At 36.4% G+C, this 72,089-nt stretch overlaps 2 protein-coding genes across 2 annotated transcripts; both read left to right on the top strand.

Annotated features, from left to right (window-relative positions):
* Positions 1-15,852: 15,852 nt before the first annotated feature.
* On the top strand, positions 15,853-16,230 carry LOC115970336. The gene has a single exon (XM_031089983.1). It carries the CDS (start codon positions 15,853-15,855, stop codon positions 16,228-16,230), a length of 378 nt encoding a protein of 125 aa, XP_030945843.1.
* Positions 16,231-39,049: 22,819 nt separating this feature from the next.
* Positions 39,050-44,948, top strand: LOC115972475. The gene is made up of 2 exons (XM_031092780.1): positions 39,050-40,588; positions 43,658-44,948. Exons 1-2 carry the CDS (start codon positions 40,006-40,008, stop codon positions 43,669-43,671), a joined length of 597 nt encoding a protein of 198 aa, XP_030948640.1. The 5' UTR covers positions 39,050-40,005; the 3' UTR covers positions 43,672-44,948.
* Positions 44,949-72,089: the final 27,141 nt, after the last annotated feature.

The raw sequence follows: 72,089 nt of genomic DNA, 5'->3' as shown, positions 1-72,089 counted from the left end.
TGTCTAATGAGCATCAAGCAACGGGAGGAGGAAACGCTAGGATCCTATATAACCCGCTTTAACAAGGAGGCCCTCTCGATCGAAGAAGTTGACGATAAGATACTAATGGCCGCCTTTTCCAATAGGTTAATGAAATGGAAGTTTTTGTTTTCCTTATACAAAAACGACCCAAAAATCTTGTCAGATATGCTTTACAGGGCTACTAAGTACATGAACACGGAAGACGCACCGTTGGCCCGAAGAGAGAAGCCCAAGAAGAGGAAAAGACAAGAGGACACACGGCAAGATAAGGGAAGGAAGATGGCTAGGAATAGGGAATGACAGGAGGACAAACATTCCAAACCCCCCACTAGAGGTTCATAAGCCTCACCCAGCTAACTGCCCCCGATTGACCAAGTTTTGATGCAAATCAAGGACGAAGGGGCCTTGAAATTTCCCGGCAAGCTGAAAGGAGATCCTAGTAAGAGGTCTAAAGACAAGTATTGTCGTTTCCACCATGATCACGGCCATGATACGACTGACTACTACAACTTAAAGCAGCAGATAGAAGCTCTTATTAGATAAAGAAAGCTACAAAGGTTCGTCAGCAAGGAGAGGATGGACCCACCGTAAGAGCAGGTGGCCCGAAGGGAAAATGAGCATCCTAAGACCCTTAAGAGACATAAGGATGATCGTATAAGGATCCATAACTTCCAATTCGTCCAGGATGGCATGCAAAACCTACCTACAGATGGTGCAGAACGTCCAGTTGATGGGCTTCATCCCAAAGATGGCACAAATCGACAACCCTATAATTGGGTTCATAGAGGAAGATGTCATCATCTTCACCACCCATACGACAATGTGCTCGTAGTTAGCATATGGGTGGGGGACTACAACTCCCACTGGGTCCTTATGGACAATGGGAGCTCTACTGATATCCTCTACTACCCAGCGTTCTAGCAAATAAGAATTGAGAGAGAACGGTTGGTTTCAACCAACACACCGCTCGTTGGATTTAGAGGAACAAGAGTATACCCCTTTGGTGCAGTCACTTTGCCCTTAACAGTTCATGATTACCCTCAACAAATCACCAAAGATGTCTCATTCTTGGTTGTTGACTGTTCGTCCGCTTACAATGCAATCCTGGGCCGTCCTACCCTTAACTTGATGATCAAGTTTCCCATCGAGTACGGAGTGGGAAAGGTACAAAGGGATCAAGTAGTAGCGCGCGAGTGCTATATTGCCATGTTGGAGATGGATGATTGTTTATAAACAATGTGTCTAGAAGAGCAGTAAATTGTGGCAAAACCCATGGAAGGGCTAGAGGAGGTACTCCTTAATAATTCTAGGCACGAGCGAACGACCAGGATCGACACCCTTGCTAGCCCACCAGTACGACAGGTGCTCATAGCATTTCTGAGGGAGAACCAAGACGTCTTCGCTTGGAGCCATGAAGATATGCCCAGAATTGATCCTTTGGATGTCCACAAGTTAAATGTATCGCTTTCTTTTCTCCCCCATCCGTCAGAAGAAGCGGGTATTCGCGTAAGAGCGAAACAAGGCCATAACGGAAAAGGTTCACAAGTTACAAGAATTAGAGTTCATACGAGAAGTATACTACCCTGACTGACTGGCCAATGAAGTGATGGAGACAACGGGAAGTGGAGGATTGTGTGTTGACGTCACAAACTTGAACAAGGCATGCCTTAAGGATAGCTACCCACTTCTGCGAACCAACATCTTGGTGGATTTGACAATAAGACACCAGTTGCTGAGCTTCATGGATGCATTTTCTAGTTACAACCAGATCAAGCTGGACGAGGCTGATCAAGAGAAGACTTCGTTCGTCACCAACCAGGGTTTCTTCTACTATAAAGTAATGTCGTTTGGACTCAAGGACATGGGGGCCACATCTCAATGGCTGATGAACAAGATGTTCGCACATCAGATTGGGAGGAACGTTCAAGTCCACGTGGATGATATGTTGGTAAAAAGCATTCGAGAGGATGACCATCTAGACGACCTCAAGGAAACCTTCGATACCCTTCGTTCTTATAACATGAAGCTGAATTCGAACAAATGTGCATTCGGGGTGATGGCGGGAAAATTCCTTGGGTTCATGGTGTCCCAAAAAGAATTGAGGTCAACCCAGATAAAATACAAGCCATAATGGAGTTGACCCCGCCAAAAAACGACAAGGAGGTACAGAGTCTAAATAGTAAGATAGTTGCACTGAACAGGTTCGTCTCAAGAACAACAGATAGGTGCCTACCTTTCTTTCGCACATTAAAAAATTCCTTTGAATGGACGACCAAATGTCAGCAAGCATTCGAGGATTTAAAGGTGTATCTTTCCTCCCCACCCTTGCTGAGCCCGTCTAAACCAGGTGAAGAATTGTTCCTCTACCTAGCTGTTTCCCCAACCGCTATCAGCACAGCTTTAGTCAGAGAGGAGGATAGGGTGCAAAAGCCTATATACTTCACCAACCGGGCATTATGAGGTGCAAAAGAGAGGTACCCACTGATGGAAAAGCTAGCCTTCACCCTGATTACCACAGCCCGCAAACTCAAACCTTACTTTTAGGCACACACGATGATTGTTCTAATGGACAAACCTCTACAAAGAGCGATGAGCAACCTAGAAGCTGCTGGATGGATGGCACTATGGGAAATCGAATTGAGCGAGTTCGATGTGCGGTATCGCCCATGCATGACTATAAAGGGGCAAGTTATTGCTAACTTCATCAAAGATTTCACACACATAGAAGGCTAGGGGGTAGGAGAGATTCCTTAATGGAGCATCCACACGGACGGATCGTCCACCAGACAAGCAGGCAGAGCTGGTGTGGTACTTCGTAGCCTAGAAGGGGATGAGGTTGAATGCATGGTCCGACTCGATTTCCCTACGACAAATAACGAAGTAGAATATGAAGTCTTGATAGCAAGGTTGGATCTCGTCAAAGCAGCAGGAGCCATGAATGAGGTAGTATATTGCGACTCTCAATTAGTCACCAGTCAGGTAATGGCGACTATGAGTGCAAGGGCGAATGGATGAAGAAGTACCTTGAGCAAGTGAAGAATTGGATAAACGACCTTCAAGCAAAGTTTGTTTAAATCCCAAGGGAGGAGAATGAGCATGCCGTCCATCTTGCCAAGGTTGCATCAGGAGAACATATGCTTATTCCTAATCAAGTATTGTCCTTCGTTTAAATCTCACCATTAATAGATAGTATCAGTGTGCATGAGATAGGTTCCGAGAAGGATTGGACGACACCAATAACCTCCTATTTGAAGGACGGCATGCTACCTGATAACAAGGAGGCTGCAAGGAAGTTGAAGGTTCAAGCAACATGGTTCGTGCTAATTAAAGACATCTTATACAAAAGGGGCTTCTCCCGCTCATACCGAAGGTGTTTTATTTCCAAAGAAGCAGACTATGTCATGCGAGAAGTACACGAAGGAGTTTGCGGAAACCATTATGGATCACAGTCCTTAGTGCACAAACTAATCTAGGTAGGTACTATTGGCCTACCATGCAGAAAGATGCCCTTGCATATGTCAAAGCTTGCGACAAGTGTTAGAGGTTTGGCAACCTTATTCGGCAGCCAATAGAGGAACTCACTCCAATGATGGCCCCATGGCCTTTTGCTCAGTGGGGATTAGACGTCATGGGTCCATTCCCAATAGCAATTTCACAGCTAAAATTCCTGGTGGTCGGTATAGACTACTTCATCAAGTGGGTAGAAGTCGAAGCTCTGGCTACCATCACGAAGAAGAATGTGCAAAACTTTGTATGGAGAAACATCATCTGTAGGTATGGTATACCTAGAGTGCTGGTCTCAGACAATGGGAGGAAGTTTGACAACGATGCATTTAGAGACTTTTGCTCACAGTTAGGGATCAAGAATCACTACTCATCACTCGCCCACCCTCAAGCCAATGGACAAGTTGAGGTCAAGAATTGATCCTTACTCAAAATTATCAAGACTTAGCTCGAGGGGGTAAAGGGTATATGGCTAGAAGAATTACCAAATGTTTTATGGGCATACAAGACGACGGCAAGGACACTTATAGGAGAGACACCGTTCTGACTAGCATATGAAAGCGAGGCAGTCATCCTGCCCGAAGTGGGACTCATAAGCTATAGAGTGGGAAACCATGACGAGAGTAGAAATGATGAAGCTTTGCACTTGCAGCTGGGTCTGGTGGACGAGATTAGAGCAACGGCTAAGCAAAGGTTAGCACGATACCAGGAGCTCATGGCCAAGCACTACAACTCCAAGGTCAGACACAGGGACTTTCAAGTTGGAGATTTGGTATTAAGAAAGGTGATGGGTGCCATGAAAAACACCTCCCAAAGGAAGCTAGGACTTAATTGGGAAGGATCATACAGGGTCGCATCATGGCATAGGAAGGGAACTTTCCACCTGAAGACACTGGATGGGCAAAAGTTGCACCACCCCTAGAACACGGAGCACCTAAAAAAGTACTACCAGTAGACAACAGCATGGACAATAATACTCCTCATTTCCAGTTTATTGCTTCTTAGTTAAATTTTTATTATCTATAGTTTTTTTTTTTTTTTTTAAAAAGCTTGAAGGGCAGTTTTTGTTTCCCAAGAATAATTTCTATACGTGTATTTATCACAATAAGAGTAGTTATTCAAAATACCATGTGTATGCTATCTACCTTTCTACATGAACATTATTTAGTCCATAAGTGGATAGGTTCATCCCAAGGGGTGAACTGAAAATTATTAAGTCCATAAGTGGACGGGTTCATCCCAAAGGGTGAGTTGAAAATTATTAAGTCTGTAAGTGGACAGGTTCATCCCAAGGGGTGAGCTAAAAATTATTTACTCTGTAAGTGGACGGGTTCATCCCAAAGGGTGAACTGAAAATTATTAAGTCCATAAGTGACGGGTTCATCCTAAAGGGTGAGTTGAAAATCATTTAGTTCGTGACATGGACTCAAGCAATGTTGAAATTTCCGTTGAGGAGGAGGCTATAGAGGCCGAGTTGAGGAAAGGGATGAGTGGTAACACAAAATTGTCGCATTGGGTTGGGGCTTTCTCCAAGGCTTCTGATGTTGTCCGTCGTGCTGTAAAACCTCATTATGCTGTAAAACCTCTTTACTTTTGCTTAGCAATAAAGATTTCTACCAAGGTGAGTTTTGTTGGAAAAATACATGTTTGTATCACATACAAAATATACACAGTGAAAAATTAACGGATCTACTTTATTCGCAATTAATAACATGTACTATATAAATTTCAGAATATAAGAACAAGAGAGTGTACCTTGGTGCGGTGAAATTCAAAACCAAAGATTAAAAGCACTTGAGAATACTTTTAATTTTCACTCCAATTCCACTTGTACCCAAGAAGTGTGGTCTCTCAATCAGTTTATATGTGTGTGTTCAAGAGAGAATAAGATAGTGTCCTACACTCACATAAAAACCATTTCATTCTCTTACAAAATTCTGTATGTTTCTCTCCTTATAACTGATTATCTAATTGGGCTAGCCTTTTAGGCCATTCCAATTAGGCTTTAGCATGTAGCTTGGAGTGGGACCAAAAGGGAACAAATAAGACACTAACTTTAATGGGCCTTGGACTTTTCTGTCAACTCTTGACAAGCCTAAAGTTACCATTAATTATATTTAATGCCACTATATAAATATAATTGTACTCTAGGCCTTATTAATAAATTATATCCCATGACTTTATCGTACATACAATTCCTTCATAAAATATTCATAGTACTACATAGTCATGAATGTAGACTGCCACTTTGAAGATTACTACATCTTAATCCTTGAGTACCTGGTTTAATCCTTTAATTTATTCATCATATATTTATGAAATCCAATTTCATAAATATATAATTTAGTAACTCCTTACTGAAGTGGTTAGGCCTAACACTCTGAATAACCAAACCCATTAAACTTATCTCAAGGCTATATTTTATATTTCCGTTAGGAGATTATGAATTTCATCTTAAGAATATTGTTCCATCAACACTAAATGTGGCTGCCTAACATACTAAGGTTTTTATCGTGACTTTAGATCTCATTCCTAATATATCAAAGCAACCTATACTTCATGATCAGGTCCATTATTCTCTCAGGATTAGGAGTTCAAGTAAATAGAAGTCGTGAGATTTATTATTCATTTAATAGTCGTTAGGAGAATAATAAATCTCACATCGATCCAATTCAATATGTTTTAACTCTTAAAATATATCAACATACCAACTAGAAGTCTCCACTTTCATGATCATGAAAAATCATCTTAGTTGATATGTTATAATCTTCACAAATGAAATGCCCAATTTCATCACCGACTACAAACTAAAATTCTGACTTTACAAAGAATTTGTGATTTATATCTTCTATGACTAAATCACATACTATGTATCTCATGGGCTATATGATAATGTCCAAATATTCATATTACCATTACTTTAAATAATAATAAAAACAACTTTATTAATCACAACATTAAGTTATACATAACATCATACAATAGGATTTAAATGGCACATATCCTAACAATCTCTCACTTGCCCTAAAGACTATTGTGCACTAATCTAACTCCCATTCCCTCCAAATGTGACTCAAAGGTCCTTTAGGGCAGGGCTTTGGTAAAGGGATCTGCTAGATTACTTGAACTATCTATCTTTGCTACTACTATATCTCCTCCAGCAACAATGTCTTAAATGGTACTTTTTTTCAATGTGCTTTCCTTTCTTGTGATTCCTTGGATCCAACTACTCCACTATTGTCGCAAAACAATGTGATAGGAACTTGCTTCATTCTCACAACACCAAGATCAGAAAGGAATTTCTTGAGCCAAATAGCTTTCTTTGCCGCATCACAAGCAACAACATATTCAGCTTCCATGGTGGAGTCAGCAATACAAGATTGCTTAACACTCCTCTAACTTATGGCTCCACCTCCCAAGGTGAATACACAACCTGAAGTGGACTTTCTGAAATCAAGATCTAATTGAAAATTTGAATCCGTATAACCAATTGGAATCAAATCCTCACACAGATAAACAAGCATATAATCTCTCGTTCTCCGTAGATACTTGAGAATATGCTTTACAACTTGCCAATGTTTTGGTCTTGGATTTGATTGATATCGACTGACCATCCCAACTGAATAACAAATATTTGATCTAGTACAAAGCATGGCATACATGAGACTTCCCACTGTAGAAGCATAAGGAATTTGTCTCATTATATTTTCTTCCTTAAGAGTCTTAGGCCTTTTGTCATCAAACAGAGGAACTCCATGTCAGAAAGGAAGCAATTTTTTTTTGGAGTTTTGCATGCTAAACTGTTCTAGAACCTTATCTATATATCCAGCTTGTGACAAACCTAACATTCTATTCTTGCGATCTTGCCAAAGTTTGATCCCTAGAGTGAAGTTAGCTTCGCCCAAGTCCTTCATATCAAATTGGCTTGACAACCAAACCTTTATTGATGACATTACCCCTACATCATTTCCGATAAGTAAAATATCATCAACATAAAGCACTAGGAATATTACTACTTTATCTCAATGTCTTTTGTACACACATGGTTCATCAAGATTTTGTTCAAAACCAAATGACTTGATTGCTTGATCAAATCTTGTGTTCCATGACCTAGATGCTTAATTAAGTCCATAAATGGATCTTTTCAACTTCCATACCATATGCTCTTGGTTCTTTGCTATGAAACCTTCCAGTTGCATGATATAGATTTCTTCTTCAAGATTGCCAAATATCATAATCATAATGAGCAACAATGAATAAGAGAATTCTGATAGATTTAAGCATTGCTACTAGTGAAAAGGTTTCTTCATAATCAATACCTTTTTTTTATGTGTATCCTTTCGTCACTAGCCTTGCTTTAAAGATTTGAACCTTTCCATATATCCTTCTCTTCCTCTTGTAAACCCATTTGCAACGAATAGCTTTAATGCTATTAGGCGCTTTACAAGATCCCAAATTTGATTGGCATACATTGAATCTAATTCAGATTTCATAGCTTTGACCAAATGATGTGCATCTATATCATTCATTGCCTCCTCATAAGTGTAAGGATCAATTTTAGCCTCTTCTGAGATAGCTTCATAAGTTTCTCCCAGACCTATAAATCTTATAGGTGGCCAAACAATCCTTCCACTACGACGAGGCACCTATGTACTAGACATCTCATGAGTAGTATCTTGTGGTGTATCTAATACAACCACATCATTCCTATTTTCATCCATTGGTTGTTCAACTATAGGTTCATCTATTTCAGCCAAAATAACTTTACTTCTAGGATTAAAATTATTCACATAATCATCATCCAAAAATTTTGCATTGGAGCTAACAAACACTTTGTTATCTTTATGATTATAGAATAAATAACCCTTAGTTTCCTTTAAATACCCTAAAATCATGCACACTTCCGTTTTTGCTTCCAACTTATCAGACTTCCCTTTCAACACATGTGCTAGACATCGCCAAATGTGGAGATATTTCATACTAGGCTTGCACCCATTACACAATTCCTTAGGTGTGTTGGGAACTGATTTTGATGGAACTAAATTTAAAATATGCATTGCAGTTTTTAGTGCATATCCCTAAAAGGAAATTGGTAAAGTTGAATAACTCATCATGGATTTAACCATTTCTAAAAGAGTCCTATTCCTTCTCTCTGCTACACCATTTTGTTAGGGAGTTCTAGGTGTAGTCAATTGGGATACAATCCCATTTTGAGTTAAGTAATCCTTGAAATCCCTAAGAAGGGATTTGCCACCACAATCAGATTGAATGGCCTTTATGTGTTTACCCAATTGATTCTCAACTTTAGCCCTAAACTCTTTAAACCATTCAAAGGCTTTGGACTTCCGTCTCATTAGGTACACATAACCATATCTTGAGTAATCATTGGTAAAAGTGACTAAGTACTCATAACCTCCTTTAGCTTGGGTTGATATAAGACCACATACATATGTATGAACTAATTCAAGCAACTCATGGGCTCTTCTACCTTTTGCATTAAAAGGTCGTTTGGTCATTTTGCCTTACAAAGAAGATTCACAAACTAGAAATCTATTAAAGTCCAATGGCTCTAATAGACCATCTTTGATCAGTTTTTGAATTCTGTTTGAATTAATATGACCCAAACGCAAGTGTCAAAGATATGCATCATTAGTAGAAAGAAACTTTCTCTTTAATGATTTTACACGAGTTATTATCTAATTGAGAATTGTATAATTCATGCTTATCAGGAATTAAAATATAAAGACCATAAACAATATTGCCAGAACAGATAAACATTTTACCCTTCTTTATTACAACATTGTTTTTCAGGATAACACAATATCCATACTTACCTAAATAAGTTGCAGGAATTAAATTACTACGAACATTAGGTACATATAAACAGTCTTCCAATATTAAAACTTTAGAATTAAAGCATAAATTAAACACTCCAACAGCTACAACTGGAATTCTGCTCCCATCAGCCAAAGTAAGAAACAATTCCCCTTCACTCAGCTTTCTGGTCTCCTGGAACCCCTGCAAAGAATTGCAGGTTATGCCTTGCTATCATTTATGGATGGATTTTCGGGTTATAATTAGATTAAGATAGCTCCAGAAGATATGGAGAAAACCTCCTTTATTACTCCATGGGGGACATATTGCTACAAGGTCATGCCATTTGGCCTAAAAAATGCTGGTGCTACTTACCAACGTGCAGCCTCCACTTTGCTACATGATTTGATCCACAAAGAAGAAGAGGTTTATGTTGATGATATGATATATTGTTGTATTTATTTTTTGTTAAAAGTTTTCCCTAACTATTATAGTGTGTGCCATAAAAACAGCAAATATGTATGCACCCCTTTCAACAACATGTGGTGCTAGTAACCACGGATCACCGGTCTTCATCAAATTCGGGTACCCAGTGGCGAACTCACCAACTCATAGCCTAAAGTCACAGGATCATTTCTTGTTGACTGTAGAGGATAGACCATGCCGTTTGGACCAACACAATGTTCATTACATTACAAGTTGGGAGGTGTAACGTCCTAACTATGGGAAACAATGAAACAACAAACTCACCCTACAACGTAATGATTTAGAACCTGCCCTTAGGCCAGTCCATGTTAAAATTGCATTGCATGTTATGTGTGTTTGTTTGGTTGATTGATTGATGTGGATGGGGACTTAGCTTTAATTAACCCAACCAAGCCTGTCATTAGGGGAGAATTTGGTCAAGATTTGAAGGAAAGCTGCAAAGAGAACCTAACGCCGACACTCAAGCCAGTAACTCTAGTTCCAAGCCCATCACTCCCATTATGGTGCTGAAGCCCACAAGCATAGAAGCTACTCCACTGCTGTAGCAACACAATCCCATCTTCAACCTAAAAAATAGTTTAAGCCACAAGAAGTTCCTAACACTACGGCAGAAGAGGGAGAACATCTAAACACCGAGGAACCCATGAACTCTCAAGAGCTACTTAACATCATGGTAGCTAATCAGATCCAGCTGAGGGATGACATGAACCTTATGGTGCAATAGTTTCAAAATCAGAAGAGTGACCAAGAGGAGAACAAGACTGACCATGATCCACCAACCATGGAGAGCGAGAAGAAGATCAATAAAAGAATGAACAAAATGGAAGAGATGATTAGAAGAGCTCCTAAGATGGAAGACCTCATGGACTACGACTCCTTCTCATTTTTCCCTGATGTAAGACTGCCTCCCAAGTTCAAGATGTTGATCTTGGATAAGTTTGATAGGATCGGTTGCCCAAAGTCCCATCTAAAGATGTATATGAGAGCTATATAGCCCAAGGTGCAACTGAAGAAGTACTTGCTCAAATGTTCTGTTAGGATTAGTGCCTTAAAATCTTATTGTATGATGCTATGTATTTTATTATGTATGACTTAATGTTGTGTTTACTAAAGTTGCTTTATTATTATCTAAAATAATGGCAACATGAATACTTGGACTTTATCATATAGTCCATGAGATGCATAGTATGTGATTTATGTGAAAAGTCACAAAAGATATAAATTACAGGTTCTTTGTAAACTCGGAATTTTTGTTCGTAGTCGGTGATGAAATTGGGCATTTCATTTGTGAAGACTATAACATATCAACTAAGATGATTTATCTTTATCATGGAAGTGGAAACTTCTAGTTGACATGTTTTAAGAGTTAAAACATATTGAACTGGACCACTATGAGATTTATTATTCTCCTAATGACTGTCAAATTAATAATAAATCTCACAACTTCCTTTTACATGAACTCTTAATCCTTAGAGAATAATGGACCTGATCATGAAGTGTAGGTTGCTTTGATATATTAGAAGTGAAATCTAAATTAACGGTCAAAACCTCAGTATGTTGGACAGCCACATTTAGTGTTGATGGAACATATATTCTCAAGATGGAATTCATAGTCTCTTAACGGAGATAAAAAATATTCTCTTGAGATAAGTTTAATGGGTTTGTTATTCAGAATATTCGGCCTAACTACTTTAGTAAATATTTACTAAAGTATATATTTATGAGATTGGATTTCATAAATATATGATGAATAACTTAATTGATTAAACTGGGTATTCAAGGATTAAGATGTAGTAATTTACAAAGTGGCAGTCTACTTTCATGACTTTGTATTACTACGAATATTTTATGAAGGGGTTGCTTGTACAATAAAGTCTTGGGATATAATTTATTAATAAGGCCTAGAGTGCAATTATATTTATATAGTGGTATTAAATATAATTAATGGTAACTTTGGACTTGTCAAGAGTTGACAGAAAAGCCTAAGACCCATCGAAGCTGGTGTCTTATTTGTTCTATTTTGGTCCCACTGCAAGCCATATACTATAGCCCAATTGAAAAGGCCCAAAAGGCTAGCCTAATTAGATAATCAGTTATAAGGAGAGAAACATACAAAATTTATATAACACATGAAAAGGTTTGTATGAGTGTGTTAGACATTTTTCTCATTCTCCCTAGAACAAACTAATTGAGAGACCACACTTCTTAGGCATAAGTGGAATTGAAGTAAAGATTGAAAGTATTCTCAAGAACTTTTGATCTTCGGTTTTGAAATTCACCACACCAAGGTACACTTTCTTATTCTTGAATTTTGAAACTTACATAGTACATGTTTTTAATTGCGAATGAAGTAGATCCGTTATTTTTAATTTTTCCGCTGCGTACACTCATATTTCCATCATGTTCCAAAACACTCTATGCGAAGCCGCTTTTAGATGGTTCCTCAACTTGGATGATGCTAGAGTAAGAAGTTGGGAGGGCATCAGCCAAGAGTTTCACAAGCAATACAAATACATCATATAAGTGGACATAACAAGGAGAGATCTCGAGAAATGAAGCAAGAGTCGAAAGAATCTTTCTCTACTTTCATTACCAAGCGGGGAGCCAAGGCAGCACAGATGATGAATAGGCCAAGTGAAGAAGAATAGTTAGCTATGGTTGTAAAGAATTTATTACCTATATACCATAAGTACTTGTTTGCTCAATACTTTCCTAATTTTAAAGCTTTGATTGCAGCTAGAACCTAGATTGAGGATGCAATAAAAACTATAAAAACTGATGACCCATCGAGGTTTAAAAAGAATGTAGGATCTAATTCTAAGGCTGTAGAAGTTTCTAATATCCATAAAAATGATCCTTATCAATTGATTGCACCCATTGCACTTGTACAAGTATCACAAGGGCCTAGACCTAGGAGGGAGTTTCATGAGGTGTATATGCCTATCAGCCAAGTGTTTGACAAGCTAAAAGCAAAAGGGTTACTAAAACCCTTAGACCCAAGACCAATTCCAAATCCACTACCCTCAAGGTTTGATGTGAATAAGAGATGTGCCTACCACCAAGGCCCTGGCCATGATACTGACAATTATTTTGGCCTTCGTCATTCAATTCAAAACCTAATAGACAACAAGGTGATTGTGTTGCATACAAGGCCTAGCATCACTATTAATCCCTTGCTCAATCACAATTTTGGGAGAGGACCAAGGATTAATTGCCTGATGACCGAAAAGGAAAGTAAAGAAGACCCATTTGAACTGATCTATGACCTACCCAAATGCTTTATAATGACATTGGAAGAACTGATGGATAGGACATCCACCACTACTGGATATGATATATGGAATGAAGAAGTACCAATAACCAAAAATTACTCAACATCCACAAATGGGGGGAGACACTTCAAACCCCAATCAAACTACCAAGCACCTACAAATGGGGAAAGACACTTTGAACCCCAATCAAACAACCTAATACCTACAAACAGAGGGAGACACTTCGAACCCCAATCAAATGGCCTAACATCAACAAATAGGGGGAGACACTTCAAACCCTAAAACACCAATCTAAATAACCAACCAAAAATTACCCATATCACAAGGGGGGAGACACTTCAAACCCTCACATTTAGAGACTGACAAGCCCATAGATATGGAGATTGATGATGAACGCATGGATTATATGGATGAAGACCCTTCAGTATTGATGCTGAGGGAAGAAGGAACTCACTAGGAGACATCTGCCATCACTGAAGCCATAACTGAGTTGCAAAATTGGGCATGGGAGGGAATCACCCACCCCATGAAGGACTCAATAAAGAAGATCAAGATCGTCAAGTCAGTCACTCTTGCCAAGAAGATCAAGATCATTGAGCCAGTCACCTTCACCAAAAACATTATTTCTGTCCCTATTGAGTCTATTTTTACTAGTATTTCTATTCCTGTTAAGTCTGTTTGTGATAGTATTCTAGTTGAGTCTGATTTAATTAAGTATATTAAGTCTGTTAATAACTTTTTTCCTTATAATATGATTGTTGATTTTGCTTATTTGTTGGCTTTGAATGTTTTTATTTCTGAAATTGGTAAAGAAACTCTTAATAATAAGGAATTAAAACAAGGACATCTAGAACCCATAAAAGAAGAAACCTAACCCATTAACCTGGAAATTGATGATGAACCTAAAATGATACAAGTGGGCAATACCTTAACCATTTCTGAGAAAGATGCATTAGTGGCACTGCTGACAGAGTTCAAAGAGGTTTTTGCATGGTCATATGAAGACATGCCTGGGATTGATACAAATATAGTACAGCATTGCATTCCAACAAATCTAACCATGAAGCCGGTCAAGCAGAAATTGAGAAGGATGAAGCCAAAGTGCACTCTTAAGATCAAGGAAGAGGTTGAGAAACAGTACAATGCAGGATTCCTGAGGGTGGTTAACTATCTAGAGTGGTTAGCTAATGTGATTCCAGTACCAAAGAAGGATGGGAAGGTCAAAATGTGTGTAGATTTTCGAGATCTGAATAAGGCCAGCCCAAAAGATGACTCTTCTTTACCTCACATTGACATCTTGGATGACAAATCAGCAGGTCATGCTTTGCTATCATTTATGGACAGATTTTCAGGGTACAATCAGATTAAGATGGCTCCAGAAGATATGGAGAAAACCTCCTTTATTACTCCATGGGGGACATATTGCTACAAGGTTATGCCATTTGGCCTTAAAAATGCTGGTGCTACTTACCAACGTGCAGCCACCACTTTGTTGTATGATTTGATCCACAAAGAAGTAGAGGTTTATGTTGATGATATGATAGTCAAGTCCAAGGACCGTGAAGGGCATTTACGGGTTTTAAGGAAGTTCTTTGAAAGAATCTGATTCTATAAGTTGCGGTTGAATCCAAAGAAGTGCACTTTCGGGGTCACATCTGAAAAGCTATTAGGGTTTATTGTAAGCCAAAGGGGAATAGAAGTTGATCCCAACAAAATCAAGATCATTGTAAAGATGAAGCCTCCAAAAACTGAGAAGGAGATCCGAGGATTTTTGGGGAGGATACAGTAGATCAACAGGTTCATAGCTTAGCTCACCATGACAGGTGAACCAATCTTCCAACTACTCAAGAAGGAAGTTACTACAGTGTGGAATGAACAATACTAAGAAGCCTTTAAGAAGATTAAGAATTACCTGATGAAACCACCAATACTCGTCTCACTGGTACTTGAAAAGCCATTGTTGTTGTATCTCACCACTATAGATATAGCAATGGGGGCTTTACTTGCTCAATACTTAGAGGCGACTAGAAAAGAGAATGCAATCTACTACAGCAGCATGAAGATGTTGCCTTATGAAGAAAAGTATACACCACTATGCGTAGCACTTGTATGGGCAACTCGCAAACTCAGACATTATATGCTTGCCTACAAGGTTTTGTTGATTGCAAGAATGGATCCTTTGAAATACTTAGTGGAAAAGCTTGTGCAAGATGGGAAGACAACCAAATGGGTCTTGCTTTTGTCAAAATTCGATATTAAGTATGTGACTCAGAAATTTGTAAAGGGGAGAGTAATTGCTAATCACTTAGCCCATTGTTCACTAGAAGAGGCTGAAAAAATCCAAGGAGACATTTCAAATGAAGATATCATGGGGATTGAAGTAGAATCATAGAAGATGTACTTCGATGGAGCAACAAATCAAAATGGAAGTGGAATTGGAGTTCTCTTAATTTCTCCAAAAGGGACACACATCCCATTTTCTGGTAGGCTTAACTTTCCTACCACCAACAGCACCATTGAATATAAAGCTTGTATCATATGACTACAAGCAACCCTAGGCCTAGGGGTGAAAGAGTTGGAGGTGTATGGAGACTCAGCCTTGATCATCTCCTAAATTCAAAATAAATGGAAGATCAAAGAAGAAAGGTTGATGCCTTATCATGAATGTCTTCAGAGGTGGGTCTCAAAATTCAGTAAGATCCAATATCAATATGTGCCAAGGATGCAGAATCAGATTGCAAATGCTTTAGCAACCATGGCATCCATGATGGATGGACCTAAGAAAGATGAAGCTAGGCTAATAGTGGTGGAACAGAAAAAAGAACCAGCCTATTGTATGTTAATAGAAGAGGGTGAGGAAAAGAATGGTGAAGGTGAATGGTATTTAGACATCTTACAATACCTCAAGGATAGGACATACCCACCATCTGCAGACAAAAATGACCAAATGACCATCAGGAGGTTGTCTACTAATTACATTATTTGTGGTGAAAGGCTTTATAAAAGATCATATGATGGAATTCATCTCCTTTATGTAACTACTAAGGAAGCACAACAGATACTTGAAGAGGTTCATATGATTATCTCTGACAATGGGCTGCATTTTAAGGGAGAAACAGAGAAGTTGTTATGACAATTCAACATTCAACACCACTAAGTCTTCACCTTACCGTCCTCAGACTAATGGAGCAGTTGAGACTGCTAATAAAAATATAGGGTGATTCTTGAAGAAGAGCACAAAAAATTACAAGGACTGACACCTACAATTGCCCTATGCACTTTGGGGTATAGAATATCAATTCGATCTTCCACAAGAGCCACTCCTTATTCATTGGTGTATGGGATGGAAGTAGTCCTTCCGATTGAAATGGGTGTTCGTTCACTAAGGATAGTATTGGAAAGTGAAATCCCTAAAGCAGATTGGTTGTAGAGTAGGTATGACTAGTTATGCATGCTGGATGAAAAGAGACTCAAAACCTTGTATCATATTCAAGGTTACCAAAGGAGGCTTAGGAAAGCTTTTGACAAGAAAGTAAGAACTAGAGATTTGAAGTTGGGGGATTTAGTGTAGAACTAGAGATTTGAAGTTAGGGGATTTAGTGTTAAAAGAGATCCGAGCCCCGGTTCAAGATGCAAACAGGAAGTTCAAGCAAAATTGGGCAAGTCCATACGTTATCAAGCAGATATACTCAAAGGGAGTAGTAAGGTTGATGGATTTAGATGCATACCCATTCACTAAGCCAACCAACATGGATTAATTGAAGAAATACCACGTCTAAGGTGGTAGTCTCAAAGTACCACGTCTGAAGTGGTTGTAAATTATGTCATTTCCCTTCCTAGGCTTAATAAATAAAAAATAAAAAATAAAAAAGAGTGAGAGAGCCTGCTAGGTTGAAAACCCGAAAGGGCAGCCAAGGCAAAAGTTAAGGCAAATAAAAGAAAATCAATGAACTACGTGATGACCTGATCCTTCTACAAAGAGGGTATGTAGGCAGCCATGTGTTGGTTCGGTCACAACATTCCCAAAACCACCATTTGCCCATTAAACAAAATTTTCAAAAATTCTACCATTCCATTAAACCATTTCATTACACAAAATCCAAAAAACGAAACCCTAAAAAAACCAAACCCAAAACCAAACCAAACCTCAAGAACCCAAACCCTAAACCAAACCATATAAAAAAATAAAAAAAAAACCAAACCCCAAAAAACCTACACCTTAAACAAAACCCTTAACCTGCAAGTCCTAAATAATTCCTAAACATAAGAGTTTCACATCGACTTTTAAAATAAACATGTTTAAAGCCAAAAATAAGAAGGTCATTTTGTCTTCAGTGTTTTCTCTTTTGGTTGATCATTGATTTCTTCTATGCTAGACACTTTGTCACTTTTGTCCCTCCTTTTAAATTTGTAGTTGTCATCATCATGTCTTTCCCGATTGTCTCTAAGAAACTACTTTCTCATAGAAACCATGTCAGCTTCCTTGTTAGCAATCTTGTCCACCAACCAGTTAGAGTATTCTGTAGTTATCCTATGACCTTGACAAAAGACTGATCCACTCGGTTAGCCATCTCCAAGCCTAACAACATGTTCCTTATAGAAGTAGGATATGTGTCCATAGGAGCAAGGAATACCCGCCTTATAGAAAGTGGCCCTCTGTAATCCAACAATGAAGATGCGATCTGATCCTGAAGACCACAGTAAAGGGGGTGGGCATTTCCACTAATAACAGTTCCATCAAATTGAGGCACTGGATTTCTTGTTCAAAAACTTCACCCAATCACTCTCAGTTTGGCACTCAGTTTTTATGACAATCCTGCTAAGCAAACCGCTAGGACCATAATTACCAGTTGTAGGCCTAGTAATCATATCCAGTCGTTCCATCAGCCATATTTGTAAAGCCAAGGGACTCCCAAGAAAGTTTTGAGACTCTCCACCATGAAATACAACGTCTAGTCCTAGAAGAGTTTCTACCAAGATTAGAGAAACAGGATTATCACCATCCTTAATTTGATTCACAACACTTATGGTTCGAGCATTTGTAAAACCGTGCCTTCCAGAACAAAGAAAAAATTCTCCCACAAAGCATAGGGCCAAGCCAAAAATTTTATGCATATTGTCGATCACTTTGTAAGTGCTTTTGTTAATTAGCCTTGAAAGAATTGCATGAAGATTCACCATATGTCCTTCAACCATACTATTGGTAATGGAAGTAGGAAGACCAAGAGCATCAGCAAAGATTCCCTATGCCTGAGATCACAGGAAACTACTACGGATTTCTTGCTTGGATCATAGCGCAGAATAGTAGAAAATTCTTCAATTGTGGGACAAAGTTCAGCAGTTTTAAACTGGAACATGTGATCTTTAGGATCCTAGAATTTCACAGCAACACAAAGGTAGTCGCACTTGATTTTGACATTCCTCAAAGCCTTAATTCCCTCTAGATTATAGGCTATAAAATTGGTCTTGGTACTGAAATCAAAGCTACCAACCCATCTATTGATATCATGAATTGTTGAATGAGAAAAAAAAATTTTGTTTGCCATAGATGACTTTTGCTTGTGATTATTGTGTTTTGCTAACCTTGATGCAGAGATTTGTTGCAGGAAAGACCACTAATGTAAGCTACATCAGTTCCTAATCAGGTTTTAAATAGGTTTCAAAGAGTTTCTAGCCGAGTAGGAAAGTGTTTCATGGTCACACACGAAGAAAATATTTTTCAAAAAATCCGAAAATGCAAAACACACATCCAAAAACTGTGAGGAGTCGGCCCACCATGGCGTAAGCATGGTGTTATGACCAAGTGCCATTCGGCACTCTAAAAGTACTGAACAGCACTCCTCAAGTGCCGAATGGCACTCAACCCCACCAACATTCATTCATGCAATTTTGCGTTTTTAGGGATTTTTTTTAGGACCGTTAAATTGGGGCATTCAGACATGCCTAACTCATTTGTTTTCAAAATATCATCACTTGCATTATTATTGTCAAAAATTGACCAAATCAAGATTTTTCCAAGCTCATGAATACACGTCTCAAACTAGGGGCATTTGACCATGCATCATTCATTTTCAAAAAAAAAAAAAAAAAAAGAGATCATCATCATCATCTATTAAAAAAAAAATCAAGATTTCCAAAAATCATGCATCCATTTCTAAAACTAGGGGCATTCAACCATGCCTCATCCATTTAAAAAAAAAAAAAAAAAATCAGCTTTTCCTCAAATATCAAGGTTTTCAAAAATCATGCATCAATTCACAAACAAGGGGCATTCAACCATGCCTCATTCATTTAAAAAAAAAAACAAAAAACCATCATCAGAAAGCATCATTGCATACCTAGCTCGCCTCATTGATCACATATTGGGAAGACTAAGTACGAGCCAACAATTGCAAACCTCCAATCATTTGCATACTTTCCTCCATCTACCAAATCATGAGCCATCCAACAAGCCAAGAAGAAATAAGGACAAGGAACTAAAAAATTTAAGAACACACCAAATCGGGCCAAGGGACATTTGGTGTGTACTCTAGCCTATCCAAAGGCATGGAACTATATGTTCCATCAAGATTCATCACTTCATATTGCCATGCTGGAAAATGGAGATAAGTCTCCATAAAAGAAATGGAAGAGCTACCAACTTGGTGAGAAGAGGGAATCTCTTCCTCACCCTTTCCCTTTTCTTCTCCTTTAGAAGATGGAGCCTGAAAAGTCCAACATGCAAGTATTGTCACCAAGCAAAAATATGGAAATGGAAAATACAAGATGAAAGTTTGACTTCAGAAGGGAAGGGAAATACTGATGTCATAGAAATTCTAGCCAAACAACCTTGTAAATGGGTTTGAATGAATTCAGAATAAGTCCCCGGTACTCCTGAAACAACATGGCCAACACGAGCCCGAGTAATCTCCACATTAGACAGAAGGTCAGCCAACCAGATAGAGGGACAAGGAGGAACCAAAATTGTTGTAGGAGGGTACACATGTTGAACTTGAGGCAACACCTGATTACCAAGATACCAATATCTCCCATGCCCACATTCAAACAATACCTGACGGCTATTCAACTCCAAAACCCGCTCACACTCATCATACTCCTCACATCCAACCCAAGGATTTGGAGACATCTGAAAAATCACAATAGAACCCAGAATGAAAAAAAAAAAAAAAAAAAAGACCAAACCATAATCGAGCACCAAAATCCACCATCAAACACCAAAAACCCCCACAAAAAAGGAAGGAAGGACTCACATCATCAACAATAAAATTTGTTAATCACCATACGCCAAATCTCCAAAGAATGCTTGGAGGGCGTTGACAAATGGTATTTGGGCAACCAACGGAGAAATCTAGGATAAATATCATTAACCTCCTCCTGAACTTGAGGACCAACTCTAAAGTACTCATACATCCAAACCTAAAAAAATAAAAAAAAAATAAAATCACAACACCATTACAGCATAGCCAAAATAACTTTCCAAAACCCACACAGCCAAAATAACTTTCCAAAACCCACACGTAGCCAAAAATTCCAAACCTCACCTGCCAGACAAATGGAGCACCACCCAAACTTGAGAGACTACACTTGAAAAGTTTAGTCACGAAGTGTAAAAGGGTAGCATAAGCCATACCACCCTAGTCATAATTTTTGATTTGCTTAATATTTCTCAAGCTCCACAAATAGCGCAGGTTCACTGTACTGCCTAAATCTAAGAACAAGAAAGTCTCGATGAAGAGAAGCATGAACATGCGTGTATCCATTGCCATAGTATCACATTTTGTAATGTTCTCATATAGCCACATCAAAGGGACATTTTTACTCCTCATTTTGGAAGGCACTTCACCTAGAAGTTTCGTAATTTCCTTTGGAGTAAAGGAGTCATTGACCCGGATTCTTTCACCACCCAACCTTAAGCCAGTGATGACAGAGAAGTCGTAAGGTGTCAATATCACCTCACCAATGCCTAGAAAATAGAAAGTACACGTGGTGTCCCAAAAGCGCTCTAACAAGGCAAGGAGTAACTAAAGGTCCTTGTACTCATGAGTCTCTTGATTTAATAAAGTCTCAAAGAAAGTACCAAAACCTGCATCATTGATGATATTCCTGATATCTGGAGACAATGCATCCCATATGCCCTTCAACATTTGGAGGCTACCTCAACTCTTGAGAGCCCATCATCAGGATGCCAAAAATTCTCATGCCAACGAAAATATTATTCCATACCAACAAAAACTTCCCATGAACAAAAATCATACGTCTAAAAAAATCGATGTCCCACCAAAATTTTACCATGACCAACAACAATAAAATTCCCATATCCAAAATGACCGTCAAAAATTTTCCTACATGTCCAAAATGACCATCAAAAATTCCTACATGTCCAAGTCCAAAATAACTGTAAAAAATTCTCCTCCATCTCCAAAATGCCCATAAAAAATTCCTACATGTCCAAAATCACAACGAAAAAATCCCTACTTGTCCAAAATCATAACCACAAAAAATTTCTCCATGATTTGACATCACATACCCAATAAAATTTTTCCATAGCCAAAATTTCATGCCCATAAATTTCTTCCATATCCACAAAAATTGTCCATACCCACAAATTTTCCATACTCATACCCACAAAATTTTGCCATGTTCATGAATATATTCATACAAGCCTACAACACAAATTTTTCACAATGTCAATGTCCCCAAAATCCAAGCCAAAATTCATCCAACAATATCACAAATTACCAACATGGCCAAAATTCCATGAGCTACCAACATTGTCCAAATTACACCATAACCCAAAAAAAAAATAAATGCAACACTTCAAAAATGCTCCAAAGCCAAGATTACAACATGAACAATCATACAATGCCCCAAATTCCAACTAGAGCACACAACAAAATGACAATTTCTCATGATCAAACTTTCAATGGAGCATGGAAACAAAATTTTTCCAAACAAAGAAACCAAAGAAAAACACACCTTGAAGTCCATGTGGGAATGTGGAGCGTGGGTCTTTGGGTCTTGAAGGAGACCCTCCTCATTATTCCATTCAAATGATGGATGATATTTCTTTCCATGAGAAGTTAAGAAAAGAGGGTCCATTGGAAGAAGATGACATTTTGGTGCAAAGAAAAGATGGGTTTGAAAATGGGTTTCACAAAAATGGGTGTGTAGCAAAAGTGGTCAAGAACACAAGGATCTAAAAAAATATTGAGGGAGATGAGTGAAGGAAGGTTGAGAAGCTTAGAAAAGTATTTTTTGGAGAAGAAATGGTGAGGTGAAGAAGAAACATCAAGGTGAAGATGGGGGTGAATAGTGTTAATGGTGGAAGAAAGGACAAAGGAGGAAGCAAAAGCAAAAAAAAAAAAGAAAAAAAAGAGAGAGACAAGACAAATGGGGGGCCAAAATTTAGGCACCCACACTTAAACTCAACAAGTTGTTGAGTCAACTCAGTTTGACTGAGTTGACTCAATCTACTCCCAAAAAAAATTCTTTTCTTTTTCTTCTTTTCGTCTAAAAAAAAAAATCATGAAAAGACAAGGATAACAATTTCAAAAAAGAAAAAAGAAAAAATTCTCAAAGTGGATTAAGAATAAAAGATTCACTTTCAAATCCCAAATTTTGAAATCCCAAATCCCAAATTTTCAATCCCGAGTTTAAAATTCCACATTCTAAATTTCAAATTCAATCTCAAAATTTCAAGTTGCAAATTCTCAAATCTCTATTTTCAAAAATTTCAAATTGCAAATTTTCAAAATCTCAAGTTTCAAAATTGCAAGATGCAAAGTTTCAAAGTCTCAAATTTCAAGAGTCAAAATCTCAAATTCCAAGTTTCAAGTTTCGAAGAGAAAAAAATATTTTTCAAGGAACCACAAAAATCCATCAAGGTTTTCTTGCTAATGGAATATATATATATTTCAAATCAAGAAGGTACAAAGGAAAATCACAATGGAGCAACAAAGCCCTCATCATTTAAAGTCTAATCCCAAATTTTGACTTTTTGCAGGTAACACTCAGATCAAAGTTGAAAAGCCCTTTGATTGACATTCCAGCAGCTTAGATCAAGGTTGAAAAGCCCCTTGGTTCCCTTTTGTCAAGATTGAGGTTGAAAAGCCCCTTGATCACCATAGCTCCAGTTCCAAGGTTGAAAAGCTCCTTGGTTACCTTTCATCAAGATTGAGGTTGAAAAGCACCTTGGTCACCACAATTCAATACCAAGGTTAAAAAGCCCCTTGGTCATCATAGCTTAGATCGAGGTTGAAAAGCCCCTTGGTCACCACAGCTCTAGTTCCGAGGTTGAAAAGCCCCTTGGTTACCTTTCATCAAGATCGAGGTTGAAAAGCCCCTTGGTCACCATAGCTCCAATTCCAAGGTCGAAAAGCCCCTTGGTTCCCTTTCTTCAAGATCGAGGTTGAAAAGCCCTATGGTCGCCACAGCTTCGGTTCCAAGGTTGAAAAGGCCCTTGGTTACCTTTCTTCAAGATCAAGGTTAAAAATCCCTTTGGTCGCCACAGCTCCTACTTCGAGGTTGAAAAGCCCCTTGGTTACCTTTCTTCAAGATCAAGGTTGAAAAGCCCCTTAGTCACCACATTTCCAATTTTGAGGTAGAAAAGCCCTTTGGTTACCATCCACATTCATATTGAGATAGAAAAGCCTCTCGATCACCTCAATTATCAAGAATCATTTCAAGATTCATCAGCTATCAAGTAGGTCAAGCATTTGCAATTTTCATTTTTTTCAAAAGGTAAAGCATTAGTTCTATGTTCCCAGATTTTAGGTTCGAGAGCTAGGTAATATTTGAAAATTCAACCTCAATTAAATCATAGCCGCTTAAATCAATATCTTTGTTTTACATTGACATTCACTTTCCAAACTCTGTCAATGAGGGGCATTCTGTAGACACTCGATTTTGCACCCATGATTTAATCAAGAAAGATGACTGGAATGACCATTCATGTACCCAAAATTCATGATTGTATTACATGCATTAATTTTTTCATTGCATATCATAAAAATGATCTCAAGATTCTAATGGACATGACGGTATGCCCAATTTCCAAATCGGACCATCGAATCGGAAGATATCGCAGGATCATGTTTGCATGGTTAGCATGCATTGTGTCTAGGTAGTATAACGACCCAAGGAAAAGCTCTAGCCACATCTGCGCTATACCTCAAAAGGACTAGTCACAATTGAGACTCCTTGTAGTTGTTAATAAAGCTCAGTTCAACCCAGTAAATACCCGATGTGGGACTCATCACACACCCACACACATCACACAATCAATCAAATTGGGGCATCACAATCTCCCCCACTTAAATCCCAAACGTCCTTGTTAGGGCCCAATTTGATTGAAGGCTATAGAACGACCCAAGGAAAAGCGCTAGCCACATCTGCGCTATACCTCAAAAGGACTAGTCACAATTGAGACTCCTTGTAGTTGTTAATAAAGCCCAGTTCAACCCAGTAAATATCCGATGTGGGACTCATCACACACCCACACACATCACACAATCAATCAAATTGGGGCATCATAATCTCCCCCACTTAAATCCCTAACGTCCTCGTTAGGGCCCACTTTGTGGAGTAATGTCTCTAAGCCCACACGGAATTACCAACCTGGCTTTGATACCATATATAACGACCCAAGGAAAAGCGCTAGCCACATCTGCGCTATACCTCAAAAGGACTAGTCACAATTGAGGCTCCTTATAGTTGTTAATAAAGCCCAGTTCAACCCAATAAATACCCGATGTGGGACTCATCACACACCCATACACATCACACAATCAATCAAATTGGGGCATCACAGGTAGAGTCAACCACGCATGATTAATTTCAATTAATTTTGATTGGTTAAACAATTAAAATTAATTAAATAATTCTATGATTGGTTGATAGTTAGTGTCAAAAATAGGATTGTTTGCATGGGAATAAAGGGGATAATCAGATAACAACAAAATTGAGGATAATCAAGATTTTTTTTAGAGTATTTATTTACAAGATAATTGTTGCTGAAAAGACCTGAATTATCCAGAAAAGAGTTTAATTTTTAGAATACGGATTAAAAACGCATCTAAGTGCAAGTCCTTACTCAAAAAACCTTAAAAAAAGAGTCCAAAATGCACCCAAACTCAAAAGCGTGATTGACTTCCTAAAGTGCCATTCGACACTTTTGGAGTGATGAATGGCACACAATCGGGCTTTGGCCCGAGGGCATTGAGGTGAGTTTAAAACACATCCTTTTCGATTTTTTAGTGATAAGGACGCGTCCTAGTTCGTATTCTAATCGTCTAAGCTATTTTTTTTTAGCCTTCCAGCCTCTATAAATAGAGACTGAATCTCAAAATTCAAGACACTTTTTGACTCTCTCAGATTTCCCCTTTTCTGACTCTCCTTTCTGATATTCTCTCTCTTAAAAGACAATTGCATAAATTTCTTCAAACCTTAAAAATATTCTCTCAAGAAAAAGAGTACGTCCATGCAAGAGGTAGCTTTTCTTTACTTCTTCTTCTTATATCTCTTTTAATTTTGTGATGCATGAATAACTATGTGTTTGGTTTTGATTTTGCAATGCTCATATCATGTGTTGTCTATATTTTCTCTATGAGAATGGGTTTATGATGTTTTTATTGTTAAGATCTATTTTTTATTATTAGGACATATGTGATTCAATGTTAGGAACATATGTCAACATTTTATGTAATTGGCTAATCTCTTGACAAAACACATTTTACTTGTAATTGGGTAGATCTAGGATGTATTTAATGCTTCAAGAAACAAGGTTTAAAGTTCAAGTGTTAAAGCCATGCAGGTCTGTCCAAGAATTAAGTGGGAAAGTGCTGGATTTTAAAGCACGACAGCTAGCATCTATCGAGGTTTAAAAGCTGCTGAAGCCCGTGGCTCGACAACTAGCTCGATAGATGGCTATCTATCGCAGTTTATGAAACTCAGTTTTTCAGAGCTGATTTTCATCCAATCCGTGTGTATGTGTTTAGGCTTTCTTTTCTCACAACCCTAAACATATATAAGTATTATTTTAAGGGCCGTCAAAGGTTATGCACAATTACACAAGTGTGAAGCAAAGTCTTGTTCATGCAAATTGTGACTGGAGACAGAATTTGCCCTAGTTCATCTTTTTCTTGAAGATCCTGTTGTTTTTATCCACCGTAGGGTTTTGTAACCAAGGAGCTTCTTGATCTTCATCATGTGATGAACTAAAGAACTTTGCAGCCAATATTCTTCTATAGTTGGTGATTAAGTCGTGTACTGGGATCCGCGCAATTGGTTAGTCACGCACTAGAAGCCGTGCATTAAAAGGAGAGATTGTCACTATAGAACAAGTCCAATTGGGTATTGGGGTAAGGGTTCAACTGTAGGTTGGTATAAGGTACTAGGATTCCTTTAATTGTAACCACTTGTTTTGATAATAGTGGATTTTTGGGAGTGATGACCTTAAAATCACCCGGTGGGATTTTTACTGTGTAGGTTTTCCCCATTCGTAAACAAATCACCGTGTCAATTTATTTTTCGCTACATTTAGTTTAATTAGAGATTTGTTTCTGCTGCCATGCATTTTGTATGTTAATTTAATCAATTAATAAACTTGGCTAATTAATTAATTAATTCATCATAAGGGGTTAATACATTCTTAACCTATCAAGTGGTATCAAAGCAGGCACACTCTGATTAGGGTTAATCTTTGCTGTGTGATCCATTGACCCTTGTTGTCATGGTTGCAATCGACTTGAAGAGATCTTTGTTTTCAAATACATTTTGTTTTTCTAATCTCTATTTGTTTAAGTGTATCAGAATATGCAAGTCTAAAAGTTATTTGAATTCAATTGTGATGACTATTGAAAAAGATCTCAACTTGGCAAAGAAGAAACTAGACTTTCTTAGAATGAAAATGTGCAAAGGAATTCGTTTGAGAAGAGTGAAAGTTAAAGGTTTAGCTCATAAAAGACAGATGAGAAAAAACACCATTCCCATTGATCTGTCATCTAAGCACAAAGTGTGCTTCATGATGAAGTTTGCATTTAAGGTTATGGACATGTGTTTGTGGTACCTTGATAGCGGTTGCTCAAGACACATGACTGGAGACTGATCTCTCTTCAAGGTTTTCGAGTCTACGAAAGGTGCTAATGTCACTTTTGGTGATGGGAGCAAATCACAGATTAAAGGAAAGGGAATCATCTCTCTACCAGGACTGCCAGACATTGCAAATGTTCTATATGTAAAAGGTCTGAGAGTGAACCTATTAAGCATAAGTCAAATATGTGATCAAGACTTCATGGTACTATTCTCAAAAGGAAAATGTCTTGTCATGGATGAGTCTGGAAAGAAACTCATAAGTGGCGTTCGCACTTCAGACAATTGTTATGGCTTGGTTCCTAATGCTGATATTGTGTGCAATAGCATTCATTTACCAAATGAAGATCTATGGCACCAAAGGATGGGACATGCTAGTTATAAACATCTTTCAATTGTATCTAAGCATAAGTCAGTTTTAGGGATACCAAAGCTAAGTAAAGTGAGCAATGTGGTGTGTGGACCATGTCAGCTTGGGAAACAGACAAAAGTTAAACATCCAGGCACTCAGACATCTGCTACATCTAGACCATTGGAGCTACTACATCTAGATCTTGTGGGTCCAACTAGAACTGAGTCTCTTGGTCGAAAGAGATACATCATGGTTGTGGTAGATGATTTCACTAGGAACACTTGGATCATTCTCCTACGATCCAAGTCTGATGCTCCTGAGCACATTGAAGCCTTGTGGACAAGATTGCAGAATGAAAAGGGCCTGAAGATTGATTGGATTCAAAGTGATCATGGTAGGGAAATTGAGAACTTATATATGAAGTCCTTCTGCACGAGATCAGGTATATCTCAAGAATTCTCTGCTCCTATTACTCCTCAACAGAACGGTGTAGTAGAAAGAAAGAACAGAGTTATTCAAGAGATGGTTAGAGCCATGTTGCACAACCAGGATATGGCTAGGAACTTATGGGGAGAAGCCGTTAACACTACATGTCATAAGGTTAATAAGGTGTATTTTAGACCCGGTACCAAGAAGACTCCATATAAGTTATGGAAGGGAAGAAAACCAAATGTGAAGTACTTTAGAATCTTTGGGAGTATTTGTTTCATTCTCAAGAATAGAGAGAATGTGGGAAAATTTGACTCCCGAAGTGATGAAGGAATATTTTTGGGATACTCCTCTACAAGCAAAGCTTATCAGGTATATAACAAAAGAACCATGAAGGTAATGGAAATAGTAAATGTTGTTATTGATGAATCCTTATAATCTAGTTCTGATAAATTTGGTGAGGAAATCCCCAAAGAAATTCTTCCTCCTAAGCCCAACGAAGTTCAAGAAATTGTTGAACAAGAACCTACATATCCTAGTACTCCAGATACTAAAAGTATTGTAGAAGATTCAACAGACATATCAACTTCACCTAATTCTAAAACCCATGAAGAGAAAGGACCTTCCTCCAGGATCAAATTGAATCATCCTCCTGAAGTTATTATGGGAAATATGAATGAACTTACACTAGGGAAGTGTACAGTTGATAAATGTGTTGCTAACTTTGTGTCTTATTCTTGTTACTTGTCACAAGTTAAACCCACTAAAGTTGAGGAAGCACTTCAGGATGAAATTTGGGTTAAAGCTATGCATGATGAACTGCTTCAGTTTCAGAGGAATGATGTCTGGGCTTTGGTACCAAAACCGGAGGGTGAGCACATCATCGGCACAAAGTGGATATTCCGCAATAAAACTGATGAGGGGGGTAATGTGATCCGTAACAAGGCTCATCTTGTAGCTCAAGGATATTCACAAATGGAAGGAGTAGACTATGATGAGACATTTGCTCTGGTAGCCCGTATAGAGTCCATTAGAATTCTCTTAGCCCTGGCATGTCACTTGAAGTTCAAGCACTATCAAATGGACGTAAAGACTGCTTTCTTGAATGGGATCCTTAAAGAAGATGTCTACGTAGCTCAACCAAAAGGATTCATTAATCCACACTTTTCGGATCATGTGTTGTATCTCAAGAAGGCACTTTATGGGTTAAAACAAGCCCTTAGAGCTTGGTATGATCGGCTCACACAATACTTGGTGTTACATGGGTCCACAAGAGGAAAAGCAGATCAAACTCTCTTCATAAAAAGGGAAGACAGCGAGTTGATAATTGCTCAAGTCTACGTTGATGATATCATCTTTGGGTCAACGAAGAATGAACTTGCCCATAACTTCTCAAAACTTATGCAGGCCGAGTTCGAGATGAGCATGATTGGAGAACTGACTCACTTCCTTGGATTGCATATTCGTCAACAAGATTCAGGTATATTCCTATCTCAATCTAAATATGCTAAAAATCTTGTGAAAAAGTTTGGTTTAGAATATGCTAGTTCTGTTAAAACTCCTATGAGCCCAAATGTTAAACTCACTGTTGACTTGTTAGGTAAAAGTGTAGATTCATCTCTTTATAGAAGTATGATAGGTAGTCTTCTTTACCTTACTGCTAGTAGACTTGACATTAGTTACAGTATGAGAATGTGTACAAGATATCAGGCTAATCCCAAAGAGTCTCATATGATTACTTTGAAAAGAATCATAAAGTATGTCAAAACCACTGCCGACTTTAGTGTGTGGTATAGCAAGGACACAAATGATGTCTTAGCTGGGTATTCTGACACTGATTGGGTTGCGAATGCTGATGATAGTAAGAGTACATCGGGGGGTTGTTTCTATGTGGGTAATAATTATGTCTCTTGGATGAGCAAAAAGCAGAATTCCATCTCATTATCCATTGTAGAGACTAAGTACATTGCTGCTGATAGTTGTTGCACCCAACTTCTATGGATGCAAAAACTCCTCCATGATTATGGTATTTGTTAAGAGCATCTTATCATCTACTGTGACAATACCAGTGCCATCAATATCTCTAAGAATCCAATTCAACATTTTCGAACTAAACACATAGAGATTCAACATCACTTCATTAGGGAGCTTGTCGAAAATGGTACTCTTACTCTTGAGTTTATTCACACCGATGATTAGAAGGCTGATTTGTTTACAAAACCTCTTGACAACAAATGGTTTGAATTCCTTTGCCAAAACATTGGTGTCATCTCCATGGATTGATCTCTTCTTCTCCTCCTCCTTCCTCATGTATTTGCATCTAGTTTTATGCATTGATTTGTCTTGTTAAACATGTTTTTGTTGGTTACCTTTCAATTTTGTTTTATTTTGTTTTTCATAAAAAAGAAAAAAGAAGAAAAATCTAAAAAATACAAAAACAGTGTGTGCTTGTGTACATTGGTACTTGTATACCTTGGATGGCCATTCAAACAAAATTTTCTAAACTTTGTATCTTTTGTAACTTAGATGAGCATCTTTATGCACAACTAAGCAAGTGAGCTTTGTGGCTCGTGTTTGTGATGAGTAAGATTAAGTGATCTCTTGTACTTAACACTCGTATCACTCTTTTTGACGGGAAAGACTAGAAAATCCTAAGAGAAATGCATAAATAACCATCTCACCATTGTTGCCCACCAATCATGAAATGACATTTGTATGTTTCAACATAGCAAAAGTGGAATGTCAAATGCCTAACATAATTGGGTATTTATTTTCTCTCTCATATATGCCCATGCATGGTTTGCTTAAAAGAAAAAGATGCAAAGAAAAATAAAAAGCAAAAGGAATCAAATGCTTTATATATGATTGCAAGTGTGTATTCTAGGAGATGTAGGAGTTATAAGATGTACCTCAAAGATGATAATTCCCATCAAACAGTAATGATTGTGTAAGAGTTAAAGTGATTTTCTCATACCTTAAATCGTCATAACATGTAGACACATATGCAATCTTGCGATGTTCTTCACACACAACACGCAATATTCTTTACTACTTTTGATACATGTGTAGGTACAATGTGATTTGGCCATCACAAGGAATACTTGTATTAATGTATGCTCACTAAACTACCTTAACTTGTTTTTTAAATATAAAATTGGTTAGACTTGTTTTGTGTGTGTGTGTGTGTTTTGGGATCTATGTGCTTAACATTTTTCGTGTTAAGAGATGTTTTTGAGAGCCTAAAATATTGTTTGGATCTTTGGTTGAGTAGCATGCTTGATTGCATTCATATTTGTGTTTTTCTCTTCTTTGAAAAACTGTTTTTAAGCAATCTCGATAGCTTCTCGATAGCTCTCAATAGATAAGCTATCTATCGAGACCCTTTAGCTTTTTCTTATCGCATTCTCGATAGCTCTCAATAGCTAGTTCGATCCATTGAGAAACTTTCTATCTCCTCGATAGCTACCTTGATCCATCGAGCTTCATTGTTGAGGAAACCTCTCGTTAGATCCTCGATAGCTAGTTTAATAGCTAAAACATGCCTTTTTAAAGCTCGATAGCCCTTGATAGCTCTCGATCGATCGAGCTTTATGAGATTTCTATATATACGCACCTTGCGATTTCTGATCTACTCTCCTCGATCTCTCGATAGATTTCAACCTTTTCACCTCCAAAACACACTTTTCTCTCTCTAAACCTTCACTCCACGTGATTTCCGGCTCGTTCTTGTCTCTAATCACTCGGTATGATCTCTTTATCTCTCATTCTTCATGCATTTCTTGCATTTAGATCTAGGTTTTGGGTTTTTGAAAAATTTTGGGGTTTTTCAAAATTGATGAAGGTTTTATGCAATTTTTTGGGATGGGTGTTGCTTAAATAAGTTTAAAACCTCATGCATTTCATCACACTCACATTATAACAATGTTTCATGCATTTAGATGTGTGTTTAATTTGTTGCTTTGATGTGTGCTGGTAGGTTTGGATTGGGCTGAGCCCATGATACATTTAAATTTACATGTCACATGTTTACGCATTTTCATGCATACGTACCTTCCTGTTTTTATCATTTGATATTAAAAATGCTTGGTACTTTTCTGATTCTCTCTCTCTCTCTCTCTCTCTCTCTTACGTTAGTTGCATCATGGCACCTAAACTTTAATTCTACTTCATCCTGGGACCCTCTTCGTTCTGGGGCATCTTCTTCTTCTTCTCCATCTGACCCCACTCCCTCTCATGTTCAATTCCGTGATGAGAAGGCCAAATCAAACTTCTTGGAGAACTTTTCACGACGCGGCATTCATTCGAAACACCAAGTTGTTCTGTCAAACTTTTCTGACACTAACCTATCTACTGTCATCCAAAGTAGGGGTTGGGAGTCACTTTATAGCGTCCTGGTCACATGCCCTTCCGTGATCATATAGAAGTTCTACTCCAATATGCACAGATTTGATTACTCTATACCTCAGTTTTATACTCACGTTCGGGGTATACACATGGTAGTTACTTCAGATATTGTATCCGAGGTACTACACGTCCCTAGGGTAGCGCATCCTGACTACCCTAGTTCTGAGCGTCTGAGGACAGTGACCAAAGAAGAGCTCGCGTCTCTATTTTGTGAGACACCTTCTTCATGGGGTGATCATCAAAACACCTCGTGCTTGGCCTTTGCTAAAGGTCCAAGAATCCTTAACATGGTGATGACATTTGTTCTTCATTCGTTGTCACACTATAACACTATCACAGAGCCTCATGCTCAGTTTTTGTTATCCCTCATTAAGGATCACTCTATTGACTTCCCTTCACACTTTATACTTTCCCTTATAGATGTCTATAAGGATACGGCGACTTGTGATAAGCTCATTTTTCCTTCCACTATCACAAGACTCCTTCGCTATTTTTCTATCTTCTATCCTGAGTCTCCCCACTTCTCGTATATGTGTGCCATAGATGTAGCTACCGTTTGACGGAGCACAACACAGTTGAGACCTAGGTAGCCCCAGACACAGACGACAGCTCCTTCGGCTTCTACCGCCCCATCCTCCTCCGCTCCTTCTTCTTCAGCGGGTGGAGTGACATTTGAGGCCATTATGCCATAACTTGTGCGCATGGATGCTTGCCTTGACACTCTTAGTGATGAGTTTTGTTAGGTGAACACCCGTGTTGATCATATCGTGCGACGACAGGCTGTGATGGGTGGTTTCATAATGGCTTCCTCTCCTTCTCTCGAGGCATCTAAGGAAGAGAGTGACGATGGCTCTAGCAGTGCTGATGATGCTGAGGATGATGACGATGGCTCACCTAGTGATGATGAGATGCCTACTTGATTTATTTGCCCTTTGTCACTCATGACAAAAAGAGGGAGTAATTTTGAGATGAGAGTAGTCTTACTCATAAGGGGAGGGTTAGTATAGGAGATAGAGGCAGTGTTTATATGAAGGATGTAGTGAGGATTCTTGTATCTTTTATTTTCTTTCTATTTTAGATACATTATCTCTTGTATATTGGTCTTGTGACCACTTGACATAAATTGTCCTTATATTTGATTTTTATACGTATTGATGTATGTTATTTCACCTATCTCTCCATATGTTGGTTCTTTTCTTTCTTTATACACATGTTTCTTATTTATTGTATGCAATCTATTATTTTTGTTTCACACTAAGATACCGTGATGAATTTTGTTTAAAGTGTTTCAGAAATACAGGTTGTCAAAGTCTACTTGCCATAAACTCTCTTCTTGCAAAGTTTTTCAAGAATTTGTGTTAGAATAGATTTTATAGTATTCAACAAGTGAGTATGAGTTGAGTGATTTATGACTTCTCTCATATGTTCATTTGTTTGTTATAGTTTTGTCATGAATTGCCAAAGAGGGAGATTTTTAGGACATATGTGATTCAATGTTAGGAACATATGTCAACATTTTATATAATTGGCTAATCCTTTGACAAAACACATTTTACTTGTAATTAGGTAGATCTAGGATGTGTTTAATGCTTCAAGAAATAAGGTTTCAAGTTCAAGTATTAAAGTCATGCAAGTCTGTCCAAGAATCAAGTGGGAAAGTGCTGGATTTTAAAGCTCAATAGTTAGCATCTATCGAGATTTAAAAGCTGCTGAAGCCTGTGGCTTGATAGCTAACTCAATAGATGGCTATCTATCGAGGTTTATAAAACTTAGTTTTTCAGAGCTGATTTTCATCCAATCCGTGAGTGTGTTTAGGCTTTCTTTTCTCATAATCCTAAACATATATAAGGATTATTTTAAGGGTTGTCAAAGGTTACGTACAGTTGCATAAGTGTGAAGCAAAGTCTTGTTCATGCAAATTGTGACTAGAAACAGAATTTGCCCTAGCTCATCTTTTTCTTGAAGAAGTTGATGTGTTTGTCCACCGTAGGGTTTTATGAAGAACTTTGCAGCCAACATTCTTCTCAAGTTGGTGATTAAGTCGTGTACTGGGATCCGCGCAATTGGTTAGTCACGAATTGGGAGCCATGCATTGAAAGGAGAGATTGTCACTATAGAACAAGTCCAATTGGGTATTGGGGTAAGGATACAACTGTAGGTTGGTGTAAGGTACTGGGATTCCTTTACTTGTAACTGCTTGTTTTGATAATAGTGGATTCTCGGGAGTAGTGACCTTAAAATCACCCGGTGGGGTTTTTGCCATGTAGGTTTTCCCCATTTATAAACAAATCACCGCGTCAATTTATTTTCTGCTGCATTTAGTTTAATTGGTGATTTGTTTGTTCTGCCATGCATTTTGTATGTTAATTTGATCAATTAATAAACTTGGCTAATTAATCAATTAATTCATCACAAGGGGTCAATAGATTCTTGGCCTATCATTTATTTCAAAAATCTGCTTGTTATGATGTTTTAGTCTTAAGAATTTAATTTTTGTAAACAAGGATTTTTAGGTTTCAAAGACAATTGCATAAATTTCTTTGAACCCTTAAATATTCTCTCGAGAAAAAGAGTACGTCCATGCAAGAGGTAGCTTTTCTTTACTTCTTCTTCTTCTTTCTCTTTTAATTTTGTGATGCATGAATAAATATGTGTTTAGTTTTGATTTTGCAATGCTCATATCATGTGTTGTTGATATTTTCTCTATTAGAATGTGTTTATGATGTTTTTATTGTTAAGATCTATTTTTTATTTCAAAAATCTTATTGTTATCATATCTTTTCTCAATCAAAAAACTGATTTGAATGTAGATCTGAATTTTTTAAATTATTAAAAAAAAAAAAAACTGATTTCCATCTTCATTAGATGCAAATTTGAATTTTTTTCAAAACAAAAACTGGTTTGTAACTTCCTTAGATACAAACCTGAAGTGTTTTAAATCCAAAAAACTGATGTATATCTTCTTTAAATGTAGATCTGAATTTTTTTTTAGCATAACAGATTTTGAAATGAAAAAAAAGTAGTGATGTCTTGTTTGTTTTGTTTAATGCAAGTAGCGTAGGTTTATTTCATAAGTGTTGTCCTCCTTTAAAAAATCCTTTTTTTATTTTATTTCACAAACAGGTTTGATTTTTTTATTCTCCTCAAATCTTTTTTTTTTTTCCTTTTTTTTTGTACTTATAAAACAGATCAAATTTTTTTTACAAGCAAACCAAAAACCAATTTTTCTAGTTTTCAAAAACAAGTCTGATTTTTCTAAACTAAATCAAATCTTTTTTTTATCACAACACAGATTTGACTTTTCTATGCCAAAAACGATTTTTTTTTTTTTTTTTTACATGTACAAAAACAGATCTGATTTTTCTAAACCAAATCAATTTTTTTTTATCACAACACAGATCTGAGTTTTTTAACAAAGAAGAGGAGGCATTCATAATTAGACTTATGTGATTTAGTTTTTCATGTGTGCAATATATCATTCATGTCATGCTTTAAAGGGGTACATCGGTCATGAGAGTCTAGAAGACCAGACACTGTCTGGGCGAAATGGGTGTCTAACACCTTTCCATTCCATAACCTAGCCTCCAAATTTAGTAACTATGGATAGGTAGACCTAGGCTTTATCTTTATTTTTTTTCATTTTTGGTAGTTTGTAACTAGGACCCAAAGCCATGTAATATTCAATTTACCAAATGTATACATTTTTATTCAATCAATGAAAATGGAACAAAGTCATGTAAATTTGTATTTAATTTTTTCTTATTTTTTTGTATAGAAAATAAGTGGCGACTCCACATCACTTTCCCAAAAAGAGAGGTGCCCTAAAAAAGCACCCAAAAATCTCTTTTTTGAGAGCACCTAATTTTCCTGGTCTCTCACAACAGTAAAGCATGTGAGGAAAGCAATAAGGCCCCATGAAAATACCTCACAGCCTCCATTTCAGAAAAAGATTTTTTGGAAAAAAGATTTTTTTACTCTTCTGAAAATAGTCTACTAGGATATAGTAAAAGCCTTTGTCAAAAGGAAAGCCCCAAAGGCCAATGCCAATTTCTGTGTTTTTGAAAGCCAATGTCCAAAGATTATGGTTTTATCAAAAGCTCTAAAAGCTAAACTCTCATTGATCCCTAATGGAGTCACCAGTATATCAACGCCCAGGCTGTGAACAGCTAGAAAACCGCCGTCAGGCCTTTATTCGACCACCTACCGTGGCAACGCTCCCGCATGCGTGGGGCTTGTTGGAGGCCCCTCTTGATAATTATGTGGTTTGACTCTGGGAGTCTCACGCGAAGCTTCAAGTGCTCTCTCTCTTGATGGAGGAAGATATTTGTCTACCTTTGGAGGGGTGGTAGGAATCTTGGCCAAATTTTAGGTGATTACCAAAGGTAAGTTAAGCCGCCACCAATCATTGGGTTTTTCTAAGGTGTGATTGGTCACTTGTTTCTAGTTGATTTTATTACCAATCCTAGCCTAAGAAAAATGGTATTTTTCCTAATCTAAGAGAGAAAGGAGGGAGGAAGGAAGGGGGTTTAAAAGAGTACATAACCAAATGGAAGAGGCTAGACCCCTAAATCTACTGAACATAGCCGCTTGGCTTATATCCATATGCTCACATCCTCGCCCTTTTGCTTGCGCCTAGGAGACCGTGCCCTAACTCCATGCGTCCTCACTCTATGTGTGTACATGCAAAGGCAAAGACAAGAAACCAGCAGACAAGCAATGGAAGGAAAAGATGCAAAGAGGCATAAAGTAGATAAGCATGATAGACATGGTAAGTAAAGAAACAAGAAAGCAAGCAAACAAGCAAGAAAGCAAACAAAAAGTCGTGTCCATGAGGGAAAAATGTAGGTTTGGATCGAATGTCCATAGCTTCATTGTGTTGAAGTATGGATGACACACTAGCAAGCAAGACTCATGCATGGACATGTAAACAAGCGTGTACAGATGCATAGAAAGCCAACAGGTGGCGCGAACAAACATGGTAGGCATAGCATCACATGGAGCGGAAAGGGAAGGGTATGTACGAGAAGCAACCCGACATCTGGAGATGCTTCCCATTCAAACAAAGCCTCGTGGGTGTCGGATGTAACCAAACAAGATCAAGCCCGCAAAGGGCATAAAGCATGGCAAAGCCTAGAACTAGAGAGGCTAACACAAGCATAAAGCATAGAAACAAGCAAGCATAGACATGCAAGTAGGAATGATCCAAACCCTTTGATGTGGGCCTTGGTGTATGGACGATGACAAAGACCATAGGGTCTAGATCGGGTCCTAACCATTAGGCCAAAACACAAGAAAATACAATCAAAGGAACAAAAGGGCTTCAATAGCACATGGCATGACAGACAAAGTCTAGGCCTAAGCACATAAACAAGGCATAAAGCACGCAAGCACATGAGAGATGGCATAAAGCATGTAGAACGCATCGATCTAAGCATGTAAATACACCAATCTACGCATATAAGCATGAAGATATGCATGTAGGCATGTGAATGTACATATAAGCATGTGGATGTAAGCATAAAAGCATGGAAGAACACAAATCCAAGCATACAAACATGTGAAGGCATAGACATATGCATAGGAGCATAGAACAATCATACAAACATGTCGATTTAAGCAAGGCATAGATGAAGACATGATATCAAGCATGTGAGTATGTAGACCCAAACATCAACACATAAGAAAGAAGGATCTAAATATGACATAAAGCATAAAACATGAAGAAAAGGCAACTAACACATGAACAAACATGGAAGTATATGGAAAGATAAAGCAATAAATCATGTTATTAAGGCAAAAAGAGCAAGAGAAAAGCTAGATGAAGCTTTTAAAGAAAAAGGGGTATGGATAGTAGCTAAAAAGTTACATCCATACCCCTTAAACCTCAAATACAAGGTATGGAACCAAGGAGAGGAAGATGGAGGGTATGAACACTACCCTGTATTTTTGGTGAAGAGAAGGAATCAAGAGACTTTGATGTGTTTTTATGTGTTTTTTTGTGATTGGAAAAGAGGAGAAAAGCTCAAACTTCTTTCAGCAGAGAGCAGGCACCCAGGAAAGTCTCTCCTTTTTTGGTTTGGAGGTGCCTGGGGCCTTCTATAGCCCTGACACGCTTTATGAGACAGTGGCCCTTGTAAGGCTGCCACCTTCAAAAGGTCTTGGATCGAGTTGAACTTGACAACCCCTGAAAAGATTTTGACTTCTTGTTTCTAAAAAGGTATGGAACTTGAAAATCCAACGGTCAAATCAAAAGTTATGGCTTCTAGAAGTTAGCGGTGCATCGATTGGTGTGTTAACCTGGTTTTCATGATATCTTGGCCGTTCTAACTTCGATTTCGACCCATGAATAGTCTTTGGACTGAGAATTTGATAATATTCACAATGCCATTGGTTACAACATGTTTTGATGGCTGGATCAAAATTAAGATTTCTAGGGCCTGCCAAGAGTCAACTCCGGGTCAAACTTGGTCAAAGCTGCCAAAAATCTCTAAAAAGCTCGAGTTTGATGTAAAACTATGAAAGGTGCTATTTTGAGGGGATTTTGGCTTTGTCTGACTTTTGGTCAACCTAGGGTTGACTAGGGGCATTTTGGTCATTTTAACTGAAAAAGGCACTTTGGGTGTTCCGGTGTTCGAACGGGTTGCACCATGTCATTCTGGATGTTCCCACGGCCCCATGGAGAGAAAATAATAATTTTGGATTTTTCGGGGTCTGGCATGCAAATCGAGGTCGAACAAAATATAGTATCAACAACCGCCATTGTGGAAAGCAAGGATCTTGATGAGATAAAGGTCTAAGAACTTATCGGCTCTCTTCGAACATATGAACTCACTCTTCCATCTCAAAGGAAAAGGAAATCCCTTGCTCTTAAGATGATTAATGAGAGAATTAAAGCTCAAGATTCCTTGGAAGAAGATGATGTTGAAAAAGAGGTGGCATTCCTTGCAAAGAACTTTTGCAAATTCTTGAAGTTCAAAAAGGATGGGAAGTCATTTGAGAAAGGAAAATTCTCCAATTTCAAGAAAGACAAGAAGGACTTCAAAAGGAAGGATTCCAAAGACTCTTCTCATTCTCAAGGAATCACTTGTTATGAGTGAAACAGGCATGATCATTTGAAGAAAGAATACCCTACCTATTTGAAGGGAAAGGGTAGAGCTCTTGCTACAACCCTTAGTGATTTAGATAGCTCAAACTCTGATTCTAAAGAAAGCTGTGATAGGGAAGGAAACTACTCCGCTTTCATGGCCATTGCACCCATAGATTTTTCGGAAGATTTAAGTGCTCTAAAGGAAGAGCTTGGTGAGCATACTGAAGTGGAATCTATTGGTGTTGGAGATGAATCTAATGATGATGAAGAAGAGTGCGTTTATGAAGGAACAGATAGATTGCAAGAATCCTACAATGCACTTCTTGTAAAGAGTGGAGAATATGCAGGAGTAGTGAAGGTAGATATTAGAAACAGGAAGAAAGCCAAAGAAGACTATAAAAGTATCCTCACGCAGTACAAAGAGACCACGTGTGAAGTTGAAGGGTTAAATGAAGAACTAAACAATGCCTATTCCAAGATAAAGTTTCTTGAGCTTGAGATTGTTCAAGCAAATGCCAAAGTGGAGCGTGTTACTTCCAAGAAACTAGATGAAGTGCTTGCCTATACTTGATGAAGTGCTTGCCTATCAAAAGCCCTCTTTGGATAGAAATGGCTTAAGGTATATCGGAGAAGGTAGCTCAAACTTTAAAGTGTCAAAGGAAATTAAGTTTTTCAAGGCTAAAAAAGCATCAACTCCTCTTGTTAACAATGTAAAATCTGAAAAGAAGCCAAATGTGGTGAATCAAATGGTTTTGACAAAGTCTCCCAAGCCAATTGTGGCTAAGCCCAAAGCAAGAGGAAAGTCTCTTCCTAAGAGACAAAGAGGTCCACAAATGCAACACTATTGCCATCATTGTGGAATCCTAGGGCACACTAGACCAAACTATTACAAGCTCCAAGCATTGAAGAATGCAGATCTTCAAAAGCCAAGAAGACAAGGAAAAGGCAATGGGAAACCCAAGCAACCAAAAGGGCAAGAAGGAGAACCCGTTATGAGTGATGTGTTGAAGATGATTGACACCATCACCTCATGTTTGGCCAACTTCACCTTAAGGTTGGAGAATCATGACTCAAGTACCCAATCCTCAAAGGATATCACCCCAAACACATGTGACGTGTGGGTGAAGAAAGGTACTCATGCATAAGCATTATAACATGTCCATGCATTAATTCTTTCTATATAATGTGACATTGTTGTTTGTTTGTTTGTTTTACATTCTAGCATGTTTTTAATTGTTTTTGTTGTTTAAAAGCTTTGGTTGTTTGTTGATTTTGATCATTCTTTACTTTTCTTTGTGTCAAAAATCCAAAAACACATAAAAAGTATAAAATCCAAAAAGTCTGATCGGCGGTGTTGTGCATTGTCACATGCATGTTTAGCCTTGTACCTTTGTACTAATGGCTTTGTGCATTAATAAGCTTAGTTTGTTCTCTATGCACTTGTATATTTGTGGGAAACATCTTGACATCTATGTGATTGTTGTAAATAGATCTTCAAACTTGTCATGAATGATTAGTCAATAGTTTTGTTGATTTTGAGACATGAGTAGACTTGTGCCTATATCTCTTCCCACTCATTTTTTTGCTTAAAAGCTCAATCAATGTCAAATCTCGAAAAGAGATAATGAGCTGAAAAATCCATCACACAAACTAGTATTTGACTAGGAAAAAGCGAAAGCGACATCTATTTATAATGTATGATGCCAAAAGACAAAGGCTTACTCATCAAATTGAAATATCAAAAATTTCAAGCATCAATCTCAAAAAGAGATGTAAAGATCAAAATGATCAAATGTTATCAAAAGAAAAGAAGCCAAATGAAAAGCTTCTAACTCAATGTAATCAAGTTTATGTGGAAAGTTGATAGGCTAAGAATGTATTGACCCCTTGTGATAAATTAACCAATTGATTTAGCCAAGTTAATTAATTAATTTAATTAACAGGCAAAATGCGTGGTAGCACAAAAAAATCACCAATTAACTAAAGTGTAGCGGAAATTAAATTGACACGGTGATTTGTTTATGAATGGGGAAAACCTACACGGCAAAAACCCCACCGAGTGATTTTAAGGTCATCGCTCCCGAAAATCCACTATTATCAAAACAAACGGTTACAAGTAAAGGAATCCTAGTACCTCCCTTACCCCAATACTCAATTGTACTTGTTTTGTAGTGACAATCTCTCATTTTCAATGCACGGCTCCCAGTACGTGACTAACCAATAGATGCGCGGATCCTAATACGCGACTTAATCACTAACTTGAGAAAGATGTTGGCTGCAAAGTTCTTTAGTTCATCATACAATGAAGATCACAAAGTTCCTGGGTCACAAAACCCTAAGGTGTACAAACACAGCAGCTTCTTCAATAGAAAGATGAACTAGGGCAAATTCTGTCTCCAGTCACAATTTACGTGAACACAACTTTGCTTCACACTTGCGCAACCTTTGATGGCCCTTAAAATAATCCTTATATATGTTTAGGGTTGTGAGAAAATAAAGCCTAAACACATACTCACGGATTGGATGTAACATAGAACTGAAATTTTTTTTTTCATAAACCTCAACAGATAGGGTATCTATCGAGCTACTTGTCGAGTTTCGGGCTTCAGCAGCTTTTTAAGTCTCGATAGATGCTAGCTGTCGAGTTTTAAAATCTAGCACTTTCTCACTTGTTTCTTGGGCAGACTTGCATGGCTTTAACACTTCAACTTGAAATCTTGTTACTTGAAGTATTAAACACATCCTAGATTTACCCAATTACAAGTAAAGTGTATTTTGTCAAATGATTAACCAATTTTAAATTGACATATGTTCCTAACAACAAATCAAATATGCCTTAACAGAGGTCATATATGTTTATTTCTACAATTGAAATAGGTCACTCTACTTAGTGCTAGTTGTGTATGACTTGGTTGAATCGATCATTGAAACTTCACATTAGACTAAGGACTATCTCATAATTGATACCCACCCATATCACACATATCTATGTTCAATGAATGCCTTATTCATTTGTGTAATTGTACTTGATTAAATGTGATGTACATGCTTAAGCATCTGTTGATCAAAAGATTTTTAAGTGTTTTAGTTGATTTTGGAAAGTATTTTGATTTGAAAATTTTCACAAAAATCCAAAAATTTGCAACTCTACATTTTCACGACTCACTTGCAAGTAACTTGCGAGTGGTCTACTCAGTCGTGAAAAAGACTTAGAAGAATTTTCAAAATTTTCAGAAAAATTGATTTTTTAGTTTTTCAACCCAAGGCATTTGCGACTCACTCGCAACTGTTTGGCGAGTGTAAGTCCCAATCGTGAAAAAGACCAAGAAATTTTTTTTCAAAATCTGGGTTTAAGGGTTTTTGGCGACTCATTCGCAAGTCAGTTGAGTCACGAAAAATTTTGCAAAAATAGGGTTAAAAATTAGACAGTTTTTCAAAACTTTTCACTTTCCCTCGCATCACGTGTTTGTCCATTTGTCTTCTCCACCTCTCCCTCTCTCAAAACCACATTTTTCACTCCAAAAACCTCCATTATTCTCTTCAATCTTCACTCCAAATCCAAGAAAAGGTATGGGTTTTCACTCCTTTTTACTTTATTTCAAGTTTAAAGCATTCTATTTCAAGGATTTGTTGGTTTTGTTGAGATATTGAAATATTATTGAAGAACATGGGTTTTTGTAGTTTTTAATGAAATTGATATATGGGTTTTGTTGAGAATGATGTCATAATGCTTGTTTTTCATATTTCTGTCAAGATATTACATGCTCATGCATTATACAATGTTTTGTATTGTGGTGTGCATACCATTTTGTTGATAAAATGTCCATTTAGATGTTTTTGGGTGTAATTTTGGACTCCGTTGAGTACAAAACTTTGGAATAATCATGTTTCCATGTTTGGAACAACTAATGGTTATGTGTTTCACACTTTGCCCCTTGCATGATTTCAAGCCTCTTATATGCACACTTTTCCAAATGATGCACACACACAATCTTTGACATGTTGTGTGTCTAATGCCATGATTATATCATGCTTTGATGTTTAGCATCTTCACATGTCATTTTTTTTTAATTTCTCTTTAAAATTCATTTTTTAGGGTTTAATTCATAATTTTTGTTTTGGTACTAACTTGTTGCTAATCAAGTTTGTTGCCATTTGTTTTCATCTTTCTTTTTGCTATTTCATGATCTCTGCTTAAAGATGTCTCCTTTTAGAAAGTCAGCAGTGAAAGGAAGCAGCAACAAAGGGAAGGAACCAATCATTGACCTCACTAGTTTCTCCCTTAAGTCAAAGAAAACTCGATCTTCAACTGGAGTTTTCAATGACACCCGATTCATATCCTATACCGCATTTCAAGCGTATTCAAGCTACATCAAAAGTGCCCCCATGGTAATTGAACGGGTTGTTAAGCAAGCTACTCTTCTAGATACAAACATTCCTAAATGGCTCGCTTCTAAGGATTGGAACTACCTTCTATCGAATTTTGATGATCCTTATGAAGAGCTTGTGAAAGAGTTTTATGCGAATACCCTCTTTGATGGGGAAGAGCTAAGATGTTGGGGGAGAGTAAAGGACTTTACTATAATTCCTTCATATCTTGCTCTCATTCTGAACATCAACCGACCAATGTTTACAAAACCACTGGTGTATGATGAGATGGAACCGGATCTTGAAATTTTTCTCGATGATTTCGGAGAAAATTTGGATATGTCTTCAAATGGGAAATCAATTGGTCTATCATTTTTATCCCCCAAGTTGAGGTTGCTCACAACAATAATGTTTCATAATCTCTATCCTCTCTCAAGCACCGGATATATGAATCTTGGTTGGGCTATATTTCTTCATGACTTGATTACCGATGAAGAAATTGATGTATGCTCTCATATCTTTCACATTTTGGTCAAAATTGCTTATAGGACGGGCTCAAGGAACTGTCTTCCATTTTGTTGCCTCATCACAAAGATATTGAAGCTAAAAGGAGTATCCATAATGGAAGATGAGTTTCCTCAATCAAAGCAAAGACTAATAAAAAATACCACTCTCAATGCTATAAAAGGCCATATCCGAAAGAATGTCAAGCAAGAGAGTAATGCTCCTCAAGGTGATACAAGCTCTAGCTCACACTCCTACGATGAGAAGTTGGACAACATCATGGCTTCCGTGCAAGACATAAGCACAAAATTGTTTGGCCTCACAACTATCATGTACTCTCAGCACACCCGATTTGAGACAAAGTTTTCCTCTCTCCAAACTCAATTAGATCAAATCCAAAGGAAACTAGAAGAAGATGATGACTAGCTATTCCATGACAAAAAGGGGGAGATGGTGTTTCTGATAGGGAGAGAGAGCTAAATCAAAGGGGCGCAAGCAATGCAAGAGCAAGCAATCAAACAACAAGCTCTTCTAGTTTTTCTTTGGTGCTATTACTAGCCTATGTTCATAAATCATATTTTAAGCTTATGTTATGTACTTGACTATGTTTTTATGTACCCTTTTTTATGTAGCTTAGTACTTTTAGTTAATGTCTAGCATTTTCTTTAGTACTCTTATGCCCTTGTTAAATCTTGTATCCTTGATGCAATTTAAACCTAATGCTTGTTGCTTTAGTGTTCTTGTATTGGTTGAGTGTTGGACATGCAAATGATACTTTGCATTAGGCTTATTTGCTTGCATGTCCGGATATTCATTCACCGTGTGTATATTCATTGTCGTCACTATTTATAGTGATTGTTCTTATATGATAGAGTTATGCTTCATTATCACATTCATACTTGCTTGATCGTATTGTGCTTGCCCCATATGCATTCTAAGTTTTCTGCTTACAATGAACTTAATGAGTGCATTTTGTGATATTATTTTCAGGAGACTTGTTCATATGGTTCAAGAGCTTCACAGATCTAGAATTAGGTGTGACTGAGTTTTGGCAACTATTCCCAACTCACATTTTTAAGTCTAGAGTCTGTTTTAGGGTTTTGTCATAGAATAGCCAAAGAGGGAGATTGTAAAGTTGAATTTATTCAACTATGTGTTGGCTATATTCTGTGCCAAATTTGCTTGTAAGGGTTAGGAATAATGTAAGGGTTGTGTGTGAGAGAGTGTGAAGATTTGATCAAAAGTGTGCAACAAGAAGGTGACTTGCGACTGACTCGCGAGTGGTGACTTGCCAAAATGAAGCACACATGTGAAGCATGAAGGAAGATGAAGAGTCAAGCCAGCTAGATCAATAAAGGAAAAAAAGAACAGTCTGGCCTAGTCTGGTAATTGGCTACTAGAACTTGCGACTCATCCTAGTCGTGAGTGACTCGCAAGTGCACCCTGTTTTACTGAAAAATGACTTTTCACATTCCATCTCATACCCTACTATAAATACCTTCATACCCACGAAATGTTGAGAGCTTCTAGAGAGAATTCTGAGAGAGAAATCATAGAGAAAAACAAGATTAATTCATCCAAAATCTTATACACTTGATTCTCCAAATTCCTATACTCTCACCCTCTCCATTGTCATACCCATAAGAGGATCATAAACCGAATCCTTATCTCACCAAATTTAGAGTAGTGAGAAGGTTCTTGGTGTTTGGGAAGCAATTCAAGAGAGAACTAATTCATATTGGTTGATGTGGGCCAATTGCGGGATCTGGAAAGCTAGAGAAGACACGGTTCGACGTAACCTTATTAGAGTAAGAAGCTTGGAGGGCTTAGGTGCATTGGGTAGATTAGGCTTAGAGGGTCTATTGCTATTCATGTATCCTAACTGATTTTCTAGTGGATCATTTACCCCTTGGAAGGCGGCAGAGAGGTTTTTCGCCAAGTTCTTCGATTTCCTCTTTGATAACACGTGCCGTTGTTATCTTGTGTTTGCATCTCTCTTTCCCTTACTCTTAGCTTTTAATTTCTACTGGTTCTAATTAATTAATGGCCTAGAGTAGTTTACTTATTTAGGTATTTCTTATATTTCATATTCCGCATATATATTGTTTGAATATAAGCTTGTATTGGAAAATTTGTTTTTGGGGATTTAAACATTCACTAGTGTTTTATACACTAAGTGAGTTTTCAAATTTCTTTAATCTTTTAAAAAAATACTATTCCTATTGAGTATGATTTTTGGGTATTGGGAATAATTATATATTAATGTCATCTTTAGCATAAATTTTAGGTATAACAAATTATTACTTATAGTGAAGAAATACCAAATTATTATTGGTGTTGGACTTATCATTGGTATTAGAATTTTTTTTCCCTTATTAAATTGTAACTTTTATTTTCAAGTGATCATAACTTTAAGGAAAATGAAATTTAAAATTTTTGCTCAACTCTTCTGTGCATCGCACAGGTTAGCAACTAGTATAAATAAAAACTAAAGCATAGCATTTATTGTTTTTATGCTCCTATTGAGCCACATTACTTTTTTTTTTTTTTTGGGAGTTTCCATCTTTATTGATTGTCCATTGCAAAACTATTTCTTTGTGGCCATTGTGATGCACTACACGCCTATCATAAACTCTAATTGTCTATATTGAAAACTCCTTTCAACATTGAGTGTCATTTTCATTCCATCTCTCTCTCTCTCTCTCTCTCTCTCTCTCTCTCTCTCTCTCTCTCTCTCTCTATATATATATATATATATGTATGTATATATACTAATTTATGCAATTAATTTTGGTACTCGATCATTGAGCCTCATCATTCAATTATTTTCTACCTCTTTTTTCTCTTTTACGATTTTCTTCTCACTACTCTTGATTAAAAAAAATCAAACAAACAAACAAATAAACAAAAATCTTCTCTTCTCCCTATTAATCTACACCTACGATTACACTTCCACCAACATTTCCCTTCCCTCGCTACTCTTTACTTCACCATTACACTTCATCATTTTCTCTTATAATTTGACTTTTCTTCTTCCTAATTTATTTTGTATAAATTTGATAGCATTTCTCCTATCCAATCTATATTTTTCCCACACAAAGCATATGAGCTCTCTCTCTCTCTCTCTCTCTCTCTCGGTAAATTTTTGTTCTTTCTTATAACTATAATTAAGGTTTATGGTTTTTTTTTAAAATATCTCTCTCTCTCTCTCTCTCTCTCTCTCTCTCTCTCTCTCGATGAATTTTTGTTCTTTCTTATAATTATAATTAAGGTTTATCGTTTTAAAAAAAAATATTTTTTGATATATTTTCTTTTAATTTCCCATTACAAAGTCTTTAATATCCCTTTTATAGCTTTGATTGAATTTTGGTTAGCAATGATCACGGAGAAGGTTCTTTTTTTCCCCTTGAATTGGTTATCATGGAAAAGTTATTGGATATTACTTTTTAGGATTGACTATATTTGTCAAAACCTTTTTGTTCCAAGACCCCATGTTATGTCTAAGAGTGATTTGCATTTACATTTCAACCTTACAGTTCATAGGCAATGACAACATCTTAGGTTTAGAATTGTGTTGTTGATTTAATGCTTAGTATTTTTTTTTTTTTTTTTTGGAAATAAGAATTTAAGTTTATATCTGATAGGCCAAAAATGTATTGACCATTTGTGATGAATTAATTGATCAATTAGCCAAGTTTATTAATTAATCAAATTAACATGCAAATGCGTGGTAGCACAAACAAATCACCAATAAACTAATTATGCAGTGGAAAATAAATAATATGGTGATTTGTTTATGAATAGGGAAAACCTAACGGCAAAAACCCCACTGGGTGATTTTCAGGTCACCACTCTCGAAACTCCATTATTATCACAACAAGTGATTATAAGTAAAGGAATCCCAAGTACCTTGCCAACCTACAGTTGAACCCTTACCCCAATACCCAATTGGACTTGTTTTGTAGTGACAATTTCCCTTTTCAATGCACGATTCCCAAGTATGTGACTAACCAATTGCGCGAATCCCAGTAAGCGATTTCAATCACCAACTAAGAAAGTTGTTGGCTGCAAAGTTCTTTAGTTCATCCACACGATGAAGATCAAGAAGATGCTTGGTCACAAAACCCTACGGTGCATATACACAGCAACTTCTTCAAGAGAAAGAGATGAACTAGGGCAAGAACTTCGTCTCCGGTCACAATTTGCTTGAATAGAATTTGCTCAATACTTGTGCAACTTGTGAACTATTTGACGGTCCTTAAAACAATGCTTTTATATGTCTAGGGTTAGGAGAAAAGAAGGCTCAAAGACACATCTACGGATCCCAAGAAAAACAAATCAGAAATTCTGTTTTTGTAAACCTCGACAAATAGAAGCTATTGAGCATCTGTCGAGCTAGCTGTCGAGCCACGGGGTTGAAACAGCTTCTTAAACCTTGATACATGCTAGCTGTCGAGCTAACTGTCAAGCTTTAGAAACTCTGCACTTTTAGCTTGTTTTCTTGGACAAACTTGAAGGCTTCAACACTTGATCTTGAAACATGGTTTCTTGAAGTATTTAAATACATCCTAAATCTACCCAAATACAAGTAAAGTGTGTTTTGTCAAAGGATAAGTCGATTACATAAAATAGTGACATATGTTCCTAACAAGTAAATCACATATGTCCTAACAATCTCCCCATTTAGCAATTTGTGACAAAACCACAACAAACAAATGAATATATAAGAGAAGTCATAAATCAATTAACTCATATTCACTTGTTGAATATAATAAAATCTATCCTAACAAAAACTCTTGAAAAACTTTGCAAGAAGAGAGTTTATGGCAAGTAGACTTTGGCAACCTGTATTTCTGAAACACTTTAAACAAAACTTATCAAGGCATCTTTGTGTGAAACAGAAATAATAAATTGCATACAAGTAATAAGAAGCATGTGCATAAAGAGAGAAAAGAAACAACACTTGTAAGGGTAGGTGAAAGAAAACATACATCATCATATATGAAGAAGAGAAGTACAATGTATGTCAAAAATGGTCACAAGACCCATGTACAAGAACAAATGTATCTAAAATAGAGAAAAGAAAAAGATACAAGTAATCCTAACTACATCCCTTAGATATCAACACTCCCCCTAACAAAATATCCTATACTAACTCTCCCCCTAAGAATGACTACTCTCATATCCAAAACTACTCCCCTTTTTTTGTCACGAGTGACAAAGGGTAAGAGTGTCAAGCAGACATCTCATCGGTAGAGCTAGCATCTCCATCATCATCATCTGAAGCATCATCGTCATCACCATCATCATCATCCTCAGAATTAGAAGCCACTAGAGGAGGTGGTGGAGGAGAATCCTCAGGAGCAAAACCACCCATGGTCGCTTGTCGTCATGCAATACGACAGACATGAACGTTCACCTTATACAACTCCGTAGAGAGTGTATCAAGGCGAGCATCCATGCGCTGCAACTGCGCCATGATGTCTCCTAGAGTCATATTGCCCAAAGAAGAGGAGGGAGCGGATGTGGATGGAGCAGAACGAGATGGAGTAGAACAGGAGGGAGGAGCTACTGAATTTGACTATTGAGACCGAAACTGCGCCTTGCTACATTTAACGGTAGCGTAGTCTATGGCACATATGACCGGAAAATGGTTGGAAGAGGGAAAAGGAACAGAAAAATGGCATAGAATTCTCGTGATAGCCGAAGGGAAAATGAGCTTATCACGGGTAGCCGTATCCCTATACACATCTAAGATAGAAAGAATAAAGTGTGAAGAAAAATCTATAGTGAGGTGCTTTAACAAAGAAAGCGAAATTCGAGCAAGAGGCTTTATGATAGAGTTATAGTGAGAAAGTGGGTGCAAAACAAAAGTCATCACCATGTTCATGAATCTAGGACCTTTAGCAAAAAGCTGACATGGTGTAAACTAACGATCACCCCAATCTACGGGACGCTCATAGAAAGCGAAAATCATCTCGTCTTTGGACACAATCCTCAGATGCTCACAACCGGGATAGTCAGGATGTTCTATCCTCGGAACATGAACCACATCCGCAACAAGCTGCGATGTGACAACAATGCACGTACCTTGAACACAAGTAGAAAAGAGAGGTACTAAAAAATCAAAACCATGCATGTTGGAGTAAAACTCCTGGATCAGCACGGTCGAACAAGTAACCGGGACGTTACACAGTGACTCCCATCCCCGATTGTAAATGACAGTGGGAAGGTCAGTGTCGGTGAAGTCTGCCAAAATAACTCGACGTTCCGAATAAACCCCTCATCGAGAAAAGTTCTCCGAGAAGTCCTTTCGGGCATCCTCATCATGAAACCGAATGTGAGAAGGAGTAGGATCAGACGAAGACGATGCCCTAGAATGCAAAGGGTTCTGGGACAGAGCTAACTTACGCTTAGGTGTCATAGACACGACTAACGTAAACAAGAGAGAGAGAGGGAAGAAAGAGACAGTCAAAAAAACTCCAAACAGTTCAAATATAACAAGTATATTGAAAAGAAAGTACGTATGCATGGGGAATGCATGAACATGTGATATGCAAAAGAAATTGCATCATGGGCTCAGTCTAATCCAATCTTACCAGCACACAATCAATTGCACACATCTAAAATGCATGATAATACTGTTATTATGCTAATGTGATGCAATGCATGTGATTTTAAACTCATTTAATCATAAACCCATCCCAAAATTTCAACAATAACTCATCAATTTTGAAAAATCCCAAAATTTTCAAAAACGCCAAAACCTAGGTTTTAAAACATGAATGCATGTAAATGAAGGAGATTAGAAGCTTACCAAGTGAAGGAAAACTTGAAAAAGCTTGAAAAAATCACTTAGGAAGAGGTTTGGAGTGAGAGAGAAGGTGTTTGGGAGAGGAACAGGTGCAGACAGATCGAGAGAGATCGAAGAAATGAGAACTGGATCGCGACAACCCAATATATAAAGCATCAGTAATTCTTGACAGATAGAGGTGTCGAGAGGTGTCAAGCCATCTGTCGAGGTAAGTGTCGAGAAAAACAACATCGACAGATACAGCTGTCGAGAAGGTGTCAAGGAATGAAGCAAAGACATAGAAGAGAAGCTCGATCGATCCACTAGCAATCGAGAAGCTATCAAGGATCTAGGAACTTTCTCGTTCGATCCACTACCTGTCGAGAATCTGTCGAGATTGCGATAAGAAAAGACCTTAAGAGCTCGACAGAAAGCCAGGTGTCGAGGAGGTATTGAGGAGGTGTCGAGATTGCTCAAAAACTGTTTTTCAAGAAGTGAAAAACACAGATATGAATGCAATCAAGCATGCAACTCAACCAAAGATCCATTCAACATTTTAAGCTCTCAAAATCATCTCTCAACAAAAAAAAAAAAAAAAGTTAAGCACATAGATCCCAAAACACACACACACACACTAAACAAGTCTAACCGATTTTATATTTAAAAAACAAGTCAAGATAGTTTAGTGAGTATACATTAACACATGTAAAACCTTGTGATGGCCAAATCACATTGTACCTGCACATGTATCAAGAGTAGCAAAGAATATTGCGTGTTTTGTGTGAAAAACATCACAAGATTGCATAAGTGTATACATGTTATGACGATTTAAGATATGAGAAAATCACTTTAACTCACACACAATCATAACTGCTTGATGGGGACTATCACCTTCAAGGTACGTCCTACAACTCCCACATCTCCTAGAATACATGCTTGCAATCATATTTAAAGCATATTTGATCTTTTTTTCTTTTCATTTTCTTTGCATAATTTATTTAAGCAAATCATGTATGAGCATATAAGAGAGAGAAAAGAAAATACCCAATGATGGTAAGCATTTGACATTCCAATTTTGCTACGCCAAAGCACACAAATTTCATTGACACTGCACTTTTGCTATGCCGAAGCATACAGGTGTCATATTATGATTGGTGGGCAACAGTGGTGAGATGATTATTTATGCCTTTCTCTTAGGATTTTTTAGTCATTCCTGTCAAAAAAAGTGATATAAGTGTTAAGTACAAGAGATCACTTAATCTTACTCATCACAAACAAGAGCCACAAAGCTCACTTGCTTAGTTGTGCATAGAGATGCTCATCTAAGCTATAAGAGATACAAATTTTAGAAAACTTTGTTTCAATGGCCATCCAAGGTACACAAGTACCAATGTACACATAACACACAGTTTTTGTATTTTTCTGATTTTTCAAATTTTTTTTTTATATGGAAAAAAAAAAACTGAAAAATAACCAAATAAAAACATGTTCAACAAAGCAAAGTATAAAAACTAGACTGACTCAGGACTTGAAAGCAAAACACACAAGTAATGCACACACAAAAAACAAGAAGAGAGAAAGAGAAAAGTGATAGAATCACATGGAGCCCTTTTCCTTCCACACCCTAAAAGAACCTTTCCTTTAATTAAACCCTTGAACCGGCAGTGAGGGGGAAGAATTAAAACCGTTCAAGTTTGAAAAGAACATGAGGGCTTTGAGAAGATCTCCAAAGGGAGCAAAAGAGGATTGAAGTTGATTTTGGCTTCCAGATGCTATCATGACGTTGCTCTGTTGAGTGGTAAGCCACTTATAGCAATTTAGTCGAGTATGACCAACGACTCCACAATGATGATAGAGATGCTGCTTCTTTTATTTAGGCTTTTAAGAGTTAGACTTCTTAGCCCTAGGGTTCTTAGCTTCCTTCTTATCTTGCTTAGGGGGTGCTCCTAAGATAGATTTACCTTTTTCTAAGTTCTCACTAGCTAAATCAGTTTTAACATCATTGTTCTCAATTTCAACATTATTGCTAGGAGGAACAAAAACAATAGTACTAGTAAAAGTAGTATTAGAGGAAGAGAAACCATACCCTAAACCTATTCGATCATAAGCAGATTTCTGAAGACTAAGCATCTCATCAAGTTTTGCACTTGAAGTCCTCTCCAATTGAGCACTGACTTGAAACAGCTCTGCTTCAAGCTTCTTGGTCTTCTCAGCCAAGAAATTGTTCTCAAACCTCAATGCTCCAATAGTCTGATTAGCCTCATCAAACTTTGTTGAAAGCTCTTCACGATGAAGTTCCACATTATTGAGCTTCTTGGTGGTCAGCCTATACAGTTTCTCATGCTTCTCAGAAAGCTTGTACAATTTCTCATAGGCTGTATGGATGTCGTCCTAATCATCTATCTTTTCAAACTTGGACTCCACCAATTCCTCTTCTTCAACCACATCTTCAATAATCCCATCAGTAGGATTAACAGTGGCAGTGAAGGCATTCAAGATTCCATTAACCTCATTGTCGAAATCATCCTCAGGCTCGGTGTCGCTCAAAGTAGCAGTAAGCGCCTTGTTCTTCCCAATGCTCTTGAGATATGTAGGACACTCGTGTTTCATGTGATCGAAGCCTTGACACCCAAAGCACTTAGGTCCTGCGGGAACAGTGTACTGATCGTCATCCCTTGCATCCTTCTTCCCTTTATCTTGGCTCTTGAACTAAGAAGAACTGGATTGTCTACGGTCCTTGTCGAAGCCCTTTCCATTGGCATTCTTCTTAAACTTCTTGAACTCCCTGGTGATGTAGGACTTCATCTTAGAATCTTCATATCTGAAGACTTGTCTGTCTCACTACTCTTGGCCTTCAGTGCCATGCTCTTGCCTTTACCCGTCTTGCCAATCCTAGTCAAACCTAGCTTGTAGGTCTGTAGATTTCCAACTAATTCTGTCAAAGGAATCTTGTCAATATCCTTTGATTCCTTGATTTCTGTAATCTTGGCATGGAATCTTTCGAGTAGAGATCTGAGCACTTTTCCCACAATCTAGGGTTCAGGAATGGTTTCCCCAATATTAAAAGCAGAGTTCACTATGTCCTTCAGTTTGGCATAGAACTCATCAAACTACTCATCCTCCTCCATCTTAATCTCTTCAAAGCTTGTAGTGAGCCTCTGAAATTTTGAATCCTTAATAGCCTTTGTTCCCTCATAGGTTGCCTGGAGGATGGTCCATGCTTCCTTAGCAGTTTCAGTAGAGGATATCTTCTTGAACTCCTCATTGATGACCGCACTGAATAAGGCATTCAACACTCTGTTGTTGAAGTTTGCCGCCTTGATCTTGGCATCATCCCAGTCAGCAGGCGCTTCCTTCGGCTCGGTCCAGCCTATCTCAACAGTTTGCCACAATTTCTCATCTAAAGACTGCAAGAAAGCTCTCATGCATACTTTCCAGTATGCATAATTAGTGCCATCAAATAAAGGAGGTATGATTAACGACTGCCCTCTATCCATGACAAACAGGGGTCAATGGATCAACACAGCAAAGATTGAACCCTAATCAGAGTGTGACTACTCTGATACTACTTGGTAGGCCAAAAACGTATTGACCCCTTGTGATGAATTAATTGATTAATTAGCCAAGTTTATTAATTAATCAAATTAACATGCAAATGCGTGGTAGCACAAACAAATCATCAATAAACTAATTATGCAGAGGAAAATAAATAACATAGTGATTTGTTTACGAATGGGGAAAACCTAACGGCGAAAACCCCACCGGGTGATTTTCAGGTCACCACTCTCGAAACTTCATCATTATCACAACAAGCGGCTACAAGTAAAGAAATCCCAAGTACCTTACCAACCTACAGTTGAACCCTTACCCCAATACCCAATTGGACTTGTCCAGTAGTGACGATTTCCCTTTTCAATGCACGGCTCCCAAGTACGTGACTAACCAATTGTGCGGATCCCAGTACGCGACTTTAATCACCAACTAAGAAGATTGTTGGTTGCAAAATTCTTCAGTTCATCCACATGATGAAGATCAAGAAGATGCTTGATCACAAAACCCTATGGTGCACATACACAGCAACTTCTTCAAGAGAAAGAGATGAACTAGGGCAAGAACTTTGTCTTTGGTCACAATTTGCTTGAACAGAGTTTGTTCAATGCTTGTGCAACTTGTGAACTATTTGACAGCCTTTAAAAGAATCCTTTTATATGTCTAGGGTTAGGAGAAAAGAAGTCCCAAAGACGCATCTACGGATCCCAATAAAAACAGATCAAAAATTATGTTTTTGTAAACCTCAACAGATAGAAGTTGTCAAGCATCTATCAAGCTAACTGTCGAGCCACGGGGCTGAAACAGCTTCTTAAACCTCGACACATGCTAGTTGTTGAGCTAGCTGTCGAGCTTTAGTAACTCTGCACTTTCAGCTTGTTTTCTTGGACAAACTTGAAGGCATCAACACTTGATCTTGAAACATGGTTTCTTAAAGTATTTAAACACATCCTAAATCTACCCAAATACAAGTAAAGTGTGTTTTGTCAAAGGATAAGCCAATTACATAAAATAGTGACATATGTTCCTAACAAGTGAATCACATATGTCCTAACAATATTAAAACACAATCAACATGGCTATGAATTTGAATATGCCTACCAATTGTTTAAATAATAAATTATGATAAAGTCTATCTTTTATTCATTTGGTTTCATTTTAATTTTTGATGAGTTTTGATTATCATGATAGTCTCCTTATTCCTTAAGAAATGAGAAATTTGAATAATAAATTTGAAACTTATAAAGTTTAGTTATATATTAGGCAAATAAAACACACTACAATAGAAATTAGAATGATATAATTCACCTTAAAAAAATATTAATCAATCACAAAAAATAATAGAATGATATATTTGTAGAGATAAAAAGATAAAGAATACTTTGTGGTGGTGCTTCCCTAACAACCCTGGGTTGATTGGTGCCAAACCCCCAATTAATTTATATTCTGGGTTGGGTTTAACCCATAATGGGAGGTCCCAAAAGTGGTTTGTAGGGTAATGTGAGATGCCTAAGCAGTGCTTTAATACTAGGTTGGTCGAAAATCAGCCCAGCCAAGGAGGCCTTCAAACAGCTGAAGTTCCCTTTCAAAAGTCCGAGTGGAACTGTTTGTTTGTTTAGACCCCAGAATACTTAGATTGTTTAACATAATTAATTAACCAAGTTAATACTTAGGTTTATTGTTTAGATCTAGATTAAACACATACAATCATATTACTTAGTGCGGAAAATTAAACGAAACAAGCAATATGATGATTTAGGAAAACTAATGAAACTAACAGTTTCAAGATAAAAAACTTAGGGAGGATTTAACCTAATCTATTCTCAAGGCAACAAATTCACTATGATAGAATGAAAGTTTTACAATAGATTTAAACCCTAAATCTAAAGCTACCTCTTGTAGTACTTACTCACACAATCTCATGCAAAATCCACAGACTCTTCTATCTGAATTTGTCGCACACAAACACCCACATTTGTGACTCTGAGATTCCACTCGAAACTTTAAATCATCAACTAAGTATGATCTTGTATGCAGCAACTTAATCCACTAGTCCTTGAATGTAGATCTTCTTTCGGTAGATGCTTGTTAAGTTAGGAGACTACAGAAACCTCACAAATCTCACAGGATTAACTCACAAGACTTCTAAGAACTTCTAAAATGTATTTAGGATTTTCCTTTTATTCTAGGTAGTGTTGGACTGAAACCCTAAACATTTTCGCAGGCTTTGGACTTGATTTAAATTTCGCAGAAAACGACTTTTGATCAGTTAAGCCTTTCTTTCAATCGGTCAAGCCTTGCAGATTCTAAATTTTTCTTTTTGCAGCTTGACTATTCTTGAAACTTGACTTAAATCATCATGAGCAATGTCTAACACTTAAACTAGACATGTTTTTGTTCTCAATTTGCCAACTTACATAAAATTAGAACCTAAACATTTATTCCTAAATATTTTGAAACTAACAAGAACTTCCCTATCCCCAGAATTGTATTCTCACTTTTCTCTCATATATCTCTTACCAACATTTTTTGTTCCAACCCTTAGTTAGATTTCTCTTCCCCTTTTTTATACCCTTCTCTTAGTGGAACCCTCATGATGATGGAATATCCTACACGTGCGTCGGCCGCTCCACCCTTGGGACCTAAGTGGGTCTCTAGTTCTATGTTACTATTCCTACATGTCCCATCATAAGCTAGAAGTGGGACCCAAATCCTACTACTGAGAAGATCTCTTAGTAACTTATGCCTAACATCAAATCCTATGCTCGGTTAGTGGGTTCCCCAATACATCAACTTATGTCCTCGGTAGAGATAGGTCTTTGTTGGCGAATCCTTCTAAGGTGATACATACCTAATTATATTTTACTAGGTTGATGCGGGCCACAACTGGGCAGGTTTAACCTCAGAGGGGCCAGGCTTGATTCGGGAATGAGCCTCTATTTCCACTCCCTCTACAGCTTCCTTCTCTACAAGTGTATTGAAGAACTTCGCATTTGTTGACACCCCATTTTGCAACCCACATTTAACCTCACATGGAGGGTAAAAGGGTAATTTTACCTTGGAAATATGCATCTTGATTCTGGTCATTAGATCCTTAATCTCATTTCACTAAAATGATCTTGATGTTGTAACGATCAAATCGACTAGTCATAAGCCCTAATCGAACCACCAAATTGAAAGTTATCATCAAATCAAGTTTTAATGGTTGAGATGCACTATCACAAATTGAGTCCAACTATATGTGATTATGAATAATTGATTTCAATTGGTTATAAGTGTAATCAATTTGAGATCAATGATGTGTCATAATTTGATTGATTAGGACTACATTTTATGGTGAGGTTGCATACACCTAATTAATTATATAGTTAAACATTAATTATTCAATGAGTAATTTGTGAAATTATCTTTTAATTAGAGTAAATTTGGAACTAATTAAGTATGAAATGGGAGTGATTGAAGCCATTTAATGTTAATTGGGAGCTAATTTGAGACCTATTAATGTTAATTGTGTTGAAACCATTTTCTAACAAATGACCTCTACTCACCATTTTATCGATATCTCTCAGAATATTTTAAATCTATGAATAAGGTTAATTTTTCCAGAAACTAGACATCCGGGGCTTCAATTTGAGTACAATAATGAGACAATTCCGATCAGAACTAAGTCAAATATGATTTTTCGAAGTTGGCTCTATAGGCTGTTACAGCAATTACGGGAAAACCGAACTTTGTTTGCTCCTCACTCTCATCAATCTCCACTTTTAATACACCAGATTTCCCCAAAGGCTAAAATGAGGTCTAGGTTCATGATTCTTTGTCAACCCTCATTAAATGGCCTTTCATTCACATTTCCTCCACCACTACTATATAAAGCCCCCCTCTCCTTCATTCCAAGACACAAAAACCCCCACCTCTTCTCTTTTCTTGAGTTCTAGTGAAGTTGAGTAGTCTTGTCATATTTTGGTCTTCCTGAGACTCAAGGTATTGAGTAAGACTCACTCTCCCTCTCCTAGCTCTTCTTTTCCTCCACCCTTAAGACCTCCATCAAGAGCCTCCTCCTCCACCATATGGATCTTACATGAAGGTATAATCTCTTTCCCTAATTGGTTTTTTATGTTGCCATGATGAGAATTTATGATCAAAGCATGATAGTAATTATTTAAATTCTCTTGAATATATTTGAATGTTCTTAAATGTTTTTATGTGTTCTTCATATGTTCTTGATTGTTCATCACATGTTCATGCATGAACGCTAGTTTTGATCTTAAATCCATATAAAAAATATGAAAAACATGTTTGTTTCATAATTCTTTCAAATCTTTGAATCTAGGGTATCACCATACACGCACATTAACTAGAATTTATTTTTCAATCCAAATGCAATGCTTAATAAAGTCATCACATGCACACACTTTAAATTCAACATGCAAATTGATTGATAACATATTGGATGGTGTGATATGAATGTTGGCCACCATATTCTAGAAGACCGGTTTCACCGGGCAAGGTGGGTGCCTAACACCTTCCCATCCTGTAACATAGCCTCCAAACTTAGATCAAGGGTTAGTAGATCAAATGCTTATCCATGTAATTTTTTACTTTTAGATTGTAACTAGGAAACAAAGCCATATACTTTATCTTAGACTCCACCCATTCACGTGGGTTTGGCCCAACATCATTAAAATGGGCTAGGGGCGTGGTCTCTCATAGCATCCAACAAGAAGTTTCAAGTTGCTGGGAGTTAGTTATGTATTGAGATCCGTGCAAAGTGAATAACTCTCTACAAAATCAAGACTAATTGGGGATTGGCATCAAGATTCAACTGTAGGTTAGCACTTTAGGATAGGCCAAGTTTGAGGTAAGATTCCTTGTACTTGTAATTATTTTGTTTTTGATTAGTGATTCTTGGAGGTGGTTACTTGAAAATCACTCGATTTTTGCCTCATGAGAGATTTTCCCCATTAGTCAATAAATCACTGTATCAATTTAATTTATGTTGCACTGTAAATTATTTGGTGATTTGTTGGTATTTCCACGATATTTCATGTAATTTGACCTAATTAATCAACCTGGATAATTCAATTAATTTACTAAGGTCAATCTATAATCCAACAAGTTACAAGGGCGATGCTACTTGTTGGTCAGAGTGGTCATATGACCACCCTGAATTGGGGAAAAAAAATTATATACCCTAAAAAAAATTAAATTTACATGGGTTGTGCACCACCCTGAAAATATTCTTGACCACCCTAAAAAAAGTGAGTCCACTACAAGTAAAATTTGACCCCTCCAAAATCTTAGCCCATTGAAGGTTAAACAAAAAATTGCCCAAATAAATACAAATCAATCCAAATGATCAAACAACAAGACAAATTGGCCCAATAAATTTAACAAAAAATAATATAATATAATATCCCTCCCCAAATTCTCACCAATTCGAAGCAAATATCATGTTTTCACTAACCCAATTTAGGCAGTCAATTCCTTAAACTACCCTCAAACAAGTGATTAAAGACAAAACTCTTGGTACCCCTCATCAGCTTCTTTGCAAGCTACACCAAATTGTGAAGAAGCATCGCAACAAAAAGTCTGGTGGTGGCCAAGATGTTGGGCAGAAGGACCTAGACTTGTGGCTTACCTGATAATGAGGATAATAATGGGAAGAAAATGAAATGAGCTGCACAATATGGATAACAGATGTAGACTTAGTGTGCATTATTTTACTATTTAGCTTATTTTTGCTACTATTCATGGGTCCCACTACACTTTTTGGTAATGTTTGTGGGTCCCACTATACTATTTCAGCTAACTTTTCCTTTTATCTACAGTACTTTTAGCAAAAAAATTTCAGTTTTAACAAAATAAGCGGATTCCAAATAGACCCTTAAGTGTTTATGTTATGTTTTGAACATTTTTACGTTAATTTTACAACAAATTTTATGTTGCAAGTTATTTTTGCCAACTAGTTACAGCTTGCCACTTATAGTTTGTTATGAAAATATTGTGAATATATCACTTTTTTCCATTTAAATTGGACACTTTAATTTTATGTTGGTTTGAACATTCATATCAACTAATGTAAAAATTTCTTTCTATTTTTTTAGGTATATAAACCTAATTTTTTTTTTTTAATTTTACGTAACAAATTTTTCAAAACATTCACAACACTGGCAAACTAATCGAAAAAGTAAAACTAAGAAATGAATAAAATAATCCTTTTACACATGAATTGCAAAACTATAAATTTACACTAATACCATAATTGTGGAAGGAAATGCAAAATTTTAGATGATTTGAGGGTGATTTTTTGGATTTGTTAACCAAAATTTTGCATTAACCCATTTTACATGGGTTGATGCAAGTGCTCTTAGGTCATACATTGATAAATACCAAATATATTGAGTGAAGTTGTAATCTTAGGCTACAACTAATTTTGTAGCCAAACTTTGTCTTTATTCAAATGCACACTTGTGATGTCAATAAAATTCAAGATTTTATTTAATCTTATTTAATTTAAGCTTCTTAATGACCACCCTGAGAAAAATTCTTGGAGCTACCACCGATAGATTATATGTTTTTTACTAGCGAATTGATTAAAAAAGAAAAAAACAGAGACCATCACTATATTATACACAGATGACATAGTCCCTACAATATTCATGCAAATGTTTGAAAAGATGGACAAACCAGCAAAGCTTTTATTCTTTGATAAGTCCTCCTCGGAAGAGAAACCTAGTTCTAACATCAAGAACAAAGTCCAATTTGCATGTGATGATGATGATGAGTACATATCCAAAGGGAGCAGTACTACTCGCACTACAATACATGGCAACAAACAATGTCGGGGTGGATCTAACCGCAAAGTTGGTCGTGTTGCTCCCAGTAGTAGTTCAAGTTTCTATACTAGGACACCACGACTTGGATATAGGTCACTCTCAAGGGCATTCCCCAATCCGATATGGCATGGTTTTCTAGGGGGTTTGCAGCAATCATCGTCGCCGCCACTATACCAGTTAATGGGACAATTACCGTCTCTAATTGACATATATAAGTTGCTTTACCATGAGTTGCTCAAATTATTATTATAATTTCAAAGGCATGGTTCGTGGGTATTTTGTTTTTGTTTTTTTTTACAATCACCACCAACGCCAGTAGGATATTAATATTTTTTCTATCACTAGTGTCTACCTCACCTTTTTGTGTGTGGGATTGTATGAGAAAACAGATTATTGGGAGTGACAGATTTATGGTTTATTGTGTTTTACTACCATTGTCATTAGACCTTAAACTAAATTTATGATTAACAATTTGAGACCCATCCATTGTTGCTCAAATTTGGATATGAGGCACAATTTTATTATCTATCAATTTTGCATGTTTGATTAGGAATTTAAAATAAACACATAAATAAGCGATTAATGTGATGTGTTATTAGAAAGCTCATTGAGCATTGCTAGCACCTCCTGTGGATGTGTTATTCAAAAATAATTGTTTATTTAACTAATTGACTTTCTTTTTTCTTTTCTTTTTATTGGCTAAGTGTCTTTCCAAGTCTTTGGGGCACCCAGTGGTGGCTTATGGCATATTGTTTTACTTCTACATCATGAGTTTGTGATTAAAGATAGAAAATTAGAAATCCATCCTTTCTAATTATTACATAGATAGCCACTCATCAAATTTATTTTCCCTCTCACATTTTTGTGTATTTTATGGACATAAAGATATTGATGTGTGATAGTTTTTAGACCCCTTAAAAGCACAATTGGATTAACCTAGGTAATTAGCCAAGTTGTTACTTAGTCCAAATTAACAAATCTAGGTTATCACAATCAAAACAATCATATCATGCAAAGCAGCAGAAAGATAAATAACACAATGATATGATTACCTAGGAAACCAAACTAGTAAAAACCTAGGGAGGATTTAACCTAGCTATCCTCAAGGTAAACCTGAATCCACTATGAAAGAATCGAAGTTGTTCAACAGGACTTAGAATGCTAACATCCTATCGCTACCCACCAGTAGAAACTTACTGACATGACCACGTGCAAGCTCGAAAACCATGGACCCCTTCTTTCTTGGATTTTCCAGCAAGTACAAGCACACCCGCTTGTGTTTCTTTAAGTTCTTATGGCAACAACCAAATGATCATCAAGCTCTTGAAGAAATCTCCTTCTTGATAATCCTAAGCTTGTGTAAAGGAAAGCTCCTCACAGATCTCACAAGAGATTTACACAAACAGCAATATGAGCAACCATAAAACGTGGCTAGGGTTTGCCTTATATACCTAGGGCAAATTAGAAAATCTTAAACGTTTTAAGACAAACTAGGGCTGAGTTGGAATTCTGCAGAAAACGCATCTGACCCGATTTTCGATTGATCGAACCTAAGCTTCGATCGATCGAACTAGGCCGAGAAGCATAAATGATTTCTGCATCAGCTTGTTCCAACTTTACATAAATGAACCAACTTTGAGCAAGTCTAAAGACAACTAAACATCATGTTTTGATCATGGTTTGCCAATAATACACATTAGAGTTCTAAATACATAAAATCCTAAGTCTTTAGAACCTAACAATGTGTATTCACTAGTATTTACTACATACCTATAAACTATCAGTCTATCTATAGTTTTGACTTCTCCTATTTAACTTGCCTTGAAATAGAGTTGTTTTGTAATTTTAGAAAACAATTGGATAAAAATAAAAATAATAAAATAATAAAATAAAATAAAAACTTTATCTCTTGTCAAACTAAAAAAAGTAATTCAAATATAGATAGAGTTGTTTTCCTTTGAAAAGTAATTTTGCCTCCGCCAAACTAAGTAAAGAAATCAAACGATAATTTTCCAACTCATTTTATGGTTGCTAGTCAAATATTAGAAAATGAATTGGCATGATATAGAGTTGTTTTCCAAAAAGTTTTAGTGAAAGTTAACTCTCATGCTAACTTAGGATAGTATAAATAGGAAGACAAAAGATACATTAATCAATAATATCATTCTTGACAAAGAACTTAGAAAAAGGAAAAAGAAATGGTATCTCCAATTAGCTGCCTATCAATCTTGGTAATCCCCTTACTAGTCACCTCTCTTTTCTACCAAGTTTCTAATGCATGCGTAAACGCTACCTATCGTGATAAGATTTGCAAACAATCCACATACTATGAGTTGTGCACATCAACTTTTGCTTCAGACAATCGTACTTCTACAGCTGATCTAACTGGTCTTCTTCTCATTTCTATTTCTTCAAACATGAATCTATTAGAAACTACCATTGTTCATCGAATCCCAAAAATTCTTGAAATGCTTGATGACCCACTGGATAAGGCTCGACTTCAGAATTGCCAAACTGATTTTAGTTATGCACTAGGGAAATTGAGTTCTGCATACTTGGCTTCGGCTTCAAAGAATTATGGAGAAGGGAAGAATTTAACTACGGATGCATATTTGAAAAATGTAGAATGTGAGAAGGAATACAATACGACCAACTTTGCATCTCCGATAGCAGATATCCCTAAGAATTCGACAGGGCTAATCTTTATTGGTTACACTATACTTCGTTGGTTACGCTATACTTCATGAGATCCCACCACCAAAATAATGTACACGTGATCTATAATAAAAAGCGTTCCGCCAAGGTTCTTGTAACTCAATCACTTCCTCTTGGTGGTTTTTTATTTTATTTTTTTGAGAATGTACCTCTTTGTGTTATTATAAATAATAATAATAATAATAAATAACAAATAAAGATCTATTTGTATTAATATTTATTTGTAATTACCTCTCTTTCTCTCAATAAATATGGTATTATTGCATTATATTCAATACATCTTTGGTTACATGTTTTTTAATCATGAATTGTAAATCTTCCGTTTTCTAGATGATGAATTTATATATATATATATATATATATATATACTCAAACTGAATTTTATGCCTTTTCTTCTTCTTTTTTATTATTTCTTTTTATTTTTCAATGTTCTTTATCTTTTTCATTTGTACCATATTTTATCACATATATGTAATGGATTTAATTTTTATACATCATATATTTTAATTAGGAGTGACTTCTGTCAATATTGAGGAAAAAAAGAGGGAACATCACTATTATATACAGGTGACATAGTCCCTACAATATTCATGCAAATGTTTGAAAAGATGGGCAAACATTTGCAAGAAATATGAGGACTATGACTAACATCATCTTGCCTTACTCTTTATTGCAATAATCATTGACATAGTACAAGCTACATATGATCGAATCTCATAGATTCATAAAAACCTCACGGATCCAGTGGATAAGAAACAAATTAAGGTTTACTTCTCTAATTATCATGGTGCACCACAAAAATTCAAAGCTACATACATGGCTTCGATTGCAAGGTCTTACTGGGAAGTAATAGATTGGGTTAGAGATGGAGCTAACAAAGCTATAGATTGTGAAGATATATATATCGAACGAGCCCCCTATATGTGAATCACTAGTAACAGGAGAGAATCACAAAGTGGCTAAGCTAGCAAAAATTACATTGATGATCATTTATCCTCTCATTTCAACATAATGTATCTGCTTAGTCAGGTAATCCACAATAAAAATGGTAATCAGTTCATATTATGTGTATGACTACTAGGAGGTCCATCCAACTATAAAAGTCCACCAAACAATAGTACTTTCTAATGGGTTCAAGTTACACCTAGTATAACATTAAGGACTGTTACACCACTAAATATTTTTTAATTAAATGTAACTTTAAGGAATGTTACACCACCAAATATTTTTTTAATTGAAAAATGTACCGTTAGATTACATTATCTTTGTATATTCTCTATGTTTGCCAAATTTTAAGATGATCAAAGATCAATAGCCATGTCATCAATCAATTGTTTAAATTCATATTTTTGTAATTTAAAATAATTCATAAAAGATGAATTTATTGATTGAATGGTATATAACATCCGATCGAAATGCATATTAAGAACATATAGAACATGTAATCCCACGATGAGATTTCTAAGATAACATCCGATTGATATGTATATTAAGAACATATAGAACATGTAATTCAACAGTGAGATTTCTAAGATATGAATTTAATAACATGTTATTGGTTTGTGTAAAATTTATTAAAATTACACCTAGTGTAACTGAAACTCAACCCATATATATATATAGCCCAAGTTTAGAGAAAATCCAAATAGATTTCAATTGGATTATCAAATTTGCACCATATGTCTTATTTGAATTTTTTTTTTTTTTTTTTTTTTTTTTTTTGGTGCCAAGTAAGTCATTAGAGAAAAACCTGAAAAGTTTATATATAAAATAATACAAATGCTATGCAAAACTTGAAGATTTTATATCAAAAACTATATAAATGTTGCAATACAGAAGCTAGACTATCACAAAAACTAAACTCTTTGAATTCTCTCTTTAATGGAAATCATAAAATTGTTGATGAAGCTTTAGAGCAAAAAATCAAAGCAAGTAACTTGTTATTACTTGAAGGTTTTGGAGAAGCCAATTGTCTTCATTGCGCCATCATTCTCTACCTTAGGTCCACTCTCTCTCTCTCTCTCTCTCTCTCTCTCTCTCTCTCTCTCTCTCTCTCTCTCTCTCTAAGTAAATAGTTTTTTATGTTCAATTATTGTCTACGGATTTGTTTCTTTCTTTCTTTTATTTTTTTAATCATTCTCACTAAGGTTCATATCTCTCTCTATCTTTGCGAATTTCCATTTTGTTTTGATTCTCTTATTTGGAATACTGATGTGTTTATGTCAATTTAGGAATTTTGTAACTTCAACAATTTAATTTTTATTCCTTTTTATCACCATTGTTTACTGTTCATGTGTATAAGCACAAGTTACAAGCTAATATATTATAAAAGTTGGGTCCTCAAACTAGTGGATGCGTACACCGATAACACATGTTCATTTTTCAAAGCATGCAACAATGATATGTGTCATTTCTTTTTCTTTTGTTTCTTTCTTGAAATGAATTAAATTTATTTTTTTAGAAATGACTTTTAAGACACTTTAATTTACATTTGTTGTGGTCATTTATGTCATTTTTTGTAATTTTGTATCTTTCTAATTCTCTCTCCTCATCAATGTCTTCATTCATTTTCCTAATTCCGTTAATTCCTAAAAAAAATGGTCATTTATTCTCTCTCACCTCTTTATTCATTTTCATATTTTCATAAGGGAAATTTTAACCAATACCTTTTGGAGTTATTTTTAGAAACATTTATTGGGAGAATTATAAAACAATAAATGTTGTTGACAACTTTTTATATTTCGCATGAAAGTGATATTAAAACTTTCCTATAATGGTTTATTAACAAGGGTTTGACTTACTCCAGTACTTTTTAACTGGAATCTCCTTTTGTTTTAATGAGAAACTGCCACATCACCTACTAACAAAATAAAAGGTGAAGATTAAAACTCACTACCACTTGTCATTGTGTATTTAAAATAAAAGGAGACCTCCAGTTAAAAAAAGTACCCGAGGTAAGCCAAATCCTATTAACAAATTCTCTAAAGGCATCCATTAACATGACATCATTCATAATAATAACTTCATTTTTCTACTACCCTAATAATGACCAATACATTAGCATTAGTGTATAGGTTGACAACTACTTTTTTCCCTATCATGATTAAGCTGCCGATAATTTTCTTATGTACACAATAAACTTTTTTAATTAAAATTTTTTAGGGAAGTTTTTAATTTTTACATTTATGGGCTTATCCCAACCTTTCATATGTTGTCATTAGGGATGGACCCACAGGGGGCCAAGGGGGCTCCCCCCCCCCCCCCCCCCCACCCAAAGAAAAAGAAAGGAAAAAAAAAAATTTGGGCCCCCCTTAGCCCAAAGAAAAAAAAAAAGGAATTTTTTTTAATGATTATATATATATATTTAGAGTTGTGCCTCACTCTTCCAAAAACTTAGACTCCCTCCCTTTTAATTAGCTTAGCCCAATTAGCAACTACCCAACTAAAAAACTTAACAAAAACAAAATTTTAAAATAAAAAGTAAAAAATCTCAGTCAGCCCAGTATTAGAGTACTAGCATTAGGTGTTTTAAATGGTAAATATTTAGTATTTAGAACACCAAATACCAAAAATACTACTGTGCGAGACATATCAATAGTTATACTAAAGTAGCAAAAGTAAGTTTTGGTTTGTGAAAAAAAAAAAAATATATATATATATATATATATGTATTTTTTGTAACAATTGATACTCTTAAGAAACAATATTATTTTGTATATTTTTTTTCTTCTCATACTTCGGCTCCTCCTAGCTTGATATCCTAGGTCCGCCCCTGGTTGACATGGTTGTTACCAACACGTATGAAACTCTTACTTTTCTACAACCATTCCTCTTCCTCAACTAAACATGCAAAATCAAGTTTTTTATATATGTGTGTATGTGTCAAATTTGCATTATTTCAATGACTTTTAAGAATTGCAATGATGAAACTAGATTCACCACTGATTTTTACATATTTCTTATCTCCCCCCATCAATGATTTCTCTCTTTAATTCTTGATTTCTCTCTAACCTTATTCTTTGATATATTTTCATGTTCGCAGATCAAATATTTCTTCATTGTATTTTCATGTTTTCAGCTCACATATTTCTTTCTATGTAACTAGAATTTCAGGTTGAACAATTATTTTGTGGCCAAAGGTTGATTATTTTTTTTCTATGAGCTTCAAAATGGTTGTCATTATTTTGAGGTTAGCTCACATATTTCTTCAATGTATATATTCATGTTCTCAACTCACATATTTCTTTCTATGTATTTAGAATTTCAGGTTGAATGGGATTTTTTTTTTTTTTTTTTTGGTATGGCATTCTTTCAGTTTTTTTTTTTTTTTATTAATTTTTTTTATATGTTTTTCTTATTGGGTTTGCAAAGGTTCCTATGATGCCGCATTAATTTAAGTTTAGGAGGGTTGGGATGAGAAGCATGGTTCAAAAAAAGATTACTCTAAATCACCATAAAAACATGTTGTTTATTTGTTTCCATGACTGTTCCTGTCAAAAGTTGCGTAAGTTACCTCTAATTTGATGCAAATAAGGCACATGCAAATATTGTCATTGATTTTTTGTAATGATTTGCACGTAGAGATTTTTATTTTTTATTTTTTCACTACAAGAAATCTATACTATTACAGTGAGTACAAAAACCGCCGCTATATGTCGCATATTGCAACATTTTTTGGGACCGCCACTGTACATAGAGTCTATTGCGGCGTTTTATTGGACCGCCGCAATAGCTCTAGTCTTTTGCGGCGTCCTACAGTGACGAGACATAGAACCGCTGTAATATACATGTTTTAGCGGCGTTAGACATAGCTATAGCGGTGCTCTATAAACCCGCCGTAATAAATATACCCTTTTGCGGCATGCTATAGCGGTGGTATATAAAACCGCCGCAATATATCAGTTTTAGCGGCATTTGATTTAGTTATAGTGGCGATTTAAGCTACCACCACAATAGACCTATTAATTGCCCAAAAGGCCAATTTCTCCCCCCCCCCCCTTTTTTTTCCTTTCCCTCACATAAACCTTTCAATTTAGACCCCAACCTTTTCATTTCTCATCTGTTTGTCTCTCTCTAAAAAAAAAACACTCTCTCTCTCTCACTCTCAAATTAAATATCATGTCATTGATCTCAAAATGGTCTATATATTATGCATTCATTTTAAAGAAAAATTAAGTGAATTTTAAGATTGTTTACTTAATTAATTATTAAAACCACTATTTTTTATATCATAATTATCTTAATGAAATAAAAGGGGGGAAACCATGGTTTTAAAAACCGATATGGTCAAAGAACTGGTAAAGGGACTGATGACCAATTTTGACTAAACTTTAACCACACCTTTCTCTAAATCTAACCATTTAATTGTGACCATAATTTACCAGAATTAACCTTTCATTACATTCTTCAAATCCAACAATTAGATTTCAAATCTAAGTATGGCGCGTGATGGACATGTGTTGTGAACCTATATGACTATGTTCTCTCAATCTGACCATCCAATTGGTTTCAAATTTTACCAACACCAATATGTCACCATACTCTTCAATCCTAATGATCAAGATTTGAATATGAATTTCATCAAGTCCAGTAGTATTGGGACCATCTATTAAGTTTGATTGGATTTGACCAATTTCGACTAAATTTTGACCGCGCCTTTCTCTAAATCCAACCGTTTAATTGTGACCATAATGAACCTTTCATTACACTATTCAAATCCAACGGTTAGATTTCAAATCTAAGTATGGCATGTGATGGACATGTGTTGTGTACCCATATGGTTATATATATTCTCTTAATCTGACCACCCAATTGATCACAAATTTCACCAACATCAATACGTCACCATACTCTTCAATCCTAATGATCAAGATTTGAATATGAATTTCACCAAGTCCAGTGGTATCGAGACCATCTATTAAGTTTGATCGAGTTTAACCAACTTTGACCACGCATTTCTCTAAATCCAATCATTTGATTGTGACCATAATTTACTAGAATTAACCTTTCATTATACTCTTCAAATATAACGGTTAGATTTCAAATCTAAGTATGGCGCATGATGGACATGTGCTGTGTACTTATATGGTTATGTTTACTCAATCTGACTATCCAATTGGTCTCAAATTTCAACAACACCAATATGTCACCATACTCTTCAATCCTATTTATCAAAATTTGAATATGAATTTCAACGAGTCTAGTGTTCTCGAGACCATCTATTAAGTTTGACCGAGTTTGACCAACTTTGACTAAATTTTGACCGCGCCTTTCTCTAAATCCAACCGTTTGATTGTGACCATAATTTACCAGAAATAACCTTTCATTACACTTTTCAAATCCAACGGTTAGATTTCAAATCTAAGTATGGCATGTATGGACATGTGTTGTGTACTTATATGTCTATATATATTCTCTCAATCTGACCATCCAATTGGTCTCAAATTTCACCAACATTAATATGTCACCATACATTTTAATCTTATTAATCAAGATTTGAATATTAATTTCCCCAAGTCCAGTGGTATCGGGACCATCTATTAAGTTTGATCAAGTTTGACCAACTTTGACTAAACTTTGACCATGTTTTTCTCTAAATCCAATCGTTTGATTGTGGCCATAATTTACTAGAATTAACCTTTTATTATACTCTTCAAATCTAACAGTTAGATTTCAAATCTAATTATGGCGCATGATGGACATGTGCTGTGTACTTGTATTGTTATGTTTACTCAATTTGACTATCTAATTGGTCTTAAATTTCACCAACACCAGTATGTCACTATAACCAGTATGTCACCATACTCTTCAATTCTATTGATCAAGATTTGAATATGAATTTCACCAAATCCAGTGATCTCGAGACCATCTATTAAGTTTGACCGGGTTTGACCAACTTTGACTAAACTTTGACCGCGCCTTTTTCTAAATCCAACTATTTGATTGTGACAATAATTTACCAAAATTAACCTTTCATTACACTCTTCAAATCCAACGGTTAGATTTCAAATCTAAGTATGGTGTGTGATGGACATGTGCTGTGTACTTGTATGGTTATGTGCTCTTAATCTGACCATCTAATTAGTCTTTTTTTTTTTTAAGTAAACGCAGTTAGTCACATATTAAAATTCTTACATAAATTTAATATATAATAGCTATGATCATTTTTTTTTTTAATTTTTAATAAGATAGAATGTGTGATAATTTTTGTTATGTGGTATTTTTTTTAGAGTTGGCTAATTTGTAGAAATGATACTTATGTCATAATTTGGTCGAATTGGGGGTATTTCGGGCATTTTTAGGTTTAGGGGAGTATTTTAGTCATCTTTTAGGTTCAGGGGGGTATTTTGGTCATTTTTTTAGGTTTAGGGGGTATTTTAGGCATTTTCTAGATTTAGGGGTATTTCGATTATTTTTTAGGATTAATGGGTATTTTGGTCTTTTTAGTGGTTTTGGATATTTTAGAGTTTGGAGATTTATAAAAATGATAATTGGGTACCCAGTTAAAACCCAATTAACAATAATATTCATTGAGTTTAATTAGGTTAATACCTATTTAACCCAATTAATAATTGGGTGGGTTTGGTTGGACAAATGAGTTTGGGTTGATTTTGCCACTCCTACCCAATATATAAGATTTAGATTTCATTGGTGACAAAATAAGTTTTCATCACTATTGGCAAAAAAAATTAGATTTAATTAGTGACAAAATAAGTTTTGGTCACCATTGGTAAAAATTAAAAATAAAATAAAGGCGGGCTTCTTTCAGTATTTTGGGCGCCAGAATTTCTTTTTCTTTATTATTATTATTATTTCCCTTTTAACACTTGTGGGAGCATTTTTTGCTCTAAGGAAACTCATGTTT

The sequence above is a fragment of the Quercus lobata genome, chromosome 12, assembly GCF_001633185.2.
Source record: "Quercus lobata isolate SW786 chromosome 12, ValleyOak3.0 Primary Assembly, whole genome shotgun sequence".
NCBI lineage: Eukaryota > Viridiplantae > Streptophyta > Magnoliopsida > Fagales > Fagaceae > Quercus > Quercus lobata.
This window is presented reverse-complemented; position numbering and strand designations above follow the sequence as displayed.

Coding starts and splice junctions, on each gene's coding strand:
- LOC115970336 (XM_031089983.1), top strand. CDS start 15,853: ATGGCATCCATGATGGATGGACCTAAGAAAGATGAAGCTAGGCTAATA.
- LOC115972475 (XM_031092780.1), top strand. CDS start 40,006: ATGAAGTGCTTGCCTATACTTGATGAAGTGCTTGCCTATCAAAAGCCC.